The sequence below is a fragment of the Taudactylus pleione genome, unplaced genomic scaffold (assembly GCF_031769625.1).
Source record: "Taudactylus pleione unplaced genomic scaffold, aTauple2 ptg000537l, whole genome shotgun sequence".
NCBI lineage: Eukaryota > Metazoa > Chordata > Amphibia > Anura > Myobatrachidae > Taudactylus > Taudactylus pleione.
The window spans coordinates 7,030,448-7,102,536 of record NW_028284939.1 but is presented as its reverse complement, the minus strand read 5'-3'; the positions used below and the strand labels follow the sequence as shown (position 1 = coordinate 7,102,536).

Here is a 72,089-nt window from a genome sequence, read left to right as displayed (position 1 = left end):
ACAACGCCCTTTAAGGGGGTCGTGCAAGGGGCCCGGCCCCAGATGGTGCCGCATACGTAAACCTTTCTGAGTTAAAATCCTCCGCACTAATTCCTGCAGGCTATGACTTGCAGGATAGCAATAATGGGTGCAGTATCGTGTGCAATCTCCTGGTCAGATATATCTGACTATCTTGACGGAAATATTAAGCAGCGCCATACCGGTCCTGACTGACGCTAAGATTAGCTGCAGGAACCCATTATCAGCGTACGCAACTCACAGTTCCATCTAAAATATGGCAACATGCAGCACGCAACAGTATGTGACAAACCTCACAGATATTAACAAATATATATATGTGAGGTCTCAGAACCACCCCAGGTACACCTGTATTAGGGCAGATAAAGAAAAGGGATAGATATACACTGACAGGTGAGAGAAAAAGCAGACAGTCAGCACTAGCATAAGTCACATACAATGCAGAAAAATATATATACATACATAAGCATGACATATAATATACTGCACAATGTCGCTACATTCAACTGCCCAGATTCAGTGTCTGGGAAGGCTATAGCGCTGTGTACACTCACCCAAAATGGGCAGGTACGCAGGGGGACTGGGCTCACTGACATCCTAAGAGTTCTGCAGCACCACAGAGAGAAAATGGCCGCTGGAGACCTCAGAAGAAGCGTGGCCCGCGGAGGAAGCAGCTCAGCGACGCCAGACTGTAGTATTGAAAGGCGCGCTGAGCTGAGGGGAGGAGCCGCTAGACAGGGAAGGCTTCCTCCCCTGGCTAGCAATTAACCCCCCGGGATGCCGGCTCCCGCTGCCGCTATAATCCCTGGTGGGCTGTGGACACGCGGGGTATGCCTCCATGGAGGGGGAGCCCGCCGCCACCGCTAGCGCCTCCGGTCTGTCCCCAGAGACCGGAGGCATAAGGCTGCATGTACACGCGGGTCACCGCAAGCGGTGACCACGCGACTTACCTGTCCCCGTCGATCCGGCAGCAGCCCAGGGATTCCTCCAGAGCCCGGCTAGTACAGACTCTGGGGTCCCGCTGCGATCCCCAGATCTGTACTGGCGTCGCAGCGCCGGCGGGGTGTAGGAGCGGCAGCTCAGACGTCCATTGGACAGTCTGATGCTGCCGCTCTGAAGAGTAGTAAAAAAATAATAAAACAAAACTCTTTTAAGCTTAGAGGCTGCTAAGCAGCCCCCCTGCAGTAACGGTGACCCGACTCCGGCCGGGCACCAACTTAAACTGAGGTGCCTCTGGCTGGGGGGCGGGGTTATAGGGAGAGTGGACCCAAGTGCATCCTGGGAGCTAAAAGCTTTAACTGCGTGGTGCCCGGATTTGGTTCCCAACCTATACCCCAAGGTCAACCCTGTGGACCCCCTATGGACCCTGAAGTAGAAATGGTCGTTTGGGCGAAAAATGCAACTTACAAATTTTTGGGGGGCCATTTATCATTAGGGGGGTGTCCAAAGGGTTCTTGGTCTGGGATGGAGAAAACTTTTCTCCAGTTTTTTTTCTCCATTTTAACATGTTTGTGTGGTTTTTTTTTTGGGCAAAAAACGTCCATTTTCGTCGCTAATTGAATACGGCCCTTAATCTATATTATTTCTCAGACCCTCTAATAAAATGAAACTTTTCGGAAGGACAGACTGGAAGGGCTTCCAGTGTTGGCCGTCGTCCCAAATGAGCCATAAGGGGTTGGCTTTAACGATGTAGTTTTTGAAGCCAACATTATTAAAAATAACCACAGACTGAAAGACCTACCCCGTCAGGTGCAAGTAATGGGATTCTGAGCCAGGGTTAGATTCCTGTTCTTTGTGCTTCTCACTAATTGACCCTCATTCCATCAAAGAGAATTTTCCTCCAAGACGTGAGCCACATTCGGCCAACCTATAACTATTCACATGCCCATAATTTGAAGTTACTACAAGGTGCTTGTCCGCCTGATAAATGTGCTCTCTTAGCTACTGTCTTGGACGTTCTTCCAAACCGGTCTCCATACCTTGTATGAGGACAAGGACGGTGTCAGGCTTTCACATTAAGGAGAGATCACTTGAGCCATCATGGAGTCAGAAGGTAGTACTTCACTCCCTTCATGTGATGTGCGATTTATTTGTGCACTGTTGGAGACTGTCTGCTGGATCTCGTCAGTGACCACAAGAAATGGTTCTGCTCCTTTCCATAGACTATCTTCAGCTGATTCTGGATGGCTTTTGGGTGGTGCAGCAAAGGGGCTTTGGTATGGTATGCAGTCGGGAAGCCAGCGGACTTATCATACCGTTCCCTTTGGTATACCTGATCTGCAGACTGCCACCTGGTCATCATAGATTTTCTCCACTTTCTACCAGCACCCTGCACGGTGATTGCAGAATAATCCAGGCAGCTACTTCTTATGTATTCCTCTCCTCCTGCTGAGAGGTGCAAATGGGACATTCCATAGGCACTGGTCCCCTACTGCCTATAGCCATGACAGTTATTTCTGTTCAACATTTTTAATTGGCTAAGGAGGAGTGTGTGAGCAGAAGAACCAATCAGAAGACACAATCTCTGTGATGTCAAAGAGACTAAAGGTTGTCATTGGCCCTCCTGTATCCGCCACATCACAGTCTCAGTCTTCGGGCAAGGCTGCGAGACGAACCAGAGAGAAAAGATTAGCGCAGCCTCTGGAGCTCTGGTAACTGGCGCTTTGGGGAGGGTAAATTTTATCTCCGTTTCCGGGAATGGCCAAGTACATATTAAAAAGGTGGCATGTCCTCCAGATCATAATTGTATCGGGTTCTAGTTACATCCACCTTTACAGGGAAGATGCATTACAGTGGTAACCGTGACACAATGATATGTAAATATAATTATCACCACTGACTATACTGAACAAGCAACGTTAAGCAGTCAACACAATAGCGATCAGTGAGCTGCCGGTACCTGCATAAACTGCTGGTAGGACTCCTCGTCAGGCTGCGGCGGATTCACCACTACGTCCATAGCTGCTTGTCCGGGCACCGGAGGGCAGAGGCGAACAGAGAGGATTTTCACCAGCTGCGCCTGGATATCCGGGTGTAGGTTCACCACCTCCATGTAGCCGCCTCTGTACCCACACCTGAGACACAAAACATCCAGCCTTACATCTGTATCAGATAATAACACCATAACTATATGCAATGTAAGAACTAGGAGCCGTCAGAGTTCCCCTGATCATATTAAAGATCACGTCTTCACTTCAGACAGAAACTTGATGTATAAAATGAAGGGTCTGGCATCTACTGGACCTGACTTTTAAACTATACTATTACTCCATACCAGGATGTAGTTTGGAAGCTGACGGACTAAATCCCGACTGCCAGCTTCCAGAAGTTCTAATCCCGGCGTGGTACTAACGTCAGGCGTCTAAATGTAGACGCCTGCCATTGACCAGACGCTGGAATACCGACGCCTGGCATCCCGATCGAAGTGATGCCGGGCGCGGACAGGGGGGCGGCTGGAGAGGGTTAGGTTTAGGGCTCCCGGGGGGAACTTAGGGCTAGGCAATCCCCTGTGAAGTTAGGGTTAGGCTAGGGGAAGGGGGGGGTTAGGCACCCCCGGGGGGAGGTTAGGGTTAGGCACCCCCCTGGGGGACTTAGGTTTAGGCGGCGGGGAAGGGGGGTTAGGTTTAGGCACCCCTAAGGGAGGGTTAGGGTGGGGGGGAAATTAGGTTAGCGAGTTACCTTAGGGACGATCGGGAATTTCATCCTTGCCGGGCTGCCGCTGTCGGGATTTGAACCGATGGACATGCGTCCGGCGGTAATACCTACTACACCCCTCTATAACCTACTATCAACAACGGAATTCAGTCACTATTCTACACTGGGGTGGTAACAGGGGACAGGAGAGTGCACCTTAGGCGCGTGCATATTTATGCCTGTGCGATCATCTTCCATCTGCGCTGACCCAGTTCCAGTGAAGCAGGAAGAGATCCTATTGCTTGACCTAAACGCCAAATAACAGGACTCACCCAAGACATAGGGTCAGACCCGTCATCCTCATTGGCTAGCAACCCTTCTCCATTGGAGAGTTCTGGCCTATCAAATGGTGTCCAGTTAAAAGCATAGGACCAAACCCAATCAGTGCTAGCCCACAGCGGGTGTAGAAATCAATTGTAGAAATGAGTGTTCATACTTTCACGAAGGAACGAAAAAAAACCCGCACCTCACCTGTATCTGATTTTAATAATTGACAGTGAAGTTTCTCTGCACTGCTCCACAAGACTAGGCACACACCCGCACTGGGCAAAACAAATAAAGCCTTCGCTCTGTTCAATTCCACCCATCAACTGTACTCCGCCGCAAACGACGCCATATTTTGTCCTCCGTGACCATGCACACAACAGGCATGAGACTTTTGGCAATCGCGTGGGCCTCCTGTGTGTGCCGGCGAGACGTTAGGATTATTGCTTCCCTGAGACTTACTCTCCCATGTAACCCTTTGAGGTGGAGTGGAATGAGGCCAGCTCCACGTTACTGCTGTATTCTGGCCCCATCTCATATAGGACTTTCTTGAATGAATGAAACTGGCAGCTCTCAGAATAGACGTTGTCCTGGTAGACCTAAAAGATACACAGTGAAAACTTACAGTCAGGTGCATAAATATTGGGACATTGACAGAATATTCATATTTTGGCCTCTATTCACCGCCACAATGGCTTTGAAATGAAACAAACAAGATGTGATTTAACTGCAGACTTTCAGATTTAATTTGAGGGTAATTACATCCAAATCAGGTGAACGGTGTAGGAATTACAATGGTTTCTATATGTGCCTCCCACTTTTTAAGGGCCAAAAGTAATGGGACAAACTAAACAACCCTAAATCTAACTTTCACTTTTTAATACTTTGTTGCAAATCCTTCGCAGGCAATTACAGCCTGAAGTCTGGAACGCATAGACATCACCAGACGCTGGGTTTCATCCCTGGTGATGCTCTGCCAGGCCTCTACTGCAAATGTCTTCAGTTCCTGCTTGTTCTTGGGGCATTTTCCCTTCAGTTTTGTCTTCATCAAGTGAAATGCATGCTCAATCGGATTCAGGTCAGGGGATTGACTTGGCCATTGCATAACATTCCACTTTTTAGCCTTAAAAAACTCTTTGGTTGCTTTTGCAGTATGCTTCGGGTCATTGTCCATCTACACACATTTTCACATTGTAGTTTAACTAATATGTGTATGGTAATCTCGTGCAACTGTAAACCAGTGACCATTCCTTATTACCTCATCTGCCAGCAGAAACAGCCCCTCCTCCCAGGCAAAGTGAATTACTTCCTCTATGCAGCGTCTGCTCTGCACCTGTCCTGAACAAAACAAGGGGAGAAGTGATGACACTGCGCACAGGAGGGACACAGAACCTGCACTGTAACGAGCCTAGAAAATGACAGGACCCCTACCTGCAGCAGGCGGCACCCAGTGGTCACATGGTCTACAGTTACCATGACATAATTCTCATAATGTTGATGGTAACGGTTAGGAGGGGGGGGAGGGGCGTCGGGTGCCGCTCCGTCAAAAGCAAAGTGTTGGCCGCTAGGACCCGGAAGACGCCACTACCAGTCACCGCCAACCAGGGACTTTAGGTCGTCATTCTATCATGTCGTCGTGTAATCGGTGTAATCAAGACTAATTTCAACATGATCACTGTTGATGTAATATACCACACCCCAGCAGACTGACACCGCAACCTGTACTGCAGCGATTCCCTGTACACCGGACAGAGGGCGATCCTGCAAGCTGGACAGAGCATCTACTTTTCTTTCTGCACTCATCACCCATAGATTAGTAGTTCAAATGTCTGCAGAACAAGTTCCTGTTCCTACATATTTCAGAAGTGAGGCGGCACCCTGCGTTCTGTACATATAGATTCCAGTATACGTCAGTCCAGCGTTTCCATGAGCGCTCATCAGCGATATCTGTATTATATATCTATTAGTGGCACTGTTTAAAAGGTCAATAACCCAAAACAAACTCAGAAAACGCTCTATGGGCCTGAATTGGATTCTGACGCAGGTGGAAAATACGCACGGATCTCGTGGATATACCAAAGCCTGCGCCTTAAAATGAAATTTGGTAACGGCGCTTGTGCAGGCGGTCTTTGCGAGTATGTACGGATAGATTCATCCATCAACGGAACAAGCTTTCAGCGGTATGGGTGTTTCTAAGGGGGGGGCTTTAGCGCAAGAAGAGTGCCGCGGCCAAACGAAAAAGCAGCCGGGGGTTGTGTCCGTCTCAGAATCAGGTCCTATATCAGCTGTCACACGTCAGCTGATTGGACGTTTCCATCCGCTCGCCGTCAGACTGTGCTGCGCAGAATATGGCATGTGTATATGCAGCAGCTGACTCTTCCACATCACTCTGTACCGTCTGAGAAGCTCATTTTATCTCCAGGATTAATTTTTGTAGCATTTTAATCTTATGCGTCCTCTCTTTTTTTTTTTTTCATCCTATCAATATATATTACACAAACCTAGAAGGAGTCCCTGCTAAAACCAGGCATATATTAGGCAATTATCAGCATGACCCACAGATTGGGATGATAATCGCCTAGTGTATGGTTGTGTCTGATCAGCGATGATCGGACAGTCGGGCATGAGAAATCTTCTAACATGCCCGACTGATCCGATCATGGGTCGGCCGCACCTGGCAGTGTTCTTGCTGCCGCCAGACGGATCTTTCCCCCGTTACTTCATAGGGGTGGAACGGGGAAATGTTTCCTTCCCAGGTGAGGAACCCAGATTTCGTGTGTCCATACAAGGACATAGATCACGCTGTATGACCATGATATCTGCTGGGTTCAGGCTGTCAGATAGAGAGTGTCTATCAGTCTGACAATGTATCCCAGCATCGGGCTGGCTCTTTGTACTCTGACACAAAGTGTTAACATATCCTCATTGTTATTTATTGTATCCAGCGAGATACAAGTCTATGCAATGTTCGCCCTCTTAATAAGAAAGTGTAAATGCACAGAGAGTAACATTGTACCCTATAAATAAACCCTGTAAGATGAGGCTATACTGAATGTCTGCTCTTCAGGTCGTTTTGGGGCAATATTCCAAGTGTGTACCCGGCCTGCAAAAGCGGGCGAAACGCTGCGCGTTCATAAACTCACCCGTCGGGTTTCCTGGATTAATGATACAAAGCGCCTTTGGGTTGCAGAATTCCTTTGCCTGGTGCAATGCTCTTCGTAGCTCATTGATGTCCAACGCCCAACAGTTCCCCTCATCCAGGTAGTAATTCACCTGGGCGGCGTTAAGTTCAGATATGGCTGCGGAGTACAATGGGTACTGAGGGATGGGAATCAGGACTCCCGTCCGGGATCTCCCATCTCCTGACACCAGGATCTTCAGCATGGTCTGCAAACATTAAACATGTAACAGTTTCCCTTACATACCAGCTGCACATCTTGTTTAGTATCGCAGTAAACAAATATGCCATTGCTATTTAACTTTACTTACCCCTCCGACGAAGACCAGCGTCAACCCCCCTCCTCGGAGGCATCCTCCGATCTGTTACTGGCGACGGGCTGTTGTGTCATACGCGATGGTCACATGTGGATGACACTGTCACCCAGCGGGGAATCGGCAATGCCTGGAAGGCTTTACTGAAGCCGGTAAGGTTGTTTGCCAGCTCCCCATTTCCAGCAATGGGGGGCTGTATAACTCTCACCATCTATAGATAGCGTAAGCGATAGTGAAACAGCGGTAGTCTTCGTTTACTGCTGTTCGTTAAATATTGATAGGAGGACATAACCCCTTTAGCGAGTGCTAATGAGGTGATGTCTCGTTGCTAAATATAGCCCTATGTCTTGTATATTGATTTATTTATTTTTCTAACAAAATAAAATGATCTACATGTTTGCTGAGTCTCTGCAACTTACAAATATGCCATCGCTAGCTCCAGTGGTTAGGTAAATATTCTCCGGGTCTGCGGGAATCCCACCGTCCCGCCGCTCAATATACTGGGCAACATCTTCCCGGATGCAGGAGACTCCTTGGCTGGCGCTGTAGGATCCTAAAAGAAAAAACGGGGAAAAGGTTAGTGTTAGGTCACCTTTAGGATTTGTATGCCAGTATATACAGGCATGGAAGAAGGGCAAAGGTCATGGCGATCAATACTGACTTGCGCTCTCCCCAGAGGCAGGCTGAGGCCGATATAGATAAATATATATTATTATTATTTTTTTCTTCTATTACAACCACCTACTGTATGGGAATGCTCCCTGATCCATGTCTCTATGACATAGTATGAAGCTGAACTTATTTCCACTCCGGTTGCCTCTTTTCAATAACTGTTCCACAGATTTGCTGTGAATGCTCTTAATGGTGCATACACACGGTCAGATTTTTCCTTCAGATATGAACGATAACGATTTAAAAATCGTTCAGTCGTTCATATCTGAAGGAAAATCGTTCATCATATCTGACATGCCTGAACGATGGACGATCAACGATGCGCGTTCCCGATGGTCAGATAACGATTTCTGATATCTGATGTGTTTGCAGTCAGACTTGGACGATTCCATTCATTTTAATGCAGTCAAAAATCGTTCAAAACTTTGGTAAAATCGTTCAAAACGTTTAATCGTTCATCTGACAAATCTGACCGTGTGTACGCTCCATAAGGGGGGCATCCACTAGACGATTTTATCCCTGTCCAACCTCTTAACGATTTTCCCTTGAAGTTTCCCTTGAAATATGATCTTCCACTCTGAGCAATTTGCAAAAGATTTGCAAAGGATTTCCATAGGATTTGCAAAAGATCTAACAATAAATTATGTTGTTTTAATCTGTGATTGAGAGCTTTCAGCTATAGTGGGCAGACAGTGGTTCATCGTTTGATCGTTCAGTGTGAACGATGTGTAAACGATTTGTAAGCAATCAAGTGAAATTGACCTGCATGTTCAGTCGATGGAGGAGACGATCAAACGACCAGCCGGAGCGTGCATCGTTAGAAACAATTACTGCACGATTTGCAAACGATGTTCAAACGATTATCGAACGATTTTATCATTATCGTTCAACTTTATCGTCTAGTGGATACCCCCCTTTAGATATTTGTGATAATGAGGGAGATTCATCACCTAAAGGAGGACACGTGGAGGCGTCGTCCACAACAACCAATCAGCTTATAGCGGTCATCTGTCTAGTGCATTCTATAAAATGATAGGTGGAATCTGATCGGCCGCCATTCTCCTCTTGTTCTCTTTACGAGTTTTGCTAAATCTCAGTATTAGTTCCTTGCTTACAAATGCAAAAAAACACTGGACGCGTGTTTAAGGTCTATGGCGGCTGAAACATTTCTACACAGATGGACTCTGACATTTGCAGATTATCTACACAGACTCCTAGATTCGTATTGAGAAGTCCACCCAAATGGCCGCGGGAACTTAGAGCAGTAGCCATGTTCTCTACGTATGGAATCGCAATCTGCAACACGGCCCATTACCTCCCCCAAGCACTCCCTGACTGCCAATCACACTGAGGCCCTGATTCAGAGCGCTCGCTCTGAATCTGGGCGTTTTTTTTTTCGGTGCGGCCTCCTGGCCGCTCGCATAGCTGTGGGTGACCACCCACAGCTATAGCGAGCGGCCGGGATGATGGTCGCGATGGTCAAGACCATCGCGACCATCGGGCTTGCGACGAGACCCTTGTGGTAGGGTCTCGTGGCCGCAAGCCCCAGAGAGCTCTAAGTAGGTGTTCGCTTGGAAACGCCTCCGTTTGTGAAGCCACCCCCCAGCCACGCCTACCAAACGGGGCGAGCTGTCAATCGCCATCGACAGCTCGTCCCCTTTGGTGCGAGACCCGGAGCGACGGAGCGCCCGTCGCTAGCCGGGTCTCGCGCATGCACACAACGGAGCCGGCTCCGTCGTGCACATGCCCAGTGGGCAAACATCGACCCGGTTGCGAGCGCTCAGCACTCGCAACCCGGTTGAATCAGGCCCTGAGAACATAGTTGCTGTGACAGCCAACAGTAAAGCACCTTGTCACATGCACTTAACGGCGTAAACATCTGCATCGCGTCCATCTCCGAATGAGGCCCTAGGGCCGCTGTCATAGCTGCTCATAAAGCATGTCAAGTATCTTTAGTATAACTCTCTACTTACCCATCACACAAGACAGCTGGCAAGGCTGGTAAAGCTGCGTACACATCTATACAATTATCGGGCCGATCTTGCGATTCACAACCTCTTCTTCAAATATTGTGACAGTGCGTATGCGCCTACGTTCATGTAGGTCGCGTCTAAAGAGCTGACCGTCTGTTCTTTCTAAGATTCATCAGATGGAAATGTGTACGAAATACCAACCTACCTGTCCCATGCTTAGGCCGCAGTATGTACAGAGTATTAGCAGTATTAGAGTATGTACGGAGCCACCATCTTCTCAGCAGACGCTTTTGTAGGGAGATCAGGATTGCGGATCACAAGGTATATTGCAAAGGTGTGTACGCATGAAACTGCATGCCCACTGGGACTGTCACGTGGAATTGTAAGTATTATTGTACCTGATGTAGGATTGTATAGGCGTGTACTCATCTTTAAGCTGCGTATCCACTTGCCGATTGAACGATTACGACATCATAATCTTTCAATCACTCATTAATCGTGGATAAATGGGGCAGTTTAATGTCGCGCTCCCACTGGTCGTTTCTGACATCAATCATCGCCTGAACATGCCGGTCAATCTGCCGATAACGACAGGTTGTTCACGTTCGGGGATGAGGGAGGGTGACATATCGTTCAGTGTGGGCACCTACAGGATGAGGAACGACTGAACGATTACGATGTCGTAATCGTTCCTCAGTCGGGAAGTGGATACGAATGCAGATGCCGGCTTGAGGGAGATATCCAAGGTGATAAAAGCCTTAGGGCTTCATTCAGAGCCGCTCGTAAGCGGCCGCTCGTTCGTTCTGACCGATGTTCGCACATCTGCGCATGCGTACGGATTGTAATACGCATGCGCGAACCAGTCAGTGCGGCCGAAAATCCTTTGTTCGCTATATAGCGAATGCCTGCTACTTTGAGTGACAGAAGGAGGCGTATGTGGGTGGTAACAGGGGAAGGTGCTTGAAAACGGGGAGTGGAATTCTGAACACAGGCGTGCTTAGAGGTCAAAACGGGCGTTTTAAGGGAGTGCATAATTAATCCAGCAGCGTCATTGACCACGTCACTTGTTTTTTTTTAACTCAGAACTGCTCGCAAAATAGCGGTTGAAAAAACCAGCCACAAGAATAGCGAGCAGTTCATACGCTGTACGATGTACTCGATTAATCTAATAAATAGCGGACAAGACGTATGGTGCGAGCGGCAAGGGGGCGAATTTTTCAAAATTACAACCGCAAGTTTTGCTCGCTCGTTCAGACTTAGAGGCGTGAACAGACCGCAAAGTGCGAACGGTTCATTTGAATAGCCACCCCTTTTTATAAAACGAACAACCGCAAATAGCAAGCGCCTCTGAATCAGGCCCTTATTCAGCAACTTCTAGGAACTGGAGAACATTGCGTCACTCAGCAGATTGTACAGTTTCTCACACAGAACAGACTGAATAGTGTCCCCTGCTACTATAATACATGCAGACCTCACACGTGTCACAGAAACACATACACTGTACAATAGGCAAAATGCTCATTTTGCTTATTAAAACAATTGCACATGTTTTTTTTTTTAACATTGTTAGCATTACCATTTATATGGGGCCTAAACATTTGACTTTATTGATGAATATGCAGAACAGTGTGAACAGGGACCATATTCTCCTATTACGACAACTGAACAGAAACTGTAATATCCCAGGAATTTATGCAACATACCCAGACTCTGTCCGCCGCAGGACCGTAGGATTCTGCTGGCTCTATGTTTAGCATCCTGCGGGAAATGTGGATTATCCAGGAGATCAGGATAAGTACAAAGTGCCACAACCTGCAAATACAGCATGGAAAAAAAACTCAAATATTGCAATTAAAGATAGATTTATGCTAAAGCCGTGGCTACGTATACGCTTTACTATAAAGCCTTGGCTCGTAAGTATCTGCAAACTCCAGGCAAAGAGCTTAAAGATGGGCAAAGCAGTCCCAAAGCTGTACACTGAGATACACTGCTGGATGGTTACCTGACGGAGAAAAGTGATTGGCTGCTGTCCCATTGCGTGGGCGTCGCCGATGTTTGCTTTGATGACCTCATCAAATGGTTTCTTGATCCCCTACAGTAAAGAGAATGAGAACAGCAGATCTATTAAATGGCTTACGGCGTATAATATACAGTATAAAACAACACACCTAATGTCGTCATACCTAGAAATGGTGCCACCTCACTTCCTTGTCTGTACAAATATCCTTCCGATTTCAATGCCTGTAATTACCTAATGGGCCTGTGCCGTCGCCAGTGATATGTGCAACTAGAGCTCTGAAATTCTGCTGCCTTATGCGATTCAAGGGTCTATGTACTAAGCTTTGGATGGGGATAAAGTGGACGGAGCTAAAGTACCAGCCAACCAGCTCCTGTCATTTTTCAAACACAGCCTTGTGACATGGCATTTAGGTGCTGATTGGCTGGTACTTTAGCACATAGACACCTTACTCCCCAGTAACTGTGCTACAGTACTAGTATTGGTAAGTGTTGCAAGACTATTTGGAATATAATGTACTGTTATCACCCCTCTATTATTTTTATACATTATTCCTATTACTTGGATAAATTACATTTTGCTATTATTTTTTTTTTCATGTAATACAGGTTGAGTCTCCCATATCCAAAATGCTTGGGACCAGGGGTATTTTGGATATCGAAAATATTCCGTATTTTGGAATATTTGCATAAAATAATGAAATATCTTGGGGATGGGACCTAAGTCTAAACACAGAATGCATTTATGTGTTATATACACTTTATACACACAGCCTGAAGGTCATTTTATACTATATTTTTAATAATTTTGTGCATCAAAAAAAGTTTGTGTACATGCATGAAATTCATTTATGTTTCATATACACCTTATACACACAGCCTGAAGGTTATTTTATACTATACTTTTAATAATTTGTGCTTTAAACAAAGTTTGTCTACGTTGAACCATCAGAAAGCAAAGGTTTCACTTTCTCAGTCATGCTAAATATATTCCGTATTTCTGAATATTTGGATATGGGAGACTCAACCTGTAGTTTGTTTAAAGATGCATTTGACCAAAATGGTAGAAGCTATTTTTAGCAAAGTAATCGCGACTGACGTCCGTGATATTCATATTTCCTCCTTTCAGACAAGGCAACTTTCATCCTTTCGTGCATCTGTGCAAGGGGGAGAGACGTCACGATCACTGGGAGACCCCCTACAGACTCTGGGAATAGCGCTCACTGACCTGCATAAACGTGCCAGGATTATGCAAACCACGCCCTCATGTATTGTCCCGCCCACATGATGGTGATGACATCATCAAGGTGCATGTTGGACACCACGCTGAGTCTCATACACCTTACCCTGCTATGTGCCATTAGTGATGACATCAAGTCCAGCTCACCTCTTATAGATCTGGTCTCCGCATCTCAGTGAGGACACATGCAAATATTTGGCAAATAGGGCTATAATGGGCTTGATAGTTAGGAGTTACCTTACGTTTATGCTCATTGCACATTGTCATAAAGGGGTCTATTTACTAAGCAGTGTTAGGAGACAGAAAGTGATAAGGTGCCAGCCAATCAGCTCCCAACTGTCATTTTTCAAACACAGCCTGTGAGATGACAGTTGGGAGCTGATTGGCTGGCACCTTATCACGTTTTAACTCTGTCTCCACATGCGTGGCATCCACTACAAGATCTGAAAACGACTGCACGACTACGACATTGTAATCGTGCAGTCGTTTGTCAGTCGTGTGATGTGCCTGCACTGAACGATCAGACGTTCAGTGCATGGTCATCCATCACCTGGAAACATGCTGAGCCTGACGATATCGTCAGGTTGACCATCATGTTTGCACGATGATAGATGTCTAAAAGACCAAATTTTCAAACGATTTTCAAACGATGTTTGAACGATTATCGAACGATTTTATCGTTATCGTTCAATCGTTTAACTTTATCGTCTAGTGGATACCCCCCTTAACACTGCTTAGTAAATAGACCCCAAAATAACTCCCAGTTTGACACAATATATTACAGTTTGCAGATCATGTTCTCACCTGTGTGCTTAAAAAACCCCCCAAAAACCCTAAAATATTTTAAAAAAAGAGTGCACAATCGTTTGCCCATTGTTCAATGTGGGAACCTGATATTACTGTAAAGGCTGAACTCTAAAGTTAGTTCTCCTAATGCTGAAAGCTACAGAATAGGTGTCAGAGGTTCTATAGTTAGCTGCTGTCCCCCTCACATCATCCATATAAAGATAATGTGTATCCGGTGTCGGCAGCGCGGATGTGTCGAGGGGCTCGCATGTTGCTATGGTAACTGCATTCCATACAAGAGAGTCTATTATGGATCAGGAATCATTTCCAGAAATACTCACTTTGCCGAGATCCAGCCCTTACATAAATTCTTCCTCTGCGCAAAGTGTTCATATTTCTGACACGTCTCGTTCTAAATATGGTATACTCTGGGTGCATATCTCTACAGCTAAGGCCTATATTAATTTGTAGGTGTATATAATAAATGAGGAAGGTAAAGGTCACACTGATCATTATATTAGAGCAATCCCAGCTCCATCTTCCTCTGTAGTGCATTCTATGAATGATAAGACTAGACACGGTAACACCCGGTAACCTAATAGAGCTCCATTTAGGAAGTTTGATAATAATTACGGGTTAAGTGCAATATATAATGGGTATGCTATGCGATGGACCTCCTCCTGGGTAATGCAGTGTGTAATAGGGTGCGGAACGCTGCCCAATGCACAGGATACAGCTATCTAACTTTAATGTCTAATTAGCTAAAAGCAAAAGTGCTCAGATGACTCAACCTGAGTTATATACTTTTATTTTTCTTAACTAATCAGCAAAACATTTGCATATTTACAATGGACATTATGGTGAGAGAATCCCCCAATCCTGGGATATTACAGACATTAAACACTCCATAATGATTGGAATCGAGTATCCTGTGCATCTTTACTAAGTGAATGTGATGTAAGCCTGACACGTCGCCCTGCAATGGGAAAGGTACTCTACCAGTGGGGTACTATGTAACCACAAAACTCTTACTGTGCAATTTAATCATTTGATAAATATCACCCTCTCCAGTGATTTGCAATATAAGCACCATTTAATAAATATCACCCTGACCAGGGAAATGCAATGTAAGCACCATGTAATAACTACCTCCTTTCCAGGAAAAGGTAATGGGAGCACCAGGTAATAAATACAACAGACTCCAGGGAAATGCAATATAAGCACCATGTAATAACTACCTCCTTCCCAGGAAAAGGTAATGGGAGCACCAGGTAATAAATACAACAGCCTCCAGGGAAATGCAATATAAGCACCATGTAATAACTACCTCCTTCCCAGGAAAAGGTAATGGGAGCACCAGGTAATAAATACAACAGACTCCAGGGAAATGCAATATAAGCACCATGTAATAACTACCTCCTTTCCAGGAAAAGGTAATCGGAGCACCAGGTAATAAATACCACAGCCTCCAGGGAAATGCAATATAAGCACCACGTAATAACTACCTCCTTCCCAGGAAAAGGTAATGGGAGCACCAGGTAATAAATACAACAGACTCCAGGGAAATGCAATATAAGCACCATGTAATAACTACCTCCTTTCCAGGAAAAGGTAATTGGAGCACCAGGTAATAAATACCACAGCCTCCAGGGAAATGCAATATAAGCACCATGTAATAACTACCTCCTTCCCAGGAAAAGGTAATGGGAGCACCAGGTAATAAATACCACAGCCTCCAGGGAAATGCAATATAAGCACCATGTAATAACTACCTCCTTCCCAGGAAAAGGTAATGGAAGCACCAGGTAATAAATACAACAGACTCCGGGGACATGCAATATAAGCACCATGTAATAACTGCCTCCTTCCCAGGAAAATGTAATGTGAGCACCAGGTAATAAATGCCACAGCCTCCGGGGAAAATGCAATATAAGCACCATGTAATAACTACCTCCTTCCCAGGAAAATGTAATGTGAGCACCAGGTATTAAATACCACAGCCTCTGGGGGACATGCAATATAAGCACCATGTAATAACTGCCTCTTTCCCAGGAAAATGTAATGTGAGCACCAGGTAATAAATGCCACAGCCTCCGGGGAAAATGCAATATAAGCACCATGTAATAACTACCTCCTTCCCAGGAAAATGTAATGTGAGCACCAGGTAATAAATACCACAGCCTCTGGGGGACATGCAATATAAGCACCATGTAACAACTGCCTCCTTCCCAGGAAAATGTAATGTGAGCACCAGGTAATAAATGCCACAGCCTCCGAGGAAAATGCAATATAAGCACCATGGGGTCCATTTATCATTCTATATTTACAGCTATATCCCCGAAAACCGCAAATACTGTATATATCCCGAAAAGCTCAAATATTAGGGGGTGACCGCAAATATTAAGTTTCCCCCAGATGTTTCAAGGAGGGACCGCAGGAGACATCTCCAATACCTGCTGTGATCCCTCCATTCCCGCAGGCAGCCGCATTCTCTATAGGTTTCTAAGGGGTATGCGGTGCTGCCATATTTACCAACATCCAGAAGCAACGCATTCCAGATATTGGCCCCCGCAGCTAACGCCATCTGAAGACGGCATCAGCAGAAGTAGCCTATGGGCTACACCGCGCATAACTAGCCAGCGAAAGGTTCCCCCGGCAATGGCGGCCGTGCATGTGCAGTCAAGTAGGACCGCGTATGCACAGCAGCCCCGGGCACATTGCTGGGACGGGCTTCTTTCGGAACCCCTGTCCCTGCATGTGCCGGATGATACATTCCGGTGATAGGATCGCATCTTGCAATGCGATCATGGGTGGAAAGGTCATGCCCAGATCGCATTGCAATTGCGATCATTAATAAATGGGGTCCATGAATTAAATACCTCCCATCTAGGGAAATACAATGTAAGCAGCATTCAATAACTACCTCCCTTCCGGGTGCATCTCATGTAAACATAGAGCTGTATTCAACTTGAGCCAAGCCGCGATACTTTTTCGCGGCCCGGACTTTTCGCCTACTTCGCCTGTTTTGAAGGCGGATAAGTATCGCGCGCTTGCCCGCTTTACCCCGTATTCAATTTGAAAGTACGCGAAAACTAATAAATACCACCCTCCCAGGGGAAATGCAATGTAAGCATAGTGTAATAAATACCACCCTCCCAGGGGAAATGTAATGTAAGCATAGTGTAATAAATACCACCCTCCCAGGGGAAATGTAATGTAAGCTTAGTGTAATAAATACCACCCTCCCGGGGGAAATGTAATGTAAGCATAGTGTAATAAATACCACCCTCCCAGGGGAAATGTAATGTAAGCATAGTGTAATAAATACCACCCTCCTGGGGAAATGTAATGTAAGCATAGTGTAATAAATACCACCCTCCCGGGGAAATGCAATGTAAGCATAGTGTAATACCACCCTCCCGAGGGAAATGTAATGTAAGCATAGTGTAATAAATACCTCTCTCCCAGGGGAAATGCAATATAAGCATAGTGTAATAAATACCACCCTCCCAGGGGAAATGCAATGTAAGCATAGTGTAATAAATATCACCCTCCCAGGGGAAATGCAATGTAAGCATAGTGTAATAAATACCACCCTCCCAGGGGAAATGTAATGTAAGCATAGTGTAATAAATACCACCCTCCCAGGGGAAATGTAATGTAAGCATAGTGTAATAAATACCTCTCTCCCAGGGTAAATGCAATGAAAGCATAGTGTAATAAATACCACCCTCCCAGGGGAAATGTAATGTAAGCATAGTGTAATAAATACCTCTCTCCCAGGGTAAATGCAATGTAAGCATAGTGTAATAAATACCACCCTCCCAGGGGAAATGTAATGTAAAGGTGCCCACACACATACCGATGTCCTCACGATACAATTTTATGGCCAATTTCCTCATGAACTTTCACGGGAGCTCCCTTGCCGTCGTGATCACGATTTGGAGTTAAAAATGTCCAAACTGACTAAAGATCTATCTTGCAGCCAATACATTGTATCCCAGATTGGCTACTCTGCCCTACAGCACGGCAGATCAGAAGATGCGATGTACGACGAGCGGGGACGCGCATCGGCATCGTGCTCGTGAGTATAAACTCACGATTTGTACTTTTTTTACCCGATTCGTCGTCACGATTCGTCGAAATCGGCCAAATCGTGTAAAATGTCGCTATGTGTGTGGGCACCTTAAGTATAGTGTAATAAATACCACCCTCCCAGGGGAAATGTAATGTAAGCGTAGTGTAATACCACCCTCCCGGGGGAAATGCAATGTAAGCATAGTGTAATAAATACCTCCCTCCCAGGGGAAATGTAATGTAAGCATAGTGTAATAAATACCACCCTCCTAGGGAAATGTAATGTAAGCATAGTGTAATAAATACCACCCTCCCGGGGGAAATGTAATGTAAGCATAGTGTAATAAATACCACCCTCCCAGGGGAAATGTAATGTAAGCATAGTGTAATAAATACCACCCTCCCAGGGGAAATGTAATGCAAGCATAGTGTAATAAATACCACCCTCCCAGGGGAAATGCAATGTAAGCATAGTGTAATACCACCCTCCCAGGGGAAATGTAATGTATGCATAGTGTAATACCACCCTCCCAGGGGAAATGTAATGTAAGCATAGTGTAATAAATACCACCCTCCTAGGGGAAATGTAATGTAAGCATAGTGTAATAAATACCACCCTCCCAGGGGAAATGTAATGTAAGCATAGTGTAATAAATACCACCCTCCCAGGGGAAATGTAATGTAAGCATAGTGTAATAAATACCACCCTCCCGGGGGAAATGTAATGTAAGCATAGTGTAATAAATACCACCCTCCTAGGGGAAATGCAATGTAAGCATAGTGTAATACCACCCTCCCAGGGGAAATGTAATGTAAGCATAGTGTAATACCACCCTCCCAGGGGAAATGTAATGTAAGCATAGTGTAATACCACCCTCCCAGGGGAAATGTAATGTATGCATAGTGTAATACCACCCTCCCAGGGGAAATGTAATGTAAGCATAGTGTAATAAATACCACCCTCCCGGGGGAAATGTAATGTAAGCATAGTGTAATAAATACCACCCTCCCAGGGGAAATGCAATGTAAGCATAGTGTAATACCACCCTCCCAGGGGAAATGTAATGTATGCATAGTGTAATACCACCCTCCCAGGGGAAATGTAATGTAAGCATAGTGTAATAAATACCACCCTCCTAGGGGAAATGTAATGTAAGCATAGTGTAATAAATACCACCCTCCCAGGGGAAATGTAATGTAAGCATAGTGTAATAAATACCACCCTCCCAGGGGAAATGTAATGTAAGCATAGTGTAATAAATACCACCCTCCCGGGGGAAATGTAATGTAAGCATAGTGTAATAAATACCACCCTCCTAGGGGAAATGCAATGTAAGCATAGTGTAATACCACCCTCCCAGGGGAAATGTAATGTAAGCATAGTGTAATACCACCCTCCCAGGGGAAATGTAATGTAAGCATAGTGTAATACCACCCTCCCAGGGGAAATGTAATGTATGCATAGTGTAATACCACCCTCCCAGGGGAAATGTAATGTAAGCATAGTGTAATACCACCCTCCCAGGGGAAATGTAATGTAAGCATAGTGTAATAAATACCACCCTCCCAGGGGAAATGTAATGTAAGCATAGTGTAATACCACCCTCCCAGGGGAAATGTAATGTATGCATAGTGTAATACCACCCTCCCAGGGGAAATGTAATGTAAGCATAGTGTAATACCACCCTCCCAGGGGAAATGTAATGTATGCATAGTGTAATAAATACCACCCTCCCAGGGGAAATGTAATGTAAGCATAGTGTAATAAATACCACCCTCCCAGGGGAAATGTAAGCATAGTGTAATAAATACCACCCTCCCAGGGGAAATGTAATGTAAGCATAGTGTAATAAATACCACCCTCCCGGGGGAAATGCAATGTAAGCATAGTGTAATAAATACCACCCTCCCGGGGGAAATGTAATGTAAGCATAGTGTAATAAATACCACCCTCCCAGGGGAAATGTAATGTAAGCATAGTGTAATAAATACCACCCTCCCAGGGGAAATGTAATGTAAGCATAGTGTAATAAATACCACCCTCCCACGGGAAATGTAATGCAAGCATAGTGTAATAAATACCACCCTCCCAGGGGAAATGCAATGTAAGCATAGTGTAATACCACCCTCCCAGGGGAAATGTAATGTATGCATAGTGTAATACCACCCTCCCAGGGGAAATGTAATGTAAGCATAGTGTAATAAATATCACCCTCCCAGGGGAAATGTAATGTAAGCATAGTGTAATAAATACCACCCTCCCAGGGGAAATGTAATGTAAGCATAGTGTAATAAATATCACCCTCCCAGGGGAAATGTAATGTAAGCATAGTGTAATAAATACCACCCTCCCGGGGGAAATGTAATGTAAGCATAGTGTAATACCACCCTCCCGGGGGAAATGTAATGTAAGCATAGTGTAATAAATACCACCCTCCCGGGGGAAATGCAATGTAAGCATAGTGTAATAAATACCACCCTCCCGGGGGAAATGTAATGTAAGCATAGTGTAATAAATACCACCCTCCCAGGGGAAATGTAATGTAAGCATAGTGTAATAAATACCACCCTCCCAGGGGAAATGCAATGTAAGCATAGTGTAATACCACCCTCCCAGGGGAAATGTAATGTATGCATAGTGTAATACCACCCTCCCAGGGGAAATGTAATGTAAGCATAGTGTAATAAATACCACCCTCCTAGGGGAAATGTAATGTAAGCATAGTGTAATAAATACCACCCTCCCAGGGGAAATGTAATGTAAGCATAGTGTAATAAATACCACCCTCCCAGGGGAAATGTAATGTAAGCATAGTGTAATAAATACCACCCTCCCAGGGGAAATGCAATGTAAGCATAGTGTAATACCACCCTCCCAGGGGAAATGTAATGTATGCATAGTGTAATACCACCCTCCCAGGGGAAATGTAATGTAAGCATAGTGTAATAAATACCACCCTCCCAGGGGAAATGTAATGTAAGCATAGTGTAATAAATACCACCCTCCCGGGGGAAATGTAATGTAAGCATAGTGTAATAAATACCACCCTCCTAGGGGAAATGCAATGTAAGCATAGTGTAATACCACCCTCCCAGGGGAAATGCAATGTAAGCATAGTGTAATACCACCCTCCCAGGGGAAATGTAATGTAAGCATAGTGTAATACCACCCTCCCAGGGGAAATGTAATGTAAGCATAGTGTAATAAATACCACCCTCCCAGGGGAAATGTAATGTAAGCATAGTGTAATAAATACCACCCTCCCAGGGGAAATGTAATGTAAGCATAGTGTAATAAATACCACCCTCCTGGGGAAATGTAATGTAAGCATAGTGTAATACCACCCTCCCAGGGGAAATGTAATGTAAGCATAGTGTAATACCACCCTCCCAGGGGAAATGTAATGTAAGCATAGTGTAATAAATATCACCCTCCCAGGGGAAATGTAATGTAAGCATAGTGTAATACCACCCTCCCAGGGGAAATGCAATGTAAGCATAGTGTAATACCACCCTCCCAGGGGAAATGTAATGTAAGCATAGTGTAATACCACCCTCCCAGGGGAAATGTAATGTATGCATAGTGTAATACCACCCTCCCAGGGGAAATGTAATGTAAGCATAGTGTAATACCACCCTCCCAGGGGAAATGTAATGTAAGCATAGTGTAATAAATACCACCCTCCCAGGGGAAATGTAATGTAAGCATAGTGTAATAAATACCACCCTCCCAGGGGAAATGCAATGTAAGCATAGTGTAATAAATACCACCCTCCCAGGGGAAATGTAATGTAAGCATAGTGTAATAAATACCACCCTCCTGGGGAAATGTAATGTAAGCATAGTGTAATACCACCCTCCCAGGGGAAATGTAATGTAAGCATAGTGTAATACCACCCTCCCAGGGGAAATGTAATGTAAGCATAGTGTAATAAATACCACCCTCCCAGGGGAAATGCAATGTAAGCATAGTGTAATACCACCCTCCCAGGGGAAATGCAATGTAAGCATAGTGTAATAAATATCACCCTCCCAGGGGAAATGTAATGTAAGCATAGTGTAATACCACCCTCCCAGGGGAAATGTAATGTAAGCATAGTGTAATAAATACCACCCTCCCAGGGGAAATGTAATGTAAGCATAGTGTAATAAATACCACCCTCCCAGGGGAAATGTAATGTAAGCATAGTGTAATACCACCCTCCCAGGGGAAATGTAATGTAAGCATAGTGTAATACCACCCTCCCGGGGGAAATGTAATGTAAGCATAGTGTAATAAATACCACCCTCCCAGGGGAAATGTAATGTAAGCATAGTGTAATAAATACCACCCTCCTGGGGAAATGTAATGTAAGCATAGTGTAATACCACCCTCCCAGGGGAAATGTAATGTAAGCATAGTGTAATACCACCCTCCCAGGGGAAATGTAATGTAAGCATAGTGTAATACCACCCTCCCAGGGGAAATGTAATGTAAGCATAGTGTAATACCACCCTCCCGGGGGAAATGTAATGTAAGCATAGTGTAATAAATACCACCCTCCCAGGGGAAATGTAATGTAAGCATAGTGTAATAAATACCACCCTCCTGGGGAAATGTAATGTAAGCATAGTGTAATACCACCCTCCCAGGGGAAATGTAATGTAAGCATAGTGTAATACCACCCTCCCAGGGGAAATGTAATGTAAGCATAGTGTAATAAATACCACCCTCCCAGGGGAAATGTAATGTAAGCATAGTGTAATAAATACCACCCTCCCAGGGGAAATGTAATGTAAGCATAGTGTAATACCACCCTCCCAGGGGAAATGTAATGTAAGCATAGTGTAATACCACCCTCCTGGGGAAATGTAATGTAAGCATAGTGTAATAAATACCACCCTCCCAGGGGAAATGTAATGTAAGCATAGTGTAATACCACCCTCCTGGGGAAATGTAATGTAAGCATAGTGTAATACCACCCTCCTGGGGAAATGTAATGTAAGCATAGTGTAATACCACCCTCCTGGGGAAATGTAATGTAAGCATAGTGTAATAAATAACACCCTTGTAGAAGAATTAGAAGGTTAGGACCCTGTTACCCATAGACGGTCACTGTGTGGACAGCAAATGGAGGGAGGGGGAGCAGGTGCAGGCTGATGCAATTACTACTAGGCAAAAACGCTATAATATATATATATATTTTATTTTAATTATTATTTTTTTACTGATCTATAAGTGAAAACACATCACTAGGCTTATTGTGCCCTATGCAACACTATGGATGTGTGTGTTACGTTTCTGTGCCTGGCATCCAGGGCTGGGATCCTCCTTCCGTCCTATGGATCGCATAACTCTTCGTATGTCTTTCTCTCTCCTGCTGCTGGGGAACTACAAGTCCCAGCATGACCAACACGGCGCACTCACCTGCTCCAGCTCCCTCTCTATCTCACCGGCTTTCAGCACGATGGGGCCCCGCACCGCGTACTCCACAGCCCGGACCTGCGGGTTCATGGACTGCAGGGTGAGGATCCTGTCCCGGGTGCGGACCGCCGGTGCTTCTGCGGCACTGCTGCTGTACGGCTGGGGCCCTCCTAGGATCCCTTGGAGACCCTGTGCCCTTGGGGCCCGGCCTGCCAGCCCCTGCAGCACGCGTGTCACTACTGAACCCCTCATGTCACCACGGCACCGGGCATTGGAGGATCTGGATCCCCGGGCTGGCTGGCCAGGCTGGGTACCAGCTGCTTGAGCCGTCGCGCAGCACTTTGGGGGATGTAGTCCGCAGAGACATGTGGTACAGCCGCAGAGTGCAGCGCATGGGAGTCCAGGGAACTACAACCCCCGGCATGCACTGCGGCTGGGGGGAAATGGCGGGAGGTCTGATTGGCAGCTGGGACATGAAAACATTGCTGGAGACTGTCAGTCACCCGACTATACAGTCTCCAGCAATGTTTTAGCAATACAGAGACTCCACACAATGTATTTCTTAATTCCTATAGTATAGGAATTAAGAAATACAGTATGTGGAGTCTGTACTGCAAGGAATAAAAGCCTGACAGAAGGGTTGTCCAGAACGTAGTCTTAGGAGAAAATTACCCCGTTTCCACTTCTGCAATAGCCTGAACTATTGCCGGGTAAACCCAGGTCGCTGTTCAGTGTAAAACGTTCCTTGGAAAAAAAAAAACCTGGTCCAATGACCCGGGAATCTACCAGGGATGAACCTGGGGCAGGGGCGTTTCAAGAGAGGAGGGGGCCCGTGACGGAGACTACACACGGGCCCCCTCCTCTCAATCCGGTGGCCGGCAGCGCAGCGAGGCCAGCGCCGCACTAATAGACTCTGGGCACTAGAGTGTGCCCAGAGTCTTTAGCGCATGCCATTGTCACTGGGTAAAATGGTCTCAGCGGCCATTTTCCCTGTACTTTGCATGCGCAAGAAAACAACGGGAAAATGGCCATGGCGGCCATTTTCCAGGCGTTTTTACAACGCTGACACCGGCGCCGATGTGGGACCTTGAATAAGTAAGTATAATATGGGTGCAAGGTGTGCGGTGCTGGGCCCTCCTATACCGATTATAAATATGCCCCTGACCCAGTAAGGACCCGGGTAATTGTGCAGAGTAATACCTCTTTCACATGGCAAATGCCGGGTCGCACCCAGGATTTGAACACGTGTCCCTCGTGCAACCCGGCTGAGACCCCTTTCAGACTGACGTCACCGCATACTTGCCTACTCTCCCAGGACTGCCAGGAGCCTCCCGAAAATCGTGTGCTCCCGCCCCCCGGATGGACACCGGCCCCCCTCCCATGCGCCCGCATGTGAAAGTGTGTGATCCACGGGTGTGATGAATTGAGTTATCATAGCCCCGTCCCCTGCTTTATAATGCTGGTAATATCGGCATTATAAAGCGGGGTCATGATCATGCGGGAACGCCCCAGCACCAACTCACTTCAGCTGCCCCACACCTCCTTCTGCACCGACCTGGCAGGGGGCTGCCAGAATGTCGGTAAATATGTCGCCGCTATCACTGTTGAGCCGCCGCTTGGAGATGAGATAAGATCTCTAAGCGCCGGCTCTCCCTATGCAGTGAACGGGTTATTTCAACTAGGCCCTTTCACACTGCACAGTAACCCAGGTTGCTGCACATTCATGTGCAATAACCAGGGTTATTTGCTGGCAGTGTGAAAGGGGTATAAATGGCACAACCTGAGCCATGATGACCCATGTCATGCCTCACACCAGCGGATTGGCTTGCTTCATCTCCCAGCATCCACTGTAACGCCGGTGAGAACAGCTGGACAATAACTCAGGTCAAGCTCAATACCTCGGTTGGAGCTGGGTTTTTGGTGGAACAGGAGTATAATAGTGCAAGATAACTGTAGGCAGGTCTCTCAAGAAGCTCTGAGTGCATGGGAATTGAGAGATGGGACAGTAATTTGAGAGAGAAATTGGGTCTTGTATCGGGCCTGATTCAGACCCGGTCGCAAGCGCTGAGCACTCGCAACCGGGTCGATGGTGGCCCACAGCGCATGCGCACGACGGAGCCGGCTCCGTCGTGCACATGCGCAAGACCCTGCTAGCGATGAGCACTCCGTCGCTCCGTGTCTCGCACCAAAGGGGGCGAGCTGTCGATGTTGAGTGACAGCTCGCCCCGTTTGGTGGGCGGGCCGGGGTGGGTGGCTGCCCAAACGGAGGCGTTCCCATGAGAACGCCTGTCGTTTGGGAGCGGCCCCACTGACAAGTGATGTCAGTGGAGAGCTTCCGGCTCTGTTAGAGCCGAAAGCTCTCTGGGGCTTGCGTTGGGCGAGACCCTACCACAAGGGTTTCGTCGCAAGCCCGATGGTCTTGACCATCGCGGCCATCATCCTGGCCGCTCACAATAGCTGTGGGTGGTCACCCACAGCTATGCAAGAGGCTGCTCCAAAAAAATAAAAGCCCGGCCCTGATTCAGAGCGAGCGGCTCTGAATTAGGCCCTTGTATCTTTCAAATAAGACAATTTACCCCATGGTAGCATAATGATAAACAGATACCAGTGGAACCGAAGGCATTAGGGGTGTGAGATAATCTAGGATGAGCAAAGAAGACAACTGATTTGAGATGATAGGGTCAAGACATCTTCGTTTGTAGGATCAGATGATGAAAAGGTACTAGAGAGTGTTTGAGGTTAGAAGATGGTGCAGAGATTAAAGGAGTTTATTTGAGGTAGTCATCAGAATTACAAGCTTTTTGCAGATGGTTATCTACTTTGCAGGAGACCTATAGAAGGCAGCTCATTTTGTGCCATAGCATAGATTGTAGTCAGTGTTGGTAAGGAGCCTCCTGATCAATTGCTGTTGATAGGGTGCAATTGATGTCTGGGACTGACAGGGCCATGTAGAAGTTATAAGTCATTAGTGGTAAATACAGTCAGGTCCATAAATCTTGGGACATTGACAGAATTTTCAGATTTTGGCCTCTATTCACCACCACAATGGCTTTGAAATGAAACAAACAAGATGTGCTTTAACTGCAGACTTTCAGATTTAATTTGAGGGTAATTACATCCAAATCAGGTGAACGGTGTAGGAATTACAACGGTTTCTATATGTGCCTCCCACTTTTTAAGGGGCCAAAAGTAATGGGACAAACTAAACAATCCTAAATCTAACTTTCACTTTTTAATACTTTGTTGCAAATCCTTTGCAGGCAATAAGAGCCTGAAGTCTGGAACGCATAGACATCACCAGACGCTGGGTTTCATCCCTGGTGATGCTCTGCCAGGCCTCTACTGCAAATGTCTTCAGTTCCTGCTTGTTCTTGGAGCATTTTCCCTTCAGTTTTGTCTTCACCAAGTAAAATGCATGCTCAATCGGATTCAGGTCAGGGGATTGACTTGGCCATTGCATAACATTCCACTTTTTAGCCTTAAAAATCTCTTTGGTTGCTTTTGCAGTATGCTTCGGGTCATTGTCCAACTGCACTGTGAAGCGCTGTCCAATGAGTTCTGAAGCATTTGACTGAATATGAGCATATAATATTGCCTGAAACACTTCAGAATTCATTCTGCTGCTTTTGTCAGCAGTCACATCATCAATAAATACAAGGGAACCATTTCCATTGGCAGCCATACATGCCCACGCCATGACACTACCACCACCATGCTTCACTGATGAGGTGGTATGTTTTGGATCATGAGCAGTTCCTTCTCTTCTCTTCCCATCACTCTGGTACAAGTTGATCTTTGTCTCATCTGTCAATAGGATGTTGTTCCAGAACTGTAATGGCTTTTTTAGATGTTGTTTGGCAAACTGTAATCTGGTCTTCCTGTTTTTGTGGCTCACCAATGGTTTGCATCTTGTGGTGAACCCTCTATATTCACTCTTGTGAAGTCTTCTCTTGATTGTTGACTTTGACACATATACATCTACCTCCTGGAGAGTGTTCTTGATTTGGCCAACTGTTGTGAAGGGGTTTTTCTTCACCAGGGAAATAATTATTTTGTCATCCACCACAGTTGTTTTCTGTGGTCTTCCGGGTCTTTTGGTGTTGCTGAGCTCTCCGATGCGTTCTTTCTTTTTAAGAATGTTCCAAACAGTTGATTTGGCCACACCTAATGTTTTTGCTATCTCTCTGATGGGTTTGTTTTGATTTTTCAGCCTAATGATGGCTTGCTTCACTGATAGTGACAGCTCTTTGGATCTCATATTGAGAGTTGACAGCAACTGATTCCAAATGCAAATGTCACACCTAGAATCAACTACAGACCTTTTACCTGCTTAATTGATAATGAAATAATGAGGGAATAGCCCACACCTGTCCATGAAATAGCTTTTGAGTTGATAGTCCCATTACTTTTGGCCCCTTAAAAAGTGGGAGGCACATATTGAAACTGTTGTAATTCCTACACCGTTCACCCCGATTTGGATGTAATTACCCTCAAATTAATCTGAAAGTCTGCAAGTAAAGCACATCTTGTTTGTTTAATTTCAAAACCATTGTGGTGGTGAATAGAGGCCAAAATCTGAAAATTCTGTCAATGTCCCAATATTTATGGACCTGACTGTAAATTACCAGGTAACATTGTATATATCAGTTATTGCAGTTTCTGGACTTGACAGATGAAGATTACTTGTGGTCCTACAATGTTTTTGCATGCTCAGTCTCCTGTCTTGTTTAACTGTGAATTCCCTTCACTTTGGGCCTGATTCAGAGACGGGTTTGCAGAGCTGCACACAAGCGGCTGTGCAAATCCGTCCATCTCAGATGCAAATACAGAAAGAGGTGTCAGGCACCTCCTTGCTCTATGTGCGATCCCAGCACTGCAGCCGACATCCTTTTGTCAGGCTGCGGGAGCTTTCCACAGCCTGGCCGGTGCCTGGTCTCGCAAGAGGCCAAGAGTCTGCATCAGCCGACGCAGACCCTGGCCTTGTCCCTCCCGGAAAAGGGAGGCGACATGCCCCCGTTTCCAGGAATGACGACCAGGCACAGCGGTGTTCAGGTCATTTCTGTACGGCTTTTATTTAATGCAGAATACTTGATAAATGCTACCCCTACGCTAATTGGTTGCTATGGACAACTAACAGCCCCCCCATAGTTAAGTAGGAGCAAGTTATCATCACACTGTGAAATGTCTGAGGGTAGCTCCCGGGCACTTATATGTATTTCCTGTATTATTATGCATCACATGAACTGCAACGAGCTGATGACACTGACATGATGCTACTCAGTGTAATGGTGCATACACACGGTCAGATTTTTATACAGATCTGAACGATAATTTTGAAAATCGTTCATATCTGAAAGAAAAATCTGACATGTGGGCAACGATGATCGATGTGCGTTCCCGTTTGTCAGATAACGATATCTGACATCTGATGTGTTTGCAGTCAGATTTGGTCGATTTCATTCATTTTAATACAGGCTGAAATCTTTAAATCGTTCAAAAATCGTTTGCAAATCGCTCAATCGTTTGCAAATCGTTCACTCGGTCATCTGACATAAACTGCCCATCCACTACTAGATGCGGGGACAACGGCACGATTACGACGCCGTCGTCTCCCGCGGGGTGAAGTGCATACACTGAACGTTCAGACCAGTGGCGTAAATTCATCCCAGACGCCCGGAGGCAAGTTAGAATTTGGTGCCCCCCCGTCACAGCCGCTGACACTGTAATGTAACAATTCACATGCAGACAGGCTATAGATAGATGAAGGCAGCATTTGATGGTCTGACATGGAACTCTCCACTAGTGTATGGTGGCTTCTCAGGTGCCGGGAAGGGGTACACTCTGGGTACATAGTTACAGCCCTAAGTGGGGTGAATATGTTGTGGACAATGGAGGTGCCCCTTCAGAGCTGGAGCCCGGCGGCAGGCTCCTCCATTGTCTCCCATAGTTCTGCCCCTGGTTCAGACGTGCAATGATTGATGTTAAAAACGATCAGCGGGTGCGCGCATCGCTAGCCGTTTTTAACATTTTACTGCCCGATTTGCGGGTGATTACCAAGCGACGGAGCGATAACGACCGTCGTTATCGCTCAATCGCTAGGTTTAATCGCCTAGTGGATGGATGGGCAGCAATATCTGACCGTGTGTATGCACCATTATGCAGCCGTTCTCCTAAAGGTGTTACTACATTTCCCTCATGTACTGTGTAGTGTAGTTATTATTATAATGCGTGTATTATTGTTACCATGTAGACACGCCCCCCCTATGAAGACGCTGTGATTGGCTGGAAGGAGGCCGCGCTCGCCCTCGGCAGCGGCAGTGACGCGCGTTGGCCCCGCTGGCGGTGGGCGTGTGCACACGGGGACGCGCCGCGTCTCCGTTTTGCTGCGCGCCGCCGGCCGAGCCGACAGGCGGTGGAGCGGGAGAGAGAGAAAGAGAGAGAGAGCCGGGGCCCCGGGGGCGAGCATGTCCCTGGCCGCCAGAGCCAAGAAAGTAAAAATGGCCACCAAGTCCTGTCCGCAGTGCGACCAACAGGTGAGAGGACCCACAGCCGCCTGGGCTCCCCGTCGCCTGGCACCCCCCATACCCGCCTGTCACCGCACAGCTTGTTGTCACTTGTCTGCAGGTCTATGTATGCATACATGTCATATTATGTATATACAATGTGTCACCTATTGCTGTGCAGTATGTACTGTATGCTGCTGCTGCTATTATGTATCTATATACAGTGTACAATGTGTGTCACCTATAGCTGTGGAGCCAGCAGGGTGCTATGTACTGTATGCTGCTGTTATGTATATACAGTGTACAATGTGTGTCACCTATAGCTGTGCAGCCAGCAGGGTGCTATGTACTGTATGCTGCTGCTGTTATGTATATACAGTGTACAATGTGTGTCACCTATAGCTGTGCAGCCAGCAGGGTGCTATGTACTGTATGCTGCTGTTATGTATATACAGTGTACAATGTGTGTCACCTATAGCTGTGGAGCCAGCAGGGTGCTATGTACTGTATGCTGCTGTTATGTATATACAGTGTACAATGTGTGTCACCTATAGCTGTGCAGCCAGCAGGGTGCTATGTACTGTATGCTGCTGCTGTTATGTATATACAGTGTACAATGTGTGTCACCTATAGCTGTGGAGCAAACAGGGTGGTGTGTACTGTATGCTGCTATGTATCTATATACAGTATAGATACATAATGTACATGGAGAACGGGCTACATGGCCATGTGGGGGCTGCGCTGGTGTGCCCAGTACATGGAGAACGGGGTACATGGCCATGTGGGGGCTGCGCTGGTGTGCCCAGTACATGGAGAACGGGGTACATGGCCATGTGGGGGCTGCGCTGGTGTGCCCAGTACATGGAGAACGGGGTACATGGCCATGCGGGGGCTGCGCTGGTGTGCCCAGTACATGGCCATGTGGGGGCTGCGCTGGTGTGCCCAGTACATGGAGAACGGGGTACATGGCCATGTGGGGGCTGCGCTGGTGTGCCCAGTACATGGCCATGTGGGGGCTGCGCTGGTGTGCCCAGTACATGGAGAACGGGGTACATGGCCATGTGGGGGCTGCGCTGGTGTGCCCAGTACATGGAGAACGGGGTACATGGCCATGTGGGGGCTGCGCTGGTGTGCCCAGTACATGGAGAACGGGGTACATGGCCATGCGGGGGCTGCGCTGGTGTGCCCAGTACATGGCCATGTGGGGGCTGCGCTGGTGTGCCCAGTACATGGAGAACGGGGTACATGGCCATGTGGGGGCTGCGCTGGTGTGCCCAGTACATGGCCATGTGGGGGCTGCGCTGGTGTGCCCAGTACATGGAGAACGGGGTACATGGCCATGTGGGGGCTGCGCTGGTGTGCCCAGTACATGGAGAACGGGGTACATGGCCATGCGGGGGCTGCGCTGGTGTGCCCAGTACATGGCCATGTGGGGGCTGCGCTGGTGTGCCCAGTACATGGAGAACGGGGTACATGGCCATGTGGGGGCTGCGCTGGTGTGCCCAGTACATGGCCATGTGGGGGCTGCGCTGGTGTGCCCAGTACATGGAGAACGGGGTACATGGCCATGTGGGGGCTGCGCTGGTGTGCCCAGTACATGGAGAACGGGCTACATGGCCATGTGGGGGCTGCGCTGGTGTGCCCAGTACATGGAGAACGGGGTACATGGCCATGTGGGGGCTGCGCTGGTGTGCCCAGTACATGGAGAACGGGGTACATGGCCATGTGGGGGCTGCGCTGGTGTGCCCAGTACATGGAGAACGGGGTACATGGCCATGTGGGGGCTGCGCTGGTGTGCCCAGTACATGGAGAACGGGGTACATGGCCATGCGGGGGCTGCGCTGGTGTGCCCAGTACATGGCCATGTGGGGGCTGCGCTGGTGTGCCCAGTACATGGAGAACGGGGTACATGGCCATGTGGGGGCTGCGCTGGTGTGCCCAGTACATGGCCATGTGGGGGCTGCGCTGGTGTGCCCAGTACATGGAGAACGGGGTACATGGCCATGTGGGGGCTGCGCTGGTGTGCCCAGTACATGGAGAACGGGCTACATGGCCATGTGGGGGCTGCGCTGGTGTGCCCAGTACATGGAGAACGGGGTACATGGCCATGTGGGAGCTGCGCTGGTGTGCCCAGTACATGGAGAATGGGGTACATGGCCATGTGGGGGCTGCGCTGGTGTGCCCAGTACATGGAGAGCGGGGTACATGGCCATGTGGGGGCTGCGCTGGTGTGCCCAGTACATGGAGAACGGGGTACATGGCCATGTGGGGGCTGCGCTGGTGTGCCCAGTACATGGAGAACGGGGTACATGGCCATGTGGGAGCTGCGCTGGTGTGCCCAGTACATGGAGAACGGGGTACATGGCCATGTGGGGGCTGCGGTGGTGTGCCCAGTACATGGAGAACGGGGTACATGGCCATGTGGGGGCTGCGCTGGTGTGCCCAGTTCATGGAGAACGGGGTACATGGCTATGTTACAGTGCATAGATAAAGTGGTGAGTTACTTTGTGCTGACCGTTGCAGTACAGAGCTGGATGGAGCACATTGCTGGAGGCTTATGTGTGGTGTCACTCAGCAAATAGACTGGGGGCAGATAATAGTACATAGAGAGCCTAGTAAGCGCTTTGTTGATTTAGGCTGTTTCACACTGCAGAGTTGTGCATTATGTCAATGTCAGTATGGAGATGATAGGGTTAATGCTTGGGGCTTGTATTTGTATAGTCAGCTGGGGGGGGAGGGTCTAGTTGCTGCTTGGGGTGTCATTTGAGTGAAGGGGTTAGTAGTAGTAGTAGTAGAGGGGTTACATGCAGAGTCCTGCACACCCCATGGCTTTCATTGACCTGAATAAGATAAATAATGTGCATTGTGATCTCACCCGTCACAAGCAGGTATTCAGCGTGTATGCTGTATCGTTGCTGAATGGGTTACAATGCATGATGGGTTTTATAATTTATTTTGGGATGTGCAGGTACTGAGGACTGGTAGTTTAGTGTCTGCTCCTGTTGCAGAGGCTGTTCTGCTAATCCTCATGTGATATTACTATGTGTATTGCCATTTTTACTTACTACCGCAGGTTAGATCACTATATATATATATATATATATATATATATATATATATAGTGTGATGCTACTACAACGTGTGCGTACAGACATGTTCTGTATTGACACACCTTTTATTCTGTGATTTTGTGAGCTGTCCCATTATAGGCGTTTGTTCCTCCCCTTCCACTCACTGAAATAACGTCAGTGTCCGGATAATAATATAACCACAGCTGATTAGATTATTATCTTGGCTGTTGGAAAATGTGGGCAGATAATTAGCAATAGTATCTCGCGACCACACTATTAGGCCTCAGAGAACCGCCACGCACTAACGTTTAGGTAAGATAGGAGCGTGACTTGCGCATAGATCTGCCCAATTGTCGTGATGAACTATCTCTCAGCAAGACCCCCATAGTATCCGGCTCCCAGTTGAGCTCTGCTTGGCAACTGCTGGATAAGGAACAGGGGAGCAAATCACAAAACGACTGGGGCAAGGTCGGCATAGAAGGCAGAGGTTTAGAATCCGAAAAACGAGCCGCTGGGTCAATAACGGCAGATAGGTCAGGCACTGCTGTTTACGACACACGTAGTAATTTTACCTGGTGCACGTCAGATATCCAGGCAATGGGACCGCAGAAGTGCAGGCGTGCGTCCTATACTGGACGTGAGAGTGCCCAGATGCCCGTAGCCTTGTCCGATGGTATGTGGTTCAGCAAAATGGCATCTGGTGTTTATTTCCGACTTAAAGGCTAAATCTGCCTAAAGCTAAAATAAAATGGTTTTGGGTGGAATGATGTGATCTAAAATAAAATGCAAAGATGTACTAAATAGTCTTGTTTGGTGCTGCCCGCCCATACTGTCGGATGTCGCGAGAAAGCGCCAACTGCAGCATCCACCCAACGCTGATAGTAAGTAAAACTCTGTATTTTATTGTAGTTTTGTAATTTACCTAAAATGCCTTTTTAGCGTTGGGTGGGATTAGTCATTAAGTCGTTTTGTCCCCTGCGTGCTGTATTGTGTCCTGTTCACCGCGTACCCCTCTGTATGCAAAGCTACATCTGTGTCCTAGCTACCAGGTCACGTCAATAACATTGTGTGTTTACTGCGTTATAATGATCCTATGGCTATTGTGGCCCAAACGATGTAGAAGACAGAGTTTGAATGTTGTTTTGACTCGGGGCTGCGCCTCTCGCCTTATTCCTGGCACCTTTGCAAGACGTTGCTACATTTTTATTTTTTTCCTCTCCAAACCTCTGTGGAATTTTTCCGTCCGCTAAGTTTGTTTTCCAAGATCTGTATTTGTTCATAATCCTCGGTCCTGCATTCCAAGTGCAGATACTCGCATAACACTATGTGCAGTACAGAGTAGGCTAAGGGTACATTTTTTTTCCCCAATACACATTACATTCAATTCAGAGCACAATGCTCATTGGGCCTGATTCAGAGCCGGACGCTCTGACCAGAGCGCTCGCTCTGAATCAGGGCCCACCTCCATAATTATGGAGCGTCCTCCTGGACGCTCGTATAGCTGTGGGTCACCACCCACAGCCTATACGAGCGTGCAGGATGATGGTCTTGACCATCGCGACCATCGCCAGTGCGAGCAGAAGCCTGCGGTTGAGTTTCTCAACCGCAAGGCCAGGAGTGATTTTGGCTCTATCAGAGCCAAAATCACTCCCACTGACATCACTAGTGATGTCAGTGGGGCCGGCTTTTGACTGTAGGCGTTCCCTTGGGAACGCCTCCGTCTGGCAGGCACGCCCACCAAACATCAACATCGACAGCACACCCCCTTTGATCAGACACTACGAGCGAAGGAAAGTCCTTCGCTCGTCGCGTCTCGCGCACGACGGAGCTCCCTCCCGGACAGCCGCTCGCGAGTGGGTCTGAATCAGGGCCATTGTTAGCTGCATTTTCTGTGTGGTTGGCAATAGTCTTTGTTCAGGTTGGAAACCTGCCTCTATGGTACCCTTTAAGCAATATATTACAAACCTTGCTGAATCTAAAACTATATGTATTTTGTAGGTTTCGTTTCTGGGCCATTTCACAAAAATGAAACCAAACTGACAAACAATACTTTTTCAAGGTAACTTTGGTCTAAAAAACATCAGTGTTTCCTATACTGGTGAAGAGATCTGTGACACTAGTAATTCTGTAAATGCTATTCCTGAAGCTAGCTACTATTGGAATCAAATGCACGTGAATAGCAGTATTTCAAGAGGAAGTTTAAAATGCACATGTCCCAATCCGTCACCAAAACAATTTATTTTTTATTTCTACTTCAGGGTCCATAGGGGGTCCACAGGGTTGACCTTGGGGTATAGGTTGGGAACCAAATCCGGGCACCACGCAGTTAAAGCTTTTAGCTCCCAGGATGCACTTGGGTCCACTCTCCCTATAACCCCACCCCCAGCCAGAGGCACCTCAGTTTAAGTTGTGCCCGGCCGGAGTCGGGTCACCGTTTAGTGCAGTGGGGAGCTGATTAGCAGCCCCTAAGCTTTATTTTTTTCTAAAGGACAGAGTTTTTTATTTTTCCTTTGGATTCTTCAGAGCGGCAGCGTCAGACTGTCCATAGGACGTCTAAGCTGCCGCTCCGTCACCCTGCTGGCGCTGAGACGCCAGTACAGATCTGGGGATCTCAGCGGGACCCCAGAGTCTGTACTAGCCGGACTCTGCGGGCGCCCAGGACTGCTGCCGGATTCACGGGGAGCAGGTAAGGCGCGGGTCACCGCTTGCGGTGATCCGCGCATTTGAAATGCAGTCCTGTGCCTCCGGTCTCTGGGGACAGACCGGAGGCGCCGGCAGTGGCGGCGGGCCCCCCATACCCCGTGTGTCCACTAGACCACCAGGGACTTAGTGTTCGGTGCAGGGAGCCGGCGTCCCGGGGGTTAATAGCCGGCCAGGGGAGACAGCCTTCCCTGTTACAGCGGCTCCTCCCCTCAGCTCAGCGCGCCTTTCAGTATCCATAGTCTGGCGTCGCTGAGCTGCTTCCTCCGCGGGCCACGCTTCTTCTGAGGTCTCCAGCGGCCATTTTCTCTGTGGTGCAGCAGAAATCTCTGGAGATGGCAGTGAGTCCAGTCCCCCTGCGTACCTCACCATTAGGTCAGTGTACACAGCGCTGTAGCCTTCCCAGACACTGAATCTGGGTAAGTTGCATGCAGTGTAATAGTGCAGTATATTATATGACATGTTTATGTATATATGTATATATCAGCATTGTATGTGACTTATGCTAGTGCTGACTGTACTTTATTCTCTCACCTGTCAGTGTATATCTATCCCTTTCCTTATCTGCCCTAATACAGCTGTACTTGGGGTGGTTCTGAGACCTCACATTTATATACTTGTTAATATTTGTGAGGTTTGTCACATACTGTTGCGTGCTGCACGTTGCCATATTTTGAGTGGAACTGTGTGTTGCATACGCTGAAAATGGGTCCCTGCAGCTAATTTTTAGTTTCAGTCAGGACCAGTATAGCGCTGCTTGATCACAAGGCTTGGTCAGATATGTCTGACCAGGAGATAGAGCGTTATACTGCACCCATTTTTACTATCCTGCAAGCCATGTGCTGCAGGTGTTAGTGCGGAGGATTTAACTCTTAAAGGGTTCTGTATGTGGCGTCATCGGGTGCCGGTCCCTTTCACGACCCCCTTGGGCTGTTTGTTTTCTCGGGATCCTCTTAATTGCGGATCGCCGGGCGGGCCCCATTGTTGTACCTCACTTGGGGTTACTTCACCATACTGCCCTTTTCATCTCAGGGTATCTCGCAGTTTCTTGCACTCTTCCCCTGTGACACAGACTACCGCTCCCTACAGGGGTTTTTTCGAGTATATGAATTCCCCCTGGTGCCACAATAGTCTGTCATGCCCCTTGCAGGGATTACCACAACAGCCACCCTGGGTGGAAGTCGTTTTTCTATGAAACGCAAATTGGCGTGGTTGACGCCCTGTGGTTACTTCCCACTTGGCTCTACCGTGAACTGGATACTGTTTTGGGCTCTTTCCCTCTTACACGGGGGGGAAGCCTATCTCAAGTATTATTATCCCTGCTTTCGGGCTGGTAGCAGGTCCATTCTGGTTAGAGTGAATGTTGACCTGCACCTGTATCATACACCCTCAGTATTACGTGCATTCTGGGTCCCTGTTGCTGACTAGCGGGTGGATCGCAGGGCGGGACTCTGGCTGTTGCCAGATATGAGGTATTACAACAGTGTTTGGTCTCCTGTCCCAAATTCCCTGAGGGTCATCATGAGCCCCTCCTGGGGTGGATGGGCGTGTTACTCGTCGGATTACAGACGTTACTACGCATCCCATTCCTGCGTGGTCGGATTCTTCTGATCCGTAGGTGGTAACTCTGCCTGAAATCAGTATACTCGCTTTCAGGGGTTGTTAACCAACCATGCTATAGCCATGGTAGGATGGGTAATACTATTGCATACTGAGCTGATGTATTTGTAATGTTTTTCCCCTCCAACACGTCTGGGGTTCAAGTGTATTTGGTCGCTCACGTAATATATGCAGTTGTCATAGGTGGACATGCCTATATTGGATACCAGCTCCAAACTTTCAGAGTTCCGGCTGCGACGGTATCCTCCGTAATACCCTATGGCTGCGCTCTGGGAATGCAGAGGTGCAGATACCATCTATAGGGTATATCTGACCTTGACAGTGGCAGTACAAATTTCCCGCCGTCAGCTATGCTCACTACGGGGCCTCAGACTATTAAGTCTTTTTGTCCTCTGGGTCAGCCTAAAGGTCTGTTTTTTCATAGACTGTCGGCCTTTACAAGGGCTGACATATCCAGTTCCGAGCAGGCCTGGACTGCCAGCCGATCCTGCTTCTGAACCAACGGATATATCGTCAGCCTGACGAGACAGGCCTACCACTGGGAGATGGCGATTTCTCAGTTTGCCCGGTACTAGTGTCTAGTTGCCGCGGCTACGTGGGTAGGAGGGTACGCCCTCTCTTTGCTCAGGCGGCCTATTTCCATGTGATGGTACGCAGGCCCTTATTCGGAACAGGGCCTTACAAATCCAGAAAGCTATACAGTGGTTGCGGTAAGCGGAGCTAATTGGGCCATCCCCACTTTCTCAGCGAGGGACTGGTTGTTCTGCTTTCTTTCTGGTGCGGTGGCTGAATGGTCCTCTTTGGCCTATTCTCTGTCTCAATTCCCCGAACCAGTTCCTAAAGCTACCTGGGTTCAGGAAGCAATCCCTATGCTCCATCATACTATGTTTGGAACCCGGGGACTTTATGGTATCACTGGATATACAGGACGCGTGCCTACGGGTACTTACAGAGACCTTACCTCAGCATGGACTGAGGTTTGCTGTATCACAGCACTTACGATTTTTCGGGCTCTGCCTGTTGGGACTGATCTCAGTCCCACAGGGGTTTACCAGCATTTGGGATTTTCTGACAGTTCTTCTGTTCAGTATATCCCAATGCTCCTGTATCTGGATGGCCTCCTGCTCTTAGCAGGATCACCGGGGTACTTTACAGCCGGGTCTGGTTGACTGTGGGTTCTTCAGGGTGCAGACGTTTAATCAAAGGGAAAAAAAAAAAAAAAAAAAAAAAAGTCCTCCCTGCATCCCTCTCTGGGTATTCTTCACCTAGGAGCCCTGCTGGATTCTCAAAATCTGAGAATTCTTCTGGCTTAAGACGGCATCTCCACTCTTCCATTAGGAGTACATGGATGTCTGCGCAGTCGCCATATGTCTTTACACTCTGGGATGCATGGTCCACTATTCAGTGTCTGCCTTTGGAAGGGTGGAATGGGCTCAGTTCCATTCCAGGCCTTTCCATAATTGGCTTATCTACAGATGGAACGAGTTTTTTCTGTCGGATCACTGTTCAAACGATGATGCTCTCCCCGGAGGCAAGTCGGTCCCTTTTCGGGTGACTATGGCCATCTCGTCCAGGGTATTCTTTGCTAAGGACAGTGTCTGGTTCGCATCCATTTCAGTGCAATTGGATGTCTGTCGATTCCACCCTGTCAATTAACTTGTTGGAACTTTAGCCTGTCTTGGGCTTCACTCTGGCATAGCCCTTGTTTCCAGGTGAACCTGAAAAAGTTCAGTCCGACAGGGTCAGAACAGTGGCTTCCTTTTTAGCAATACTGTTCGTTGGGTGGCAATGTCAGGTATGTCATACATTCGGGAATTGTCTGAGGGTCTCCTCCCGACCATCTCGACAGTGTTCATTTCGGGTGCTCTCCATTGGGAAGCGGGAGTCCTCAGCCGTTACGACGTGCATCCCGGGGACTAGTCTCTTCCCCAAGAGAGGTTTCATCTCCTGGTGAGCAGGGGGGGGGGGCCCTCCTGAGGTGACACTCATGGCCTTCTGACTCTATCACACTATGGTGTTACAGTCCAACTCTGGGGATTCTGAAGCAACCTTCAGTGACTCTTTGTCGGTGAAGGGGTTCTTCCAATTTGCGTACCTGTGTTCTCCAGTCTCCATTCTTCCTCGAGGGAAGTGTTTCAATAGAGACAGAGATGCTTTCCTGCTGGTGGCTCCTGATTGCCCCAGATGTCAGGGGTACTTGGTTTTTCGGAGTCTCTCCATCGATACTCCATTCCTGATGCTTCGCTACCCAGACCTGTTGTCTCAGGGTCCTGGGGTTTGCCTTGGACCTGGGTCGTTTGTCTTTGACTACGTCCCTATAGTGGTCTTACGGCTTCCATGGCTTTGTCATCGTTGGAATGATTGGAGCACATGGATCAGCTTTTGCTGGGACCTACCACAATCTGTGGCAGCCATAATTCTTATGGTATTATACCTATCAATACGATCCTCTGGTGTCCAGGATTTCCAGATTTTCTGGCATTCCTTCCGGCTGGCTTGGGTTTCTCCCTCGGCCTGGCCTTCCTGACAGTGCAGATCTCTACACTGTCAGTATGATTAGGTTATGGAATTGCTCCGCTCTGATATCCAGTTCATCCTTTGGAGTGTTCTCTGGATTATGCCTCCATTTGTCCTCCCTAGGGTCTCCTTGGGAGTTAGTTGTGGTTCTTCGTTAACTCCGGGGAAAGTTAATGGAACCGCTGGTTGTAATAGCCATTACATGGTCTATTGCTTTGGCTTTCTCTCTTTCTATCAGGGAGTTTATATCAACCAGGTGAGTGTCGGAATTGGGAGCGTTCTCATGTGGCTCCCTCTTCTGGAGGGCATCTTGTTAGGGTGTGAGTTGCTCTCACCCTGTGTTTCTTCTTAGTGATTTTCAGGTTCCATATTATTCTGGAACTTATGGTGCGGCCATTCAGTCCCCAGTCCTCTCGGCTGGTGTGGCCTCATTGACTGTGGTCCGGCCTCTGTGGATTTATGTGATCCATTCAAGTTCCTGACGGAAATCGGACTCCTTATTGGTGGTCTGAGATTTCTGGTTTTAACAGGAAAGGATGGCCGGCCTATGGCCATATGTTGGCTGGACGGCCTCGTATGTCTTCTTCAGGGGCCTACCCATGGGTAGGCCTTTCTGTTGTTGCTGCTTGTTTTTTTTTTCTCGGGCCATGTAACCCTCGTGGGTGGCTCGCGGTGGCACCTTGGCTGGTTTGCCTTGCTAGGTGGCCACCTGGTCTTCTGTCTACACCTTTTTAAGGTTCTAGGCATTGTTTTCCTTTGCCTCTCAGGATGCTTCCTTTTTGGCGGCGGATTCTCCTCTCAGCACAGGAGCGTCCCCTCCCTTGGTTGAACTGCTTTGGGACATCCCCAAGGTCAACCCTGTGGACCCCCTATGGACCCTGAAGTAGAAAACAAGAGATATGGTAAGAACTTACCTTTGTTATCTCTGTTTCTACGAAGTCCATAGGGTCCACAGGGCGCCCGCCCTGACGCACCTGGCTTCAAATGGGCTGTGTGACTGGTCACCGGTTTTCCGTCTCCCATTTCTGTGAGTATGGTTATCGAGTGTTCCAGTTTTCTCTCTTTTTTTTCTCCTCCTCCGGCCTTTGGCTACTTACAAACTGAGGTGCCTCTGGCTGGGGGTGGGGTTATAGGGAGAGTGGACCCAAGTGCATCCTGGGAGCTAAAAGCTTTAACTGCGTGGTGCCCGGATTTGGTTCCCAACCTATACCCCAAGGTCAACCCTGTGGACCCTATGGACTTCGTAGAAACAGAGATAACAAAGGTAAGTTCTTACCATATCTCTTGTTTTTTTTGTGTGCAAAGAACAAATTCACAAATATTAGATTAATATATTATAAAATGGGATGTAGGTCTCAGCTGAATCCCGGCAAGGGATGTAACATCGGTGTCGAAATATTGACGCCTATGTTAATCCCGACACCGAAGACGCCAGTCCGAACGAAGGTATGTCCGGGGCGCCCTTAGCCGCGGGAAGGGGGGGGGGGGGTGTGAGGGTTAGTATTAGGGAGTCTAGCGGGGTTAGCGTTAGGTTTTGGGGGGGGGATTAGGGTTAGGCACACCTGGGAGGGAGGCTTCAGGCACCACCGGGGCGAGGTTAGGTTTAGGCACGCATAGGGGAGGTTAGGGTTAGGCACCTCTAAGGGAGGGTTGGGGGGGGTGGGGGCGGCGGGGGTTAGTATACTTACCTACGCCAATCGGGATCTCCTCATGTCGTGCATGCGCTGTCGGGATTTGAACCGGTGGCTAAACAGCCGGCATTTCAATCCCATTCCTAGAAAACTATTGGGCCTGCTTACCCTGCACAGGAAAAATCAGAGCCCAGCCTGGTCTAATTTCACAGAAGTTTAATGTTATGTTACCTCTGAATGATTTTGTTTTTTTTGTCCCGTTCCATCACAAGTAATTTTTTTTTTTTTGCAACAATTACTAACTTTTTTTTTGTTTTTTTTTAACGTTTATTTTACCAGAATCAACTTTAATGCTGGGTCCACACAGGACGATTTGTTCAGCGAACGATAACGCTTAACGATCTCTCTTGAAATTCTTGGTGTGCTGGATGAACGATATTGTTCATCCTCTCGCCAAAGATATCTCCAACGATGAATGACCAACGATCGCAAACCCCTATGGAAAATGCACGCTATCGGCCTGCATGCATGTCTGATGGACGATATTGTTATCGTCCAGTGGGAGCGTGCATCGTTGGTTGTTCATTGCTTACACACGGAACGATATATATCGTTGATCGATATTGTTATTGTTCGTATGGTAACAATATATGGTTCCGTTTGTGTGCACCTTAAGCTTTAAAAGAATTTATGTTAAAAGAAAGTTCTAGAGTCATTATTCAACCTTATTCATGTAATGGGACTTAATTTTAACTGTATCCAAATGTCCCATTCCGTCACATGGCATGGCCCCTCTGTCTCCACCATAAACGATGCTTTGTGTACTGTGAAATCGGGCATCCTGCACTCCTGCTTCGCGCCAGACACACAGCGCCAAATTGGCTGTAAATCTTTGAATGGCACCAAATTACCCCTCGCTCCAAAATCCTCATCTAATTGGGAAGGGTCGTGGATCCAATCACATGCCCTAATCTAGACCATGTATTTGGCAATGACATTGTGCTCATGGGTTGCTGTGCCAAATGGCTGGATCTTTCTTTGTTTGGCCGCAAATTTGCGAGGTGACTTCTGGGCGATCTGGCACTCTGCGGTGAAGATTGGCACCTTCACACCAGATCCGGTAGTGTCTCCTTTTGTGTATATATAGTGTTCTCTGTAGGCTGGGGGGCATGTCCGAAAAGGGGTCGTGGCCACAAGAAAAGGGAGTGTGTATTAAAGACGTGCCTCCTTTTCATCTTGGGGGTGTGCCCGGCACTTAGACATGCCGGACCGCCCCCAAACTCTCCCCTCATGCACACGGCATCTGTTCACTGGCGGTAATCGCTGCACCGCTATTTTTCCCAACCGCGGAATACGCCTGGCATGTTGTTTTAGCAGCCAAGGGGCCTGGGAACATTCTTCCTCTTTTGAAATCGGGCAGGACACGGAGCCCCGCTAAAACAGCCTCGAGGGAACGCTATATATAAGCACATTGATATTTAGTTTGCCCAGTACCAGCCTTATTGGTGCGGTCACACACGAGCAGATTTTGTGTGCTTTTATTTCCTCATGGCTTGCCAATAACAAAGTATCGTAATAATCCAACATTAAATGATTGCTACAGTTAATTTGCCAAAATAGTCAGCCTGTAATCCCAATGGAATGTGTTTTAGGTTTTCCATGGTGCTCGTAAATGACACATTGATCACCAGCCAGCTTGTAGTCCTCACCATGGCTATGTCTGGTCTACGGAGAGGCTCTGGTGCCGGCAGTTATCCGTAACCTAGAATAGCACCACCTAAAGGCTGCTAGCTGGTACTGCCGCAGGTGTGTTTCTGCGGTAAACGTTGGCGACCTTCACCATTGTTTTTATTCAAGAGCTCTACATAATAAATTCTAAAGGGGCACATCCACTAGACGATCTACTCCCTGTCCAATTTTTTCCCTTGAAATTTTATCTTTCAGTCTGAACGATTTGCAAACTATCTTTAATAGATCAGGTGAAATTGACCTCCATGTTCGAGACGATCAAACGACCAGCGGGAGCGCGCATCGTTGATCTTTAACGAACAAACACTGCACGATTTAAGGTGCCCACACACATACCGATGTCCTCACAATACGATTTTATGGCCAATTTCCTCATGAACTTTCACGGGAGCTCCCTTGCCGTCGTGCTCACAATTTGGAGTTAAAAATGTCCAATCTGACTAAAGATCTATCTTGCCGCCAATGCATTGTATCCCAGATAGGCTAATCTGCCCTACAGCACGGCAGATCAGAAGATGCGATATACGACGAGCGGGGACGCGCATCGACATCGTGCTCGTGAGTATAAACTCACGATTTGTACTTTTTTTTTTTTTTTTACCCGATTCGTCGAAATCGGCCAAATCGTTTAAAATGTCGCTATGTGTGTGGGCACCTTTATAAACAGATTTTTAAACAATTGAACGATAACGACGTCGTTATCATTCAATCGCCTGCTAAAATCGTATAGTGGATGCCCCCCTTAAAACTTTGACACCTTTTATATATTTGATCCCTGAAGCCTTTACATTGCATTAAGATACAGTTATAATGTCTCATTGATTTCCATAGTGCCTAGTAAATTGAAAAGCAGAATGTAGTTTCAGTCCACCAATCGGCTGCCTCTGCTGCTGGGCCACTTTTAAAGAGCATTTCTAAACAGTATGTGACATTACGTCAATGGCTCTGTATTACCCAGCTGAAAAATAAATATGTACAATTAGTATTTGTACAAGTAATCCATATGCTGTTTTATTACTCTAAAGCATATCAACTAACAAAAAAAATAAATAAAAATATATATATTTCTTGTACTATATTTGGTGCATTAAGTGTTCAAGTAGAAAGCATGCATTTGTTAGAGATCAATCCTCTCTCTGTAATAACGTGCTGCACTGCAGGTAAAGCACAATAGTTGCATTATGTACTCGCACTATACAAGGTTCATTATACAGTAGGATGTTATACAGTGTGATCCTACGCAGTCCCTGCCTGAGCTCAGTGTATATAATGTCTTTATACAACAACTGCAGTTATCGGCTGTGCCGTTAGCAATCCGATAGGACAGCAAAGTCCTCAACCACAACTGACAATTTATTTTATATCAAAATTATTTTTTTCTTTTTGGTTTGTCAAGAACATCTTTTTAAAAAGATATAAAAAATAAATATATATATATATACACACTTAGCACAACCCACCCATTCTACTGTATCTTTATGTTCCCAATGTAACGTTACCCCCCACCCCATCCTGGGGCAAGACCTTCCCAGTGGCAATCAATCACCTTATAGCATTCCTCCTACATCTTTAATGTCCTCAGATTCCTATTGGAGCTCCTCCCACAGTGGAAATAAACCTTGTGTGTCAATACAAACCATCAGTGACAGTATATACCAGAGGTTTTCAACCGCTGTGCCGCGGCACAGTAGTGTGCCGCGGGCGGTTGTGAGGTGTGCCGCAGCGCTAGAGCCGCCGGTCACATTAAAGAGCTGCGGCCCGGGCAGCGCTGCCACTGAGCTCCTCTGGGAGGCTCAGGGGCACGCCCGGGCCGTGACCTGCCTGAACGCGGCAGCGTGACATCACAGGTCACGCATGCCGCGTTGCCTGCCTGGCCTGCCTGCCCGCCCCAACAGAGTCTCAGCCAGTCCTTTCCTCCCGCTCGCGGCCAGCCAGTCCTTCTCTCTTTCCCGCCTGCGACCAGGCAGTATTCCCACCTTCGCCAGCGGTTAGCCACCCCTTCACTAACTCCTGCCTGCGGCCAACCAGTACTACCCGCCCGCGATCAGCCACCCCTTCTCTCCCACCCGCCCGTGGCCAGCCAGTACATCTCTCCCTCCAGCGGCCAGGAAGCCCTTTTCTCCTAGCCGCCCGCGACCAGCCAGCCACTGCCGACAGCTCTGCACCGTGGGAACCTGCAGCCGATGACAGACAGGTAAGTCTAAAAAAAATGTACATTTATTTTTGATGTGGTAGCCAGTATGATTTGATTTTGTGGAGAGCAATGTGTTGTTGTTTTTTTGTTTTTCTGTGGGGGTCCTTGTTGTTTTTTTTTTTCTGTGGTTGCCCATGTTATTTTTTTCTGTGGGGGCCTATGTTTTTTTTTTTTTTGTGGGGGTCTATGTTAATTTTTTTCTGTGGGGGCCTATGTTTTATTTTTCTGTGGGGGCCTATGTTATGTTTTTTTATGTGGGGGCCAATGTATGTGTGTGTTATATCTTTGGGGCCATTGTATGTGTGTTTTATTCCTGTGAAGGCCAATGCGTGTTTTTTTTATGTGAGAGGAAATGTGTATGTTTTTGCATAGGTCGCGCACGCCGCATCGCTGGATGGTGTGCCTTGGCAATTTTAAAATCTTGCCTAGTGTGCCTCGAGTTGAAAAAGGTTGAAAATCACTGGTATATACCCTTGGTGCAGAGCCTTTTGGTGCCATGGGCCAGAAACAAGATTGCGACCAGCCCCCCCCCCCCCCCCTCTACATTTTTCAAATAGGGACATAAGACGCACGTCCGGAAAAAGGGCATGAAGGGGCATGACATATCTGATTTGTCCCGTATGATCTTAATGGGGGGTTCCGATGGATAATTTTAGTGTGAATCCAAAGGCTGTAGTGATGATTTATAATCATAGTTAATTTTTTATTTGTGGGGGCAAATTTGCACTTTGTGAAAACCATCTTGCACCTAGTGTTCATTCTAGCACCTTGCTCCTGTCATAACCTGTGCAGTTCCTCTTTCCTGCCTGGGGTGTCGCTCTCTGCTCTGGTGCTTCTAGCACACTCAGCTGACGCAACATACTGCTGAGATGCAGACCCGAGTGCTAGAAGCACCAGGGCCGAGAGCGACGCCCCAGGCAGGAAAGAGGAACTGCAGGGGTTGTGACAGGTACAGGGTGCTAGAATGAACACTAGCACCATGGGTGTGTCCTAGTTGAATTTTAAATAGCAGTGGAAATATAAAATTGGCCACTATAGGTGGGCTACAAAGCAGCCAGCATTTACCCAAAGCAATGCACTGAATAAACCCCTCCTCCTAGCTCTGCGATCTGTGCCTGACACTGATGGTACTTCCATTGTGATCGTCACGAGTTTCCAGATTAAAGGGTCTCAGACCACAAACCTATGCCTTGCTGAGGTTTTTCTTACATGGAGGACTATACGCTAGTATATGTCTGTGTAGACTGAGCACAAACAAAGATGGTCGTGGCTTTCCCTGATCCGTCACATATCTGTATCTTGCCATGTCCTGCGATAGCATCATATGCTGTTTACAGTGACATCACACACAGGGCCTAATTCAGAGATGAACGTAAATTCGATAGTGAGCGTCTTGTTACCGAAGACGCCTCCTGCGGCTTTTGCTGCGTATAAAGAATGCAGCGGCTTTGCTACTGCGTCCATATCTGAATCGATGTATAGAGTACATTGTGCAGCCCCTGTGTATGTATCTATAGTATATCATTGTAACGCCACGCATGTGACACTGGTCTTCATATTTCCAAGCCCCTTAGAAAATGTAGAAACCGTCTTTGTGGGGAATTCAGTTCGGCGCGGTGTGCCGCTGGGCATTGCCGCAATGCTGCGCACTTAGGGCCTTTACGGTACTGCCAACATTGCAAGTTTCCCCCTCGCATTTCTATGGGTGTGAGGGAAAACTTGAGAGGCTGGCAGGACGCGATCACTGCACCAATGTTAGGAGTTGAATTACCCTAGAGGTAAATTTACTAAGCGGCGGCTTTTGCGAGCTGCTGCCTCTTTGAGGGTTTGACCCTGAAATTTAAACCGGTCCTCACATTGTTTTGCTCTTAATCTTAAATGGCGGGGTTGAACATTGGCAGCCAGCAAAAGCCACCGCTTTAGCCGGCATACGTTATGCAATTATCAGTAGTGTTCCTGCTAGACCGCGGGCAGAGCAGGGCACTGAGGGTGCAGGTAAGGAGTTACTGAAAAGGGGGCACTGGCTGACTGGGGAGGGTGTGTCCTTGTGACCCCAAATTTGTCACTTTTGGTGGAGTGCCCAGCACTTACTGAGGTGGAAAAAAGATGCCGCACGGCTTCATTCCCCCAGGGGAGATCGGTTACTGCAACTTTTCCCACCCGCAGTACACTGCGACCCTGGAGTGGGGAAGGCACAGGGCAGGCTGTTTTAGCAGGGCGCATTTTGCCCCTTTAGAATTCGGCACCTTGCATTTTGCCCCTTTAGAATTGGGCAGGGCGCATTTTGCCCCTTTAGAATTGGGCAGAGCGCATTTTGCCCCTTTAGAATTGGGCAGGGTGCATTTTGCCCCGTTAAAACAACCTATTGTAAACACTATCTTCAGCAGATCGGGTTGATAGTTGCATGCCATACGGCTGCGACAGATCGACAATGATTGGACGGTTGGGCAAGATACCCGACTGATCCGGTCATTGGTCGGGCTCACCTGGCATTGTATGCCCGACATTTCCCCTGTTCCGTTACAGGGGAAGAATGGGGAAATGTTTCCTCACCAGGGGAAGAACGCAGATATCGTGGCCATACACTGTGACATATCTCGCGGTGTATGGCCACGATGACCCGTGGTCCTACCCTGAGTTTCCGCTATATCTTTGTAAAAAGTATTTCTCTGTCAACACAGGCAGATATGGAAACCTTTGCTTTCATGTAAAGCTGGGCTGTGTTCGCCCCCCCATCACTCTCCACGTACATTTTAGCTAACTTTATTGTTTTGGCTTTAGAGTGTTCAGCCTATTGTACTTTGTAGTGCTGGGCTTTCTGTGTGATCATGCAGAAATCCTCTCCATTTATTTTTAAGCTTGTCTTTTTTTTTGCATATTTTACCACATCATAATGAAAATGAAAAATAATCTTCAGCGTTTGTATAAAAAAAAAATTTCTTTACATCATGTGTCAGGTGTTTGGGGTGAGCCATCTACAATAATAGAATTGGGGAATTTAGGGCCTGATTCAGAGCCGTTCGCTATTTGTGGTCGTTCGTTCAAAAACAAGGGGTGGCTATTCAAATGATCCGTTCGCAAATTGCAGTCTGTTCCCACCTCTAAGTCTGAACGAGCGAGCAAAACATACGCTCGTTTATTTGATAAAAACGCCCCCTGGCCGCACGCACCATACGTCATGTCCGCTATTTATTAGATTAATCGAGTACAGCGTATGAACTGCTCGCTATTCTTGTGGTTGGTGTTTTCAACCGCTATTTTGCGAGCAGTTCTGAGTTAAAAAAAACAAGTGACGTGGTCAATGACGCTGCTGTATTAATTATGCACTCCCTTAAAACGCCCGTTTTGACCTTTAAGCACGCCTGCGTTCGGATCTCCACTCCCCGTTTTCAAGCACCTTCCCCTGTTACCACCCACATACGCCTCATTCTGTCACTCAAAATAGCAGGCCCTCGCTATATTGCGTACCAACGATTTTCGGCCGCACTGACTGGTTCGCGCATGCGTACTAAAAACCGTACGCATGCGCAGATGTGCGAACATCGCTCGGAACGAGCGTACTGCCGCTAGCAAGTGGCTCTGAATGAGGGCCTTAGTGCGACCAGTGAGAGTACCATAATGTGACACACAGAGACTCGGGGGAAGGGGGGGTGTATAACCTTTGCACTCTCAGCGAGGCCTTGGGCTGTATGTTGCAGTCAGTTGAGCACCGTATTTCCTCTCTGTTCTCCAGCACTTCCCCTGTAGGTCTGTGTAACTGATAATGTCTCTGAAACAACCTTTCCTAGAAAACGGTAGCTCGGTGAGCCTGTCCCCTGACCCAGTTACCACGTTTCTTATCTCTGCGGCCAAGTCCCATGGCCGCCCTTTCTGGTTTGTCAAGTTAAACTAAGCGTTTGCTTTAAACATGAAAGAATGGAATAACTGTTACTATATTTTTATTATGACAGGCTTGCCGGCCTGCAGCCCTTTGTACTGTAGCTAGGTATTAAAGGTGCCACTCAGTTGCTTGGGTTTTCATTTCGCAATATTGACTTATTAAAGTATTCCATGTTTGTCCGTTTTCCTGACTCAAGGTTACGCACTGCCCGATTTTTTTTTTTATTTAATTTTTTTGATTGAGATGACAAACGGGGCTATTTTTTTTTGGCATATTGAAAGCCCCAACATCTGTGCAATTAATTGGGCTGGATTTAATTTCAGCGTGATGGAGCTCCCGGAACAATTAAGCACCGCGCTGGTTGGTCCGACAGTTGGCATTTAAGGCCCGTATCCAATTAGAGGCGATAAGTCAGAAACGTTTTACCTGTCCGACTTTCCGCCTCCTTCGCCTGTTTCAGAGGTGGAATCCTTCCGTGCGCGTCCCCGCATTTCGCCTAATTCAATTCCAAAACGGGCGAAAACGGAAAGCGGCGAATGCGGAACAGGCAGAAAGTACTGAATTGATTGGGGGGAATCAGTCTGTACCCCAAAATAAATTCACTGACACTGGAAATCAGTACAGATGTGTACTTGGTGTCATTAATTTGTGTTAAAAGCTTTATATCTGCTTATTTGTAAAATTACTGAAAAATGGTAGAAAACAGTATTTTTTTGGTAAAAATAAATAGTCCTGTCGAGTTTGGGGAACTTGAAAATGGTGCTAGCATATTTTTTTTGTTTCTAAAGTGAACTTTTAAAAAAAAAAAATGAGAAAAACCACCCCATACATGCACCTGCAATCCTAAAAACACTTGGCCCCTCCTTACAGCACCCTATTTCGCTAGTTTTTATAGTTTCCCCACACTTTACTTTTTCGCCCCAAAAATGACATGTGTTTTTTTGGGGAGGGGTGTTCTGAGGTATTTTTTTTTTTTTTTTGGTCGATTTGTCCATTGGGGGCTGTCCCAAGGGTCCTAAGTTATGTCCCCACGTTTGCACCCCAAAATAACGATTTTGCACTTTTTTTTTCGCCTGCTATTCATAGGAGATATGTTTCCGCCTATTGCAATGCATTGAGTATCCGCTTAGGCGAAACCGTCCTGGAATTGAATATGGAGACACTTTGGAAACAGGTCGGAAAGTCCGAATCTGCGGAAACTTATCTCCAAACGGCACTTTTCGCCCCTAATTTAATCCGGCACTAAGTCGGAGAATGCTGGTTCTCACAACTTAACATGGGTGTTTTAGTGGCGAGAACCGGCATTCTGCGACTAAAGTGCCGGCCGCGCAAAGCAGGCAAACAGCCGCACGGTCAGCACTTTTGTCGGATTTCTCCTCACACCCTCGGGGGGAGGGGGGGGTGGCAGAGGAAATCCTTTAGTCGGACCAAACAGCGCAGTGAATTGAATCGAGCCCTTTTAGAAGCTAGCGATTTTCCACCACAATGATATTGCACAAGCCCACCCACAAGGAAGATGACACAGTGACAGGTAATATGGCAGATTACTGAGAATGCAGATTACTGAGAATATCGTGAAATTGAGACCGAGATTTTCGGTCTTAACCAACAGATCGGCTGCGCGAAAGAAATGCGTTTGAAACGATCGTTCATAGACACTATAACAGAGGTTCCCAAACGCAGTCCTCAAGGCTCCCAACAGTTCAGGTTTTCGAGCACAGGTGACTCAATTAGTAACGCAGTCAATTTGATTTAATCACGTGCTCAACCATGGATATCTCTAAAACCTGCACTGTTGGGGAGCTTTGAAGAACGCATTTGGAAACCTCTGCACTATACAATAAATTAGGGAGATTACCAGATTATTGGCAAAACGGCCCAATAATTATTTAGTGTGTACCTGGCTGAAAATAGCACATCACAGTCTGCCATATGCATCTCTGGACATACTAGGACAGAATTGCTGATTTCAGCTACAGCATGTAGCTAGTGGAGGCCTATTGCACAATGGCTGCACAGTGACATTTCAGCTGATATCCCCTGTAATGTGTTTGGTTTGATGATTGTGTTTGTGATCCGGCTTTGGGTCTAAAGGCGGGTATCCACTTGCCGATTAAAATGAGCGATTAAACGATAACGATATCATTATTGTTTAATCGCTCATCAATCGTGCACAAATCATGCATGAAAAATGTCGGAAACGACCAGCGATGCGCGCTCCGAGCGCTGGTCGTTTCCATCATCAATCATCGCCTGTACATGCCGGTCAATCTGCCGATAATGACAGATTGACCATGTTCCGGGATGAGGGAGGGTACCTACACTCAGCGACATATCGTTCAGTGTAGGCACTGCAGGGGAAGAGGAACGACTGTACTATTATAATGTTGTAATCGTGCTGTCGTTCCACTATCTGATAGTGGATAGGAATGGGTATGATATATCGCCAGCCGCATGACCGGCGGTTCGATTCCCGTCAGCGGCAGCTCGACAGGAGCAGAGTGCGAAGCAGCGGAAGCCCGACAGCGCTGGAAATCCCGATCGTGGCTAGGTAAGTATCTACTAACCTAACCTAACCCCCCTAACCCTAACCCTCCTTAGGGGTGCCTAACCCTAACTTCCCCCCCAAGTGCCTAACCCTAACCACCCCCTTCCCCGCTGCCTAAACCTAAGTCCCCTGGGGGGGTGCCTAACCCTAAGTCCCCCCAGGGGTGCCTAACCCTAACCCTCCCTCCCCCTAGCCTAACCCTAACCCTCCCGGGGCGGTGCCTAACCCTAAGTCCCCCCCCCCCCCGGGGAGCCCTAAACCTAACCCTCCCCCCCCCGCAGCTGTGTCCGCTCGCGGCGCCCAGCATCACTACGATCGTGATGCCGGGCGCCGGTCTCCCCTATATCTAGACACCCGGCATTTCACCCATGCCGGGATAAGACAGTCGGGAAGCCGGCTGCCAGTATTTAGGCAGTCGGCTTCCTGATTGCTTCCCAGTGGATACGCACCTTTAGTCTTACAGACGGGAGCACGTGTATATATGTACACGAGTTCTTACTTCACCCTCACCAGTTATACAGTTTAATGTGGCTGTATGAGAAGTCTGCCCTGCTGGTAGATTTACTGCAACTTGCTAGACCCCGCTATTAAATTGAGGCTTTTATTTAATATGCACTTTTGGAAAAGTGTGGGGAGAACTTTTCTGCTGGTGCTGAAGGAAATCGAGGTTCCCACAGAAAGATTGAGGGCCACAGATAAATATCCACATTAGGTGTTTCTGTGACCTACTTAGTGCACAATGTCTGCATCCTGCACCTTACCCTATGGGAGGGGACGTCTGAGCTCAGAAGGCGCAATAGTTTGCAATATTATCCTCGGAGGAATAGCTCAGCCCTGGGGAAAGCGTTTATCATGCAGATTTTACTTTTACTTAACCGTTTAGTATCTGATGTTTGTTCATGTGGAGGTTTTGTCTTAGTGTTTGTTGATAAATATATATAAATAAAGGGGTAGTAACAGGGCCCAATGTATTAAACATGTCTTTAGTGAAAATGCTGTTTGGAACCATGCAAAGTGGAACCAATAAAGGCCCTCATTCAGAGCCGGACGCTCTGAGCAGAGCGCTCGCTCTGAATGAGGGCCGTCCTCCATAAAAATGGAGCGTCCTCCTGGACGCTCGTATAGCTGTGGGTCACCATCGCCAGTGCGACCAGAAGCCTGTGGTCGGGGTTTTCGACCACAAGCCCTGGAGTGATTTTGGCTCTATCAGAGCCAAAATCACTCCCACTGACATCACTAGTGATGTCAGTGGGGCCGGCTTCTGACGGTAGGCGTTCCCTTGAAAACGCCTCCGTCTGGCAGGCACGCCCCCGGCACGCCCACCAATGGGGGCGTGCTGTCAATCAAAATCGACAGCACGCCCCCTTTGATCAGACACAACGAGCGAAGGAAAGTCCTTCGCTCGTCGCGTCTGGCGCATGCGCACGACTGAGCTCCCTCCGTCGTGCGCATGCGCAGTGCACACCATCGACCCACTTGCGAGCGGACAGCCGTTTGCGAGTGTGTCTGAATGAGGCCCAAAGTGTGTTCTGCGTGGGTTAGGTACGGGGCCGTAGACATTCTGACGGTCAGGATCCTGGCTACATCCCATTCTTACTATAGATAAGTGTTTAGGGCAATATAGCCCTTCCCTGAGAATAGTAAATTAGAGGTGGCTGCATATAGGAAAACATAAAAGAGCTGAAAAGGAGAAAAGCGCCTGCTAGCGCTGGATAAGGAAACGTTGCTGATCTTTGAGGTCTTGTTTTCAGACCAGGTTTTCTCTCCAGCGGCCATAAATGATACAAATAATAATTATCATCATCCGTGTTCTGCAGCGCCTTCCACAGTACATATACAAATAAGTTTAGAAGAAACCAGTGACTTACAGTACAATACAGTGCAGGACAAGGACATGGTTTATACATATTGCTGCATAAATATTTTAGGATCCAATATATAGGGAGAGAAAAAAAATAGTACATAGTGCAAAACTGTTATTTTAGAGTTCAATTAATCAACACAATATAACAAGGGTTATGGAAAGAAGGGAAGCGGTATGAAATACAGCCGGCCGGATGGCCGGGAGTTCGAATCCCGGCAGCGTCAGACAGACAAATGAAGAGATCGCGTCAGCGGGTGCCTAACCCTAACCCTCCCTCCCCCTAGCCTAACCCTAACCCCCCCTTCCCCGCTGCCTAACCCTAAGTCCCCCGGGGGGGTGCCTAACCCTAACCTCCCCCCGGGGGTGCCTAACCCTCACCCTCCCTCCCCCTAGCCTAACCCTAACCCCCCCCCCATCCCCGCTGCCTAACCCTAAGTCCCCCGGGGGGGGGTGCCTAGCCTAACCCTAACCCCCCCCTTCCCCGCTGCCTAACCCTAAGTTCCCCAGGGGGGTGCCTAACCCTAACCTCCCCCCCGGGGGTGCCTAACCCTAACCCTCCCTCCCCCTAACCTAACCTCCCGGGGGGTGCCTAACTCTAAGTCCCCCCCGGGAGCCCCTAACCTAACCCTCCCCCCCGCGCGGCTGTCCGCTCGCGGTGGCCGGCATCCCTTCGATCGGGATGCCGGTCTCCCGGCGTCGGAAAAATGACAGGCGTCTAGATTTAGACGCCTGTAATTTAACCCTCGCCGGGATAAAGCAGTCGGGAAGCCGGCTATCGGGATCACGTCAGCCGGCTTCCCGATTGCATCCCGGAAAGAAGAACCCTTTTTTATTTTTAGAAACTAGTGCAGGTCCCAGGCAGGGTTGCATAAAATTGGATTCATTTAAAAAAAAAAAAAAAAAGTGGATTTATTTGATTTAAATCAGTTTTTTGGGATTTAAATAGGATTTTTATTATTTTTTTTTTTAAGGAAACGTTTTACATTTTTATTATGTTTTTTATCTTAAATTCTATTTAAATCAAATAAATCCATTTTTTTTTTTTTTTTTTAACCAAATCTGTGCATGCAGAATCTCAGGTAAGTATGGCTAAAGGTTTAATTAATTACGTATAAAAATCCAAAGGTTGTAGATGCAAAATAGTAAATCTCAAACGTACAAGAACGTAAATAACATGATACTTATATGTCCATAGGTGAGCTTCAGTAGGTAAGTACACGCCCAACGCATTTCATCTTAGTGTATGGAATTCATGTGTACGTTCTCTCTGTGTATGCATGGGTTTCCTGTCACACTCCGAAAAACATACTGGTAGGTTAAGTGGCTTTGCTCAAGGTCCGCTCAACATAAAATGCCTTTGTGCCCGAATTTTTGCCAGTGTTTTTTTTTGTGAGTTTCATTTTTGTTATCGATGTCCATATATTCTAGTATTGCCCTGTCCCAATTTCCTTGTGGTCATGCTGCATTTAATCACGTAGTGGAGCAATATGGTATATTTTACTGCATCATCGCATGCACACTGAGCGGGGTTATAGTGTACTATTGTCTGGTGCGTATTACAGTAACTTGCGTGTTAATTGCATACTCAGGGTGTTCAGTCCTCTGCCATATGTACACATTGCTCGGAATTGCGGCACAGTTAAATTGCACATTATCTGCGCACCCTAATGGGCTCCGGAGGAGAATCTGTAGTGTTTGTGGCCGTAAGTTGCAGTGTAAACGGCCTGAGCGTCATCAACTGGAGGCCATGCCATTGTGTGTCGACTAAATAAGTATGCTATATAATTGGGCAAGAGCTTGCCCAGTGCTAATGAATGGGGACCATTCCAGGAACATGCATAGCAAAGGTCAATGCCTGGGACTGACCTTGGAATTTAGGTGCCGGTAATAACTGGGGGGGGGGGGGGGATAGTTCGATAAGTAAAACATAAATGCAATATGCTATGAGTGTACCAATCTAATGGTACATCCATACAATGCGATAGTAACGATATAACAAGTGCGTTGTATACACAGCGCAATCTGCTGAACAGCGGCGCAATGTCTCGTTACATGCTGCGTGTAACAGCACTACATCGTTCATTGCAACATTCTGTCTGTCTTTCAGAACAGTGGATGGGACGACGTTGCGATGAACTACGGCTCAGGCGTATATACTATATGATGTGTAGTGTTCCTGCTAGGCTGTTTTAGCGGGGTGCCCCGCCTTGCCCAATTTTTAAAGGACAAAATGCGCCCGGCCCTTTTAGTGGCGTCCTCGCTAAGACAGCCTGCCTTCCCACCCGCGTGCTGCAGTGTCCCGCAGGTGGGAAGAGCTGCGGTGACCAATCACCGCCGGGTGAATAGATGCCGTGCGTACACTGTGCATCATTTAACCATGAGGGGGGAGAGCTTGGGGGAAGCCCGGCACCTCCGTAAGTGCGGGACACACCCCCATGTGTGACAAATTGGAGGCGTGACACGTGGACATGCCCTCCTCCACTTGGCCACACCCACTTTCTGAAGCACATGCACATACCATGAACCTGGACCCTACGCGCCGTGCACTGCGCGCTGGCTAGCGGGAACACTAGGGAATGGGTATGTAATACCCGTGGTCGGTATCCCAACAGGGGTTGGGTAAGTATACTAACCCTCCCTCCCCACGCTGCAACCTAACCCTCCCCCCTTAGTCCCTAAACCTAACCCACCCCCCTTAGTGCCTAACCCCACCAGGGGTACCTAACCCTAACCTCGCTATGCTGCCTAAACTTAACAACACCTCTCCCCCCACAGCTAACGGCTAAGATGCCCCCGGCTTACCTCATTGGAGCTGGCATCTTTCTGTATTCTGGCGTCTGGATTAAAATAGGTGTCTGTATTTCGAGGCCTATATTATGTCCCGTGTCTGGCTTCCACCGTCGGGATTTAGACTGGCGGCATCCTGTCCGACAGTCTACTAACTACAGTACATACCAACACTAGATGTGTGCGATATATCGTTCTGATCTGCTTCTGGGTGATATTTCTTACAATTCATCGTATAGGGTGCTCCCAGCTTAAGGGGAGCAACATCTTTAGGTGGATCATTGCTGGGCAGGTAACTGATATCCGTCTTCTAAGTGTTACTTCTCAAACTCTGCCCAAACAAATTTTTTTTTTTTTTTTTTTGTAATTAGGTGGAATTTGTTACATAATAACATGTTTTATAATCCTCATAAAATGACAAAGTGAAAGCAGTCAAAATACATAAGATATAAAGTAGCTTGAAGATCACACTTGTTTAGGAGAGTTCATTTAAATTTGTGAATGCTTAAAAAAAAAAAAAATTAAAAAAATTAAAATAAATATATATATAATTTTTATTTATTTATTTTTTTTCATTACATCAGTGTAGAGATCCTTTAATATAACCTTGTGACCCGTATACTGAGCGTGCGTCTCTGCCCCATCCATGTTCAATAGTTCCACAGCAGCTATGGCAGCTCCTGTGCTGCTTCCCTACCACCCAGCCCTCATGGCGCAATGTTTTTATTGTGTCTTCCAGGTCCCTGTCGCGTGCAAGTCATGTCCTTGTGGATACATATTTATCAGTCGAAAACTTCTGCATGCAAGACAGACGGAAAGATTAACGCCCAGCTCAGGTATGTGTTCGCCTGTCGGCCCCTTTAGGGGGGAGGAGGGAGAGAAAAATAAAAAAAAAATATTCACATTTCAAATAAGGCTCCATTTTCAGTGCGCAGTGCTCCAATCTGAAACGGCCATTGCTCATACAGTATCAGTATATTGGGGGCAGACCTGTAGTAGATTTCCACGGCGACTGACACATCTTATTTGCGAGTCCGTGGATGATGAGAGCCAGCCTGTCTGTCGCTTGGTGTAGTTAGTCATATTAATGGCAAAATGCTTGTGAGTGGTCTAATAGTTAAAGGGGTCAGGGTTTGGAGGAGTTTAAATGAATGCAGCGTTTACGGTTGGGTAGCTCTGGATGGATGGCTGAATTAGCTCAGCGCTAGCCTCCAGTCCGCGTTGTTAAAGTGCTACAATAAGCCCTGTATTCATGTAACATTCTCCGGAGAGAGCAGCGAGAACCTAAGGTTGAGCTGCTTGGTACTGCTGGAGTCTGGGAAGGGATTGGGGTGTTAAAAATAGCTCCACTAAAACAGGGCTTGACAAATTTTTCTAAAATGTAGGAGCCAGGACAAAAATGTAGGTGCCAAACCCACCCCCCCCCTTCCCCCAGGACAGTAATACTGAGCACCTTCTCCTCCCACCCCCACAACCAACCCTCACGGCCACACTACTAATGTCGGCCCTTTTTTTTTTTTTGGTAAGCAGCTATACATTTTGGTGCCCCTCACTCCCCCCTCCATTACAGTGCCCTCAACATAGCCCCTCTCACTCTCCCTCATCACAGGCCCCTCAACATAGCCTCTCTTTCACGACAGCCCCCTCCATCACAGCCCCTCATATCCCCCTCTTCACAGTCCCTGGTATCCCCCTCATCACAGCTCCTCCGTCACAGTCCCTCATATGCCCTCTTCCTCCCCTCCATCACTGCCCCTCTCACTCCCCCCATAACAGTCTCCTACATCACAACCGCTACTCAGACTCAGGGATGCCGAGAGCCACGCAGGGCCGGGGGGAAGGGGGCGTGGTCTAATCGTGGGAGGCATGGCCACGCCCCCTTAGGCTTAAATTTTTTTTAATTAAATCATTTTTCAGCACCGCTGCGCTCTGGGGAAGCGGGCGCTGTGTGACCCTCAGCTCCGTGGCATGCCATGGGCGGCGAGCAATCACTGCAGCCCGGCACACAGCAGCATGTGCTGGGCTGCAGTGAGTTATGAGGGAATGGGGGCTGTGCCGGATCCAGGCCCCTCCAGCAAGCCCGGGCAAACAGTACCCGCTCCCCCCCCCCCCGCCTCCCCTGCTCATATTTGCCTGCTGGCTCCAATAGCGGCAGTAGAGTACTGTCGGCGGGGGAGAGCTCTGGCAGCAAAGTCGGCGGGCGCCCTCCTTAGCGCTGCGGCGCGACTGCGCAGGCATATGTGTCACAGTGACACAGTCTGCCCGGAGGCCGCATTTTTTGTCACTGGCTGTGTCAGAGTGCCCTCCTCTAGGTGGCGCCCTGCCTAACAAACGTATATGTAAATCCTCCCTCCCTGCAAAATCTGGTCGCCAGGCTGCAAAATTTGGTCGCCATGGCGACCTCGCCCCCGGAATTTGTCGAGCCCTACACTAAAATAATTTTAGGTTTAAGTACACATTTTGTTAAAAAAAATTCTGGACTAATTTAGAGGCCCTTCTTTGTCGCCTCTCAATAACCTAATTTTATCACAAAACCTGACACGGCCCCCGACCATTACGAGTTCAGGCAGGGAGAAGCGAGGAGGCTGCTCGCTGGAAGATTGCATAATCCTGTTTCCTTTGCTTCATGCAGAAAACCGCTCGGATCCCAAAAGACGGCGGACAGAGAGAATTAAAAGAGAGCGGATAATCTCTACGGTCAGCAAGGACTTGGAGAACAGAAGGCGCTCCCGGTCTAATAGCCAGTCCGACCCGACGCGCCGGGGCAGGGGCCGGCCGAAGACCGCAGCCACCAAGAGGCAAGAAGAGGAAAAAGGTGATTATTCAAATGGGCTTATCCAGCAACCTATTTCATTACAAAACCGTGCATCACCCTGATCAAATATATATATATATATATATATATATATATATATATATATATATATATATATTATATAATATATACACACGCTGTACCAAAATTATGATACCAGAAAAAAAACAGCACTCCAGAGGTTAATGCAATAAAAATGTATATAATTAATTCACTTGAATTGCATGTAATCCCAAAATGGACTCCAGTTTAACGATTACATAGTTTTCGGTCACAAATCAGTAAAGTGCAATGTGCCAAGCATTAACAGCAGTGATAAAATACTTGGGAACTTGTTGCATACTGGAGCCAAAATATATAAGGATGTGTTGTCAATGCAGCCATAATCCTAACCCTGCATTGACAACACATCCTTATATATTTTGGCTCCAGTATGCAACAAGTTCGCAAGTATTTTATCACTGCTGTTAATGCTTGGCACATTGCACTTTACTGATTTGTGACCGAAAACTATGTAATCGTTAAACTGGTGTCCATTTTGGGATTATATGCATCATTCAAGTGAATTAATTATATACATTTTTTTTGCATTAACCTCTGGAGTGCTGTTTTTTTCTGGTATCATAATTTTGGTACAGCGTGTGTATTTATCCATTATGACTTAGCACCCTCCATTGATTCCATTATTTTGGGAGTGTGCAGGATTTGTCTACTACTGTGTATGTATGTATGTATGTATGTATGTATATATATATATATTATAATTCAACGGTATGGTGACACTACTGAGCAAATACTCCGGAATACTGCAGTTCTTGTTTGGCATGAGTGAGCAGGAAGAACACTGAGTCTCTGAGACATAACTACAGTATACCATTGTTACCTTAGTAACAGAACAATAGAAGCATAAATTGTCATACATTGGTTTATGTACAATTGCTCCTAAATTATTGCTCTAAGATTATTTGACTTGTAAGCAAATGCTGAATGAGCAATTGGTTTAGTGTGGTGGAGCTCACCGCTGGATGTCTGAAGGTAAGGAGCATCCCTCCACCCACGCCTACCCATAACCTCCCAGGCTACTACAGCTAACGCGCTTCACCGCCTAACTATAACTGCACAGCCTGAATCTTCCTCCCTCCCTCTACCTTTTACCCCTGCACAGCCTAATTCCTGCTACCTCTGGCAGCTAACCTTAGACCTCCCCGCGCACCCTAGCCTAACTCAAGGTCTGATTTTTGGGTAGAACAAGATCTCCAGGGACAGTTTCTTTCCAATGTGAGTTCTGTATTTAATTATGCTTTTTTTTTGTGTGTGTGTTTTTGATTTTGACCATGTGAAAGGTTTAGAAATATGTTATTGGGTTAAACGCCTTGAACTGAGTGGAATGTTGGGAGCCAAGCTTTTTTTTTTCTATCCCCTGTCAGTACCTAACATCGCACCCCTCCACTATCTTGTCACTGCCTCTTTCCCTCACGCAGCTTAACCCTAACCCATTAGTCTTACTCAGCAGCAGCAAAGAGCTTCAAGGAGACTGGATTTGATGGGCCAGCATCAAGAAACAGCGAGGAAACTAAAGGTCAGCGCTGCGACCGCGGGAGCAGGAGGCAACTGTGGATAGGAGAAGGTAATGTTAACACTTGTGAGCAGTTGCTCTTTCGCACTTGTATTGATAGATTTTTGAGAAGCTTACACCGTAATGTCTAATTTATATTACTATTATATTCTATTATTATTTTACCTGCGATTGGTTCAAGATCTCCACTGGGCTGCATTGGATCTCCAGGGTGATTCCTATGATCCATCGACACGAAGGATCTTCAGTAAGGCGCTTGTAAACCACCAGACTGCGCCAAGTACGCCAGCCGTAGCAGTGATGCCTAATACAATACCGCAGCGGTATACTTAATGTGGCAATGGTAATGTCCAATACTAAGCCGCCATTCGAAATAGTAAATGCCAAGGTTCGTTACCAAGCCACAGGTACCTAGTGCCCACTATTAACAATAGTTATCATTGCCATGCCCCATACAGGTGGCAGTATTATTTATGCCCAGTAACATGCCAATAGTACCAGTAATGCCCTTGATCATGTAGTGATGGTATGCCAGCAGTACCCAGTAGTGAGGCATAATATGGCAAGTAGCACTTACCCCTCCTGTCATCCACTTGAAATTGTCGGGCTGCCATGCTTATAGGTGGCCGAAGAGGGCATCACATGGCTTATGGCAGGTGACCAGACATAAGCACCTCCTTCCTGCCAAGCCAGTCGGCCATAACATGGAGTAATCCATCCCCTTTAACTCACTGCAATCCTGATTTATTTTTTTTATGTCCTGTATCAGATCCCACTTGTACGCTGGGCCAGATTCAGACCCATTCGCCATATGCGTGCGCTCGCAAGCGGCACGACGTTCTGCGTAGGCGCATGAGCACGCTTCGTTCTGCGACTGCGCAAACTATTCACTGCGATCGCATACCGCTCGCTCGCCCAGCAAAGACAGCCCAGTGTAATGAGTGACAGGAGAGGCCATTTGTGGGTGGTAACAGGGGCAGGACACTAATAACGGAGGGTTGGAGATGCGAACGCAGGCCTACCCGGGTGTTTCAACGCAGTTTTAGAGGCGTGCATAATTAACGGGTAGCGTCATAGTACACATCACTTGCGATTTTTTTACACTGATTCCTTGCGGTAGGGAAAAGCTCCCTCATGCGTTCACATCCGATGGTGCTCGATGTACCAATGTTTTAATAGACTTCATGGAGATGACGTGTTGCTGGTGGGCGGCTCTGCCTGTGCGATTGGGCGTACGTATACAGTGGCCGCACGCTAAGACATGGTGGGCGTGCTTATGCCTTGGCCAGCGATCGCTTCCCGTGGCGTCACTGAAAAATTTGCATACACATCTAGCGAGCGTACGCAGATAGCGACCGGGTCTGAATCAGGCCCACTGTCCTAAAGATGCGTAACTATACAGCATATTGTATTAAACTTTCAGTATTTCCCATTGATGCATGACTAGGCAGCATATTGTACTAAACATTCAGTATTTCCCATTAATGCGTGACTAGGCAGCATATTGTACTAAACATTCAGTATTTCCCATTGATGCGTGACTAGGCAGCATATTGTACTAAACATTCAGTATTTCCCATTGATGCGTGACTAGGCAGCATATTGTACTAAACATTCAGTATTTCCCATTGATGCATGACTAGGCAGCATATTGTACTAAACATTCAGTATTCCCCATTGATGTGTGACTAGGCAGCATATTGTACTAAACATTCAGTATTTCCCATTGATGCATAACTAGGCAGCATATTTTAGTAAACATTCAGTATTTCCCATTGCGCTTAACGTATGGAAATTTACGGCCCGAGTCTGAGTCGGTTGCAGTCACGGCCATCCTTGCGTCCCTTACCGCAGTCGCATCTGCAACTTTATGCTAATGCCGCTACAAAGCCCTTCCCCCTGGTGCACATCCGTGCGTCCGAATGTGCCTATAGAAGCAAGATGCGCCATCGGTCGTACCATTGTAACTTGCACCAGCTCTATGGTAGGTGCAGTTTTTGCAATATAGCAACTTCTGTGTGTCTGTCTAATCTTCCCCCACCCCCCTCGTCACCTCCCAGCCGCTGCCCAGGAACACCCACTATATTTCAGAGACCGTGCGTCCAAATCTGCACTGCGACGCTGTACGAACACAGTGGGGACTCATGCACGGTGCGACTCAGAACTGCTGCGTCCGACTCAGAATCGGGTCCGTAATACTGCGGGTATTAACGATCACTTCATTATATTCCATAAGTATGCAGTTTCCAAAGGTAGTGGTGGTACTCCAGTGGCCAGTCACACAATTATGCCTCAAATAGTGATAGGTGGGAGAACACGCCATGTTCCAGGAGGACCATAATCCCTGTGTTCTCCTGCCAAGCCACCTGTGCCATTATCATGCCAGCTGTCCGCTCAGGCTGAATGATCACACAATGTCAACGTTTTTAACCCACAATACAGTCCGCACCAATGGCCTAATGTAATACCTTATGCATTATATGAACATGTCATTGTCCGCAATAACGTGGGCTTCAACACAAGCTGCAGCACGATAAACGGGTACACCTGCTTTTATTGGTGGCATTTATTTATTACCAGCTATTTATATAGCACAGACCTATTACGCAGCGCCTTACAGAGATTATTTGGCCATTCACGCCAGTGCCTGTCCCAGAGGATCTTACACTCTATATTCCCTACCACATGCGCACACACACACATACGCAGAATCCAGTTAACCTGCAAGTATCTTTTTGCATTGTGGGAGGAAGCCGGCGTACTCTGGAGAAACCCACGCGCACGCACAGGGAGAACATACAAACTCCACACAGGGTATTGGTAGGAATGGCATTCAAGACCTCAGTACTGTGAGGCAGTGTTAGACTTCCATCATACGTGTGACACATATGAGATGGGTGTGATGTGACAGTCCTCAGGGGCCTGTAGTGTAATTACAGCCAGCCGGCCGTGAGAGGAGATCGCTGGCTCTGGTAATGTGTGAGGAACCATGGCCTTCCCGGGACCTCCCTAAAGGACCATCACCACCAACTGTCTGAGGTGGCAGGAGAGCACACTTACATGTGTCTCTATACAGCCCTAGCCGTATGGTACCCTTGTGTTACATCTCCTCTTAAGTGGATGTGGTTTTGTTATTTGTATTGTTCCCACCTGACCTATTTACCTCACAACGTTCACTGTCCTCATTCATTCTCCTGATCTATATTATTTCATGTGATATATGTCAGTGTGGAGGGATGTAGTCAGCATCGAGGCGTGCGGGATGCCAACAGTCTAAATACTGGCTCCAGAATCCCGACAGTGTAGGGATCCCGGCTCCAGAATCCAGACCGGCAGCATCCCGAAGGTAAGTATCGGGGGTTAGGGAAGGGGTAGGGGTTAGGATGAGGCAATAGGGGGGGTTAGGATGAGGCAATAGGGGGGGTTAGGATGAGGCAATAGGGGGGGTTAGGATGAGGCAATAGGGGGGGTTAGGATGAGGCAATAGGGGGGGTTAGGATGAGGCAATAGGGGGGGTTAGGATGAGGCAATAGGGGGGGTTAGGATGAGGCAATAGGGGGGGTTAGGATGAGGCAATAGGGGGGGTTAGGATGAGGCAATAGGGGGGGTTAGGATGAGGCAATAGGGGGGGTTAGGATGAGGCAATAGGGGGGGTTAGGATGAGGCAATAGGGGGGGTTAGGATGAGGCAATAGGGGGGGTTAGGATGAGGCAATAGGGGGGTTAGGATGAGAGAATAGGGGGGGTTAGGATGAGGCAATAGGGGGGTTTAGGATGAGGCAATAGGGGGGGTTAGGATGAGGCAATAGGGGGGGTTAGGATGAGGGAATAGGGGGGGTTAGGATGAGGCAATAGGGGGGGTTAGGATGAGGCAATAGGGGGGTTAGGATGAGGGAATAGGGGGGGTTAGGATGAGGCAATAGGGAGGTTAGGATGAGGCACTAGGGAGAGGGTTAGGATTATGCACTAGGGGAGTGTTAGGTACTAGGGGGATTGTTAGGGTTATGCACTAAGGGGGGAGCGTTGGGTTTAGGGTGCAGAGAGTGGGAGGTTAGGTTGAGTCAATGGGGAGGGGGAGTTTGGGGGGTACAGGTTAGCGTTAGCAGTTCTCACCTATGGGTGTCGGGATTTTGACTGTTGGGATGCCGCTGACAGTATTCTGACCGCCGGGATCCCATACCCAAACCCAGTGTGGACTGTATATATTTATATATGTATATGTGTGTGTGTGTGTGCATAGTTATTAGTGTGTGTATCCTCCATCTCTGTGTGTTTGTGTGTGTGTATGTATATGTGTGTGTATATATATATATATATATATATATATATATATAGCCCTTGATGTTCCCTGTCATTCTGCTGTCAAAGCAAAAAATTAAAAATACAGTTTTATATATAATAATAATAATAATCATAATAATAAAAAAAAACCAACAAAAACATAATACTTTACTGTTTCCAGGTAACGGTTAATGTGTTAATCACTGACATAAGACATGCCCATGTTGGATTCCAGTTTGGCCATGCACATGTATTAGAGGCTGGATCTGATCATTATTAGTGGGCTGATGAATGGACTGCATGGGCGCAGTCTCCTGTCCTGCCAGCCTCTTATCCACAATCTGTCACAGTCGTATGTTGTCATTTTCGCCTCGCATATGATCAGTGTCACACACACGCCATCTTCATGCTAGTTTTGTTTACATTTACTATATTGGGCATTGTTCTATGTATTTGTAAATAACATTATTCCCGTCTCTTATCTGCTGTCCCCTTTTGCATGAGCTGATCACACGTATTGTGTTCCTGGGGCCAGGCCTGAGAGACGACCATCTGGCACGTGGGAGGCTAAATGGGTCAAGATTTGGCCCTTTATGGTGCTCTGGTTTAGCAGCCACATTTACTTCTGGGGCACCGACGCTGGTGCGCCATGTTTTGACCCCAATTGCCACTGAGCCCAGCTATGATCTGATGCTTTGACTAATATATATATATATATATATATATATATATAATAAATAAAAAGCACTAAGTGCAACATGGTATGTGACCACATTGTTTAAATAGAAATCACAGGGGCTCTGCACTCACCATAATAACTAATAATAATAATAATAAACAGTGGGGTTTTGGTTCATGAATTGATCAATGCATTTAAGCTTGCAGCCCATCGTCACGGGACCCCACTTTACTGCAAGTCCCTACTCTATTGCTCAGAATTATAACATGGACATAGCCATCACATTAGTGTTAAACTCAGGGTATGCTATCAAGGTTTAAAGCTCACAGCAACTTTGCTTTTAAATGTGAGACAGTTGCACCCCAAAGCTAGGAATGGTGAGTGCCGTGGATTAGTGCTTTTTGTTTATTATGATTAATTTTTATAATTAATCATTTTTGTGATCACATTTTCTCATGCACCCTCTTAACTAGTTATCTAACTTGTGTCAGCTGTTTTCCTAGGTGCTTTGCAACAGGTGTGCTTGGTAACTGTCTCACGTTTAAAAGCAAAGTTGCTGTGAGCTTTAAACCTTGATAGCATACCCTGAGTTTAACACTAACATGATGGCTATGTCCATGTTATATCCATACAGATGCAATAAGCTGCGAGATTCTGTCGCGGTATGTAAAAAAGGCGTCATCCTCTGATGCATCCACCATTTTAGGAGGTTGGTTTACTTACAGCTATCACAGGCATTGGCCGAGATGTTTGGTTTCCTCTCCTCTGTTTAATTAACAGCCAATCGGAATTGAATATATATTTTAATATCGGAGCTCAGTAGCGATGAAGCAGATAGCTTTGCTAGCAAGAGATGGCTGCCTCTACTCGTTCCAGAGGTGATGCTGAAGGCACAAAGCCTTGTTGTGACTTTGTGCAGAGTTCCTGTGTTGTTTTTTTATATTTGTGCTTGTTTATATTTTTTAAATGTTGGATAATTGATGACTTTCCTATCCGGTTATTGTAACAATTTAGCTAACCTGTTTCAATGGCTGTTTTCTAAATGTTGCTGTGAGCACCTATGTTTCGAATGAATTATTCGTTTCCAGAATCCGTCCTGATCCTAAATAAAGCAATTTTTATGTATTTTTGTTTTTCACTTTTTTTTTTCTTTTCTTCTCTCCAGAGAAACAAGAAAAGGAGGTGGATATGTACGCCAACCTATCGGATGAAAAGGCTTTTGTGTTTTCCGTGGCCCTAGCAGAAATTAACAGAAAGATCATCAATCAGAGACTTATACTATGACTTAGCTCTGGCTGCAAGATGAGGGTTAACACTGCTCACCGTTCAATGAGGAATCCTCAACGTACAGAACTGTAATTTGGGCATCAGAGAAATTCTTGAAAAAAAACAAAAATCGCCCCTGCACTAAAGACTGTTTTTTACCAAGTGATACAGCAATATTATAATATTTTAGACCTTTCTTTTTCGTTAAAACGTTAAAAAAATATGGTTATTTTAATCTTTTTTTTTTTTTTTTTTTTTTTTTTTAGAGCAAGAGTGGATCTTGTGAATTTAAATGCTTGATATAAAAAAAATATATATATATATTGCAATTTTGTAATTTAAAAAAAGAGATTGACAAATGTACAGTTTATATAACCTTTATATATTAAACTGATGATGCCATCAGAATTATGTCTACATTTATTTCATATATACTTATAAATAAAAAAAAATAATAATAAAAAAAAAATTATATATACAGTTTATATAATTATACACTGTAGAATTTTGATGGCAAAGACCAATTTGACCAGCTTGTTTGCTCATAAAGCTTAAGGCAACGTTTGGCAATCCTGCTGCTGTGGAACTATATATCCCAGCCTGCCTCACAGCAGCTGTAGTGCCGGACGCGCCTGGCTTAAGGCGCTCTCTCAGAGCAGAACTGATTTATTTTCAAATGTTAAGTCTGTGTTCAGATAAGTGTCTTCCATTTGGATGTATGAATTGTGAATATGAATGCTTTAATAGACGGGTTGTGTTTCTTCTGCCTACTGGATTGCTGCGGCTGTTCTACTTTTAATACTAATGTCTAGGAATTTGCTGCTACACTGGGTGCGCTGAAATATGGGGCACAGATAACTTTTTCTCTATAGTAGAATCACAGAGGACTGATATCTTTCAATGGGCGGAATTCAATTGATTACCCGGTCCGGATCTCCCGTCTAAAGTGACAGGAGATCACGGGCCGCCATTCAATTGCTGCCGTTCTTCGCCGTGATCGCGCCCATAGAGGTCAGGTTTAGCCGCGTAAAGCAGCTAAACCCGACCAAAGTGCTGGGCGCGATCGCGAAAAGTGATGTTTGGGCGCCCAAACATGTCACTTTTCGCACATTTCAGCTCTCATCCCCCAGGGGCTGCGAGCTGAAATGTAGCGCTTGGCAGCTGATCGCGCCCGACAGGAGCAAGAATAGAATAGCTCCGTCGGGCGCGATGGGGGATAAAAACAATTGAATTCCGCCCAATATGTTCCTCCCACAAAAGTCAAAAAAATGCAATTGCGATGTCCTTGGGATGTTTTCCAAGCTCTCTGGTTACTTATTGGCGCTTTACTTTATTTTCAACAGGTCATTAAGAAATCCTAAGGATATATTACTGGATGGGGGTATGCAACGTGTGGCACTCAAGTTGCTGTGGAACTACACATCCCAGCATGACCTGCCACATTTTTAGTATGTACTAACAGCAAATCAGTGGAAGGGTATGCTGGGAAGTATAGTTCTACAGCAGCTGGAGTGCCAAACCCCTGTATTTGAGAGTGTACCCGCTGACCGAGTTCTGCATTTCAAGTATAACCAAAGTAGCAATTTCAAAATGTAAACAAATCCCCAATAAAACATATAATTCTATTTCAATGAAAATCTACTACCCCGCCATCTATAATACCCCTTTCAGACATAATACCCGGGAAATACAGGGGTACTTCCCGGGTCTATCAACCCTGGAAATTCCCAAGTCTTAGTCTGAGATACCCATTCACATTACACCAAAACAGGGAAAATTCCAGGGTCCGATATGTTCACCCTGAACCTGGGTCTGCCCTGGAATTGGATGTGGATTTAAAGGGGACATTATTTTCTTGTTCACAGTAATGACCTATAATAAAAAAATAAAATTTTTACAGTAAAGGCAACAAAGTTTGTTTGTTTACTATGTTTTTTTTTTATTGAAAACTAATATATTTTTACATTACAATATAAGAAAATTATGAACATAGCCTCTAGAAAGTTTTGGTCTATACAAAGACAAAATTTGAACACAAAAAAGTTAAACATAATATAATACACACGTAAATATTGGTTTGCTCCCCAGTCATGGGGTCCAGGTCATTGCAGTTGATGTCATCAGCAGGTGCACAGAACAGCCAATGAGAGAGTTTTTTTTCTTAAAACCCAGGTCTAAAACCTGGGTTGGATGCATTCACACTAGAGGCTACTCGGGATGCACCCGGGAAAAACCCTGGTACAGAGCAGGGTCATGGACCCAGGACTTCGACCTTGGTCTTTTCGGTTCACAAATAGCAAAAACCCGGGTTGATGCACGTCCACGGCCAAAAAGTTTTTGCTGTATGAAAGGGGTATTAGGTATTATTTGGACAGTTTTTTCCTGGCAGTGGTGGATATTACTGTGTGGTCCATAGACCACTATGCAGAACTCACCTCAACCTGGTTTTACTGGATTAAAGAATCCATTTATAACAAGGTTTACATTAATTAGCGCTCCAGTATTCCATTGTCACTATAATTAGGAACTATAGGCTCATTTCTATAGAGCAGGGGTAGCCAACCCTGGTCCCCGAGAGCTACCAACAGTGCATGTTTTCCAAGTCTCCTCACAGAATCACAAGAGAAATAATTAGCTCCACCTGTGGATCTTTTCAAATGTGTTAGTGAGTAATGACTACACCTGTGCTCCTGCTGGGTGACCTGGAAAATGTGAACGGTTAGTAGCTCTTGAAGACTGAGGTTGGCTACCCCTGCTATAGACTATGGTGGGAAGAAATGTACTTAAAATATGTCCATCTTCCCTCCATTCAATCCAGAGTTTTCTGTAAATTATTCCTAAACTGGCTTAAAAGTCAGTGACATTGCTAAGGGGTAACAGATTTGGTTGAAAACATTTGTAGATTAACCTCCCACCCTACGCATTTTCCCACTCCTTCGCAACATGCGAGTTCTCTTTGTGTTTGTGGCTGGTCAGACTTGCCACATATGCTGCATGGCTGCCTGATCAGCATCGATGTTACCGATGTTTACGCCATCGTACGTCATCGGACGGATATGAGAAGATTTGCAGTTAACGCATTTGGTTTAAAAACCTATGGGCTTCCCACTACATGTGAAGGTCTGTGGTATTTAATTTACTGTAAGTGCAATCTTGGTTTTACATTTAGAATGTTAAGAGTCATTTGCTAGATTTATACAGGTCCCATTTGATTGGGAAATTGGATATTCTAAATCTAAGCCATTGATTCCATTGTGGAACCATCATGGAATGTGCTTGAGAGTGTAAAATTCACGGGATTTATTGGGGATTGGGAATTTCATTAAAACTAAATATTCTGAGATCAGGCGTGGCCACATGATTATAATGGGTCATTTTAATTTAGTCCCTGATGTTCAGTTCGATAAGTCATCACCTCATACTGCTGGAGTGAGTGGCGGCAATACTGATACTTCAGCTTTATTGCGGAAACTCATGGCGGATTTCTATTTATATGACGTATGGCGGGTTAGTTCTCCAACTGTGAAAGACTATACGTTTTTCTCACATGTACATAATACATACTCTCGTATTGATCTGATTTTAGTGGATAAGCATTCGCTTCAACATACTCGCCAATCTAAAAGCATACCCATTGTTTGGTCTGACCATGCTTCGGTAACGTGGTCTTGGGATGGACATAATACTAGAATTCCACCCAGACCTTGGCACCTACCTGAGTATTTACCATCTTCCCCCGAAGCTGCTAAACTTCTAGCGGACGCATTGGACTTATATCTGGCAACTAATAACACACAAGACACTTCCATCCCAACATACTGGTGTGCCCTTAAAACGGGAGCTTGTTTGACTGACCACTCCTCTAAGAACAGCTTTAAGAGACAATATTCATTTAGACAATCTGAATTAGAACTGCGTTTAACACAGGTTCTCTAAATAGAGCCTGTCCTTCTCGCCTCCTCACTAGGGAGTTGGTCTCTATACGAAACCAGCTTCAGAAGCTATTTTTAGCTTGTATGAAAACTGCCCTAACTAAACTCCAACAAAAATTTTATAATTCAGGGTCTAAAGCAGGCAGGTTCCTAGCACGTAAATTGCGAAAATGTCAGGCCAGAAGTAGAATTGAATACCTTATCACACCCAATAATAAGAAAATAATTAACCCAGTTGAGATCGCCAATGCCTTCGCTAAATATTATGCCGCACTATATAACCTTCATACTGACAGCACTACGACTCAGCCATCTGATGCTTCTATCTCTTCGTTCTTACATAACCTTAATTTTCCCCAGATAGTACAGGAGGGCTTGGACGCTTTAAACGCTCCTTGGACTGAACAAAAAATTTTGACTGTTATTAAAACACTGCCCGCGGGGAAGTCCCCTGGTCCGGACGGGTTTACCAATTCATTCTATAAGTATTTTGCGAGCTCTATCTCCCCTTACTTACTTCTTTTATTTAATTATGTTTCGGGCCAGGGTAGTTTTCCAGCAGAGATGCTGGAGGCTCAAATTATTACTTTACCTAAACCAGGAAAACCTCCCAGTACCTGCCTGAACTTCCGACTAATAACCTTACTCAATTCCGAAATTAAAATTTACGCCAAAATGTTAGCCACACGTTTATCCCCTTTAATTCCCCATTTGATCCATCCGGACCAGGTGGGCTTCCCCGGTGCAGACCGGCGTCAGACAACACACGCAGAGTCTTTGATCTGGCAGAACTGATGTTGAGGCGACGCAAGGAGTTCATTCTATCTCTAGACGCTGAGAAG

The 72,089-nt window shown here is 46.7% G+C and overlaps 2 protein-coding genes across 4 annotated transcripts in view; one reads left to right on the top strand and one right to left on the bottom strand.

Moving 5' to 3' along the window:
* Positions 1–24,003, bottom strand: part of GPT2 (glutamic--pyruvic transaminase 2) — a 36,141-nt gene extending 12,138 nt beyond the window's left edge. Inside the window, exons 1-8 of the mRNA XM_088451081.1 lie at positions 23,639–24,003; positions 12,115–12,204; positions 11,816–11,924; positions 7,887–8,020; positions 7,119–7,362; positions 5,234–5,313; positions 4,438–4,574; positions 2,918–3,092 (exon numbers count right to left, since the gene is read on the bottom strand). Coding sequence (XP_088307207.1) covers positions 2,918–3,092; positions 4,438–4,574; positions 5,234–5,313; positions 7,119–7,362; positions 7,887–8,020; positions 11,816–11,924; positions 12,115–12,204; positions 23,639–23,887 — 1,218 coding nt within the window. The 5' untranslated portion in view covers positions 23,888–24,003. The remainder of the gene's footprint in view (positions 1–2,917; positions 3,093–4,437; positions 4,575–5,233; positions 5,314–7,118; positions 7,363–7,886; positions 8,021–11,815; positions 11,925–12,114; positions 12,205–23,638) is intronic.
* Positions 24,004–29,984: 5,981 nt separating this feature from the next.
* On the top strand, positions 29,985–67,674 carry HDIP1 (HDAC and MIER1 interacting protein 1). Of its 3 annotated transcripts, none has more exons than XM_088451078.1 (5): positions 29,985–30,168; positions 57,439–57,535; positions 59,332–59,514; positions 61,025–61,141; positions 67,215–67,674. In XM_088451078.1, the coding sequence occupies exons 1-5, from the start codon at positions 30,100–30,102 to the stop codon at positions 67,331–67,333; spliced, it is 585 nt and encodes a 194-aa protein (XP_088307204.1). In that variant the 5' UTR covers positions 29,985–30,099; the 3' UTR covers positions 67,334–67,674. The 3 variants fall into 3 exon arrangements, with proteins under 3 accessions (XP_088307204.1, XP_088307206.1, XP_088307205.1); XM_088451079.1 differs by having other exon boundaries at positions 29,986–30,168; positions 61,028–61,141; XM_088451080.1 differs by lacking the exon at positions 61,025–61,141.
* Positions 67,675–72,089: the final 4,415 nt, after the last annotated feature.

Excerpts from the sequence above, each read along its gene's own strand:
- HDIP1 (XM_088451078.1), top strand. The coding sequence starts at position 30,100 with ATGTCCCTGGCCGCCAGAGCCAAGAAAGTAAAAATGGCCACCAAGTCC. Across the intron at positions 30,169-57,438 it reads GTCCGCAGTGCGACCAACAG|GTCCCTGTCGCGTGCAAGTC; the intron begins GTGAGAGGACCC and ends TGTGTCTTCCAG. Across the intron at positions 61,142-67,214 it reads GCAACTGTGGATAGGAGAAG|AGAAACAAGAAAAGGAGGTG; the intron begins GTAATGTTAACA and ends TCTTCTCTCCAG.